Source organism: Achroia grisella, unplaced genomic scaffold (genome assembly GCF_030625045.1).
Source record: "Achroia grisella isolate CSIRO2021 unplaced genomic scaffold, CSIRO_AGI_Agris_v1 utg1245, whole genome shotgun sequence".
Taxonomy (NCBI): Eukaryota; Metazoa; Arthropoda; class Insecta; order Lepidoptera; family Pyralidae; genus Achroia; species Achroia grisella.
This window is the reverse complement of record NW_026712606.1, coordinates 1,707,697-1,779,785: the sequence shown is the minus strand read 5'-3', so window position 1 is coordinate 1,779,785 and position 72,089 is coordinate 1,707,697. Positions and strand designations below refer to the sequence as shown.

General features: G+C 31.7%; 6 protein-coding genes and 1 pseudogene across 8 annotated transcripts in view; 5 read left to right on the top strand and 2 right to left on the bottom strand.

The window, feature by feature from the left end:
• Positions 1-379, top strand: part of LOC131854812 (proton-coupled amino acid transporter-like protein CG1139) — a 12,616-nt gene extending 12,237 nt beyond the window's left edge. Inside the window, exon 9 of the mRNA XM_059205976.1 lies at positions 1-379. This exon is cut by the window's left edge and continues 22 nt beyond it. Coding sequence (XP_059061959.1) covers positions 1-226 — 226 coding nt within the window. The 3' untranslated portion in view covers positions 227-379.
• Positions 380-1,695: 1,316 nt separating this feature from the next.
• Positions 1,696-9,958, top strand: LOC131854780 (NADH-cytochrome b5 reductase 2-like). 3 transcript variants are annotated; one of them, XM_059205933.1, is made up of 6 exons: positions 1,696-1,949; positions 3,096-3,315; positions 5,586-5,704; positions 7,313-7,517; positions 8,041-8,235; positions 9,012-9,958. In XM_059205933.1, exons 1-6 carry the CDS (start codon positions 1,923-1,925, stop codon positions 9,182-9,184), a joined length of 939 nt encoding a protein of 312 aa, XP_059061916.1. In that variant the 5' UTR covers positions 1,696-1,922; the 3' UTR covers positions 9,185-9,958. The 3 variants fall into 3 exon arrangements, with proteins under 3 accessions (XP_059061916.1, XP_059061917.1, XP_059061915.1); XM_059205934.1 differs by lacking the exon at positions 1,696-1,949 and adding an exon at positions 2,057-2,147; XM_059205932.1 differs by lacking the exon at positions 1,696-1,949 and adding an exon at positions 2,401-2,562.
• Positions 9,959-16,995: 7,037 nt separating this feature from the next.
• Positions 16,996-28,461, top strand: LOC131854753 (uncharacterized; annotated as a pseudogene).
• Positions 28,462-32,380: 3,919 nt separating this feature from the next.
• LOC131854752 (bromodomain-containing protein 4-like) lies at positions 32,381-33,749 on the bottom strand. The gene is made up of 2 exons (XM_059205894.1): positions 33,566-33,749; positions 32,381-33,255 (listed from the first exon to the last, which is right to left on the bottom strand). The coding sequence occupies exons 1-2, from the start codon at positions 33,747-33,749 to the stop codon at positions 32,381-32,383; spliced, it is 1,059 nt and encodes a 352-aa protein (XP_059061877.1).
• A 10,372-nt stretch (positions 33,750-44,121) lies between these two features.
• Positions 44,122-50,959, top strand: LOC131854751 (uncharacterized). The gene is made up of 5 exons (XM_059205893.1): positions 44,122-44,457; positions 46,046-46,199; positions 46,710-46,767; positions 49,560-49,717; positions 50,601-50,959. Exons 1-5 carry the CDS (start codon positions 44,122-44,124, stop codon positions 50,762-50,764), a joined length of 870 nt encoding a protein of 289 aa, XP_059061876.1. The 3' UTR covers positions 50,765-50,959.
• Positions 50,960-60,117: 9,158 nt separating this feature from the next.
• On the top strand, positions 60,118-62,535 carry LOC131854750 (uncharacterized). The gene is made up of 5 exons (XM_059205891.1): positions 60,118-60,717; positions 60,767-61,213; positions 61,499-61,576; positions 62,096-62,249; positions 62,367-62,535. The coding sequence occupies exons 1-5, from the start codon at positions 60,388-60,390 to the stop codon at positions 62,528-62,530; spliced, it is 1,173 nt and encodes a 390-aa protein (XP_059061874.1). The 5' UTR covers positions 60,118-60,387; the 3' UTR covers positions 62,531-62,535.
• Positions 62,536-65,278: 2,743 nt separating this feature from the next.
• On the bottom strand, positions 65,279-69,602 carry LOC131854809 (uncharacterized). Its single transcript, XM_059205970.1, has 4 exons — positions 69,424-69,602; positions 68,805-68,945; positions 67,957-68,110; positions 65,279-66,894 (listed from the first exon to the last, which is right to left on the bottom strand). Exons 1-4 carry the CDS (start codon positions 69,470-69,472, stop codon positions 66,756-66,758), a joined length of 483 nt encoding a protein of 160 aa, XP_059061953.1. The 5' UTR covers positions 69,473-69,602; the 3' UTR covers positions 65,279-66,755.
• Between the last annotated feature and the right edge of the window lie 2,487 nt (positions 69,603-72,089).

The following is a 72,089-nucleotide window of genomic DNA, read 5'->3' as shown; positions in this document are numbered from 1 at the left end:
AAGATTAGAACAAGTTATTGGGCTGGAAGGGGCATTTTTCTACTCGTTCCTTGGCCTTATTGCGCCATCTGCGCTGGACCTGATATTTCACTGGGAGAGGGGCCTCGGCAAATACAAGTGGATACTGATTAAAGATGTGTTCTTAATACTTTTTGGAACATTTGTGCTTGTCACAGGAGTGACGCAAAGTATTCGGGAGATAATTAGGACTAATAATTCTCAGTAACAATGATTGTGTTATTTCGTAAATATGTAAGACGATTACAGTATTGTTACAGTAATGGTAATAACCATACTCGTGTTAAATATTATTACCCATGTGATTTGTTATAATAAATTTGTTTTATCTTAAGCTTTACTTAATAATAATATTTTTATAATGTACCTAATTAAAACAGTTTTGAATTGGAGTATTTATTTAAAGCTACCTACTTTTTACATGACTGGAAGAAGAAAGCAAACAGACGCCAAAAGGCAATTATCTGTAATCACTTGTGAGTTCGTTATTAGAGTATTTAATTATAGTAATCATATGGCTACCATTTCTTTTATCTTCAGTAAAGAAAATAGTCTAATTAATACACTATTGGCTTTGCTATCACTAGATCTACTTACAAATGATTTAATGTGGTCAAATTTTTTAAACTTTAATACATACCTTAGAAAATTTGATCACATTAAATAAAATTATGTAGCAAAGTTGTGAGTTTTCGGAAATAGTAATTAACAAGATTTATTCGGTATGTAGGTATTTTTATAAAAAAAACTGATTTGTACTATTTGTTGGAATAAGTTTAGATTTACAATTCAGTACAAAGTTAAAGTTACAAGAAAAAATGATAATTCATGTAATTCGCGAACTAACTAATTCTGTCCGAATAAAGCGCCCATAGATGAACTACCTACGCGATCTAGTTTACACTACAGAGCATTTTGGATAAATCAAAACTTTATATCTCTTTGGAATCTTCTCTTTTCCTTTATTTTTCTTTGGAATACTGATAAAGCAATAAAACATGCATAAATTTCTATTACAATTTTACATTAATTAATATTATTACTGTACATGTTTATTTCTCTTTTGTTTGCGTTTTATTCAGACATAATGTGCATTTAGTAAAAAAAGGATTTGTTCTCAGGTATATTTATATCATTTCATTCCATTGTGAAAGTTTAGCCAGAGTAAATTACCAGAGGAACTTTAAAATGGTTTAAACCAATATGGCTAATGGCAACACTAATCGCCGGAGCCAGAAGAACAATAAAAACCTTAGTCAAAACGTAATTGTCTAATAATTCAGAGATTTTCAAGCAAGACTAATAATAGGTTAGATAATAATATTAAGTAGAGGAATGTTTTTTTTAAATATAAACACTGAAAAAATGTGATATAATATATTGACGTGGCGGGTTATTTAAATTTTGTAAAGGACTTGGCATTTGTGTCATTTATTACTAATTATTATTACACAAAATTGATTTTTATTTACTTTGTCTCGGATTTATATCATCGAAGCTAAATATTTTATTGTGATTTACCCAAAATTTATTTAATATATATGTATAGATAAAATTCTTTGCCAACTCGTCTCTTCAACTGTAGCTACATTGCTTGATCTATTTTTGTAGTGATTGTCATCTCCCAAAACAGTGAAAGGTAGGTAACCGTACGTAAATACATAACTAGAATTTAAAATAAATTACTGTTGCTTTCGTTTGGAAACAGTGTCTACGGAATGCCATACATTTATGTAATAAATAACTAGCAAGCCCCGTTCGTCATAGTGATTCATTAGTTCAACGAGTAGATATTTTTACCTACTCAGCCAGCGATCGTGTTTATATTGTAATTAATTTATTATAAATGAATACTTATATACCAACTGAATTATAATATCCAAAAATTAATATCAGTAAATAAGATGTCTTTCAACATTAATTCCAAACTCGTAAGTAGAACATAAACTAACCTTAAATATGCTATTCACATTTCGTTTGTCATCTACGATTAGATATTTGTTGATATTTCTTATCATTTCTATGATACTTATATCTTAAAATTGCACTGATAATATGGCTAGATCAATTTCAATAAATTATATTAGTGTCTCGACCGTAGAAACAGAAACATGAGTGAAAACATTGCGGTTAGTATTTACCTAAATAGTCTACCAAGCGTAAACTATTCGTAGTTTTTTGTACAGTTGTATAATTTGTTACCCGTTATTAAGCAAATAGTCATTAATTCTAGCTGCAACTTCATTCGATTCTCTTGTGTGACTGTAGTATTGTGGTATGTAATTTAATCACAATTAAATGATAAAGGTTCAAGGCTATTCTGAGCCGTTCAGAGTACAAAGTGAAATCACTGGAATCAGACGTTCAAATGTGTCTTCTTGGTCTTATCAATGGACTCTGCAGTATAACTAACCAAGTCATCTTATGTTAAGTGATTTAAAACAATATTAGTGTCAATTTATATGTGATTCCTGATAATATAGTACAAACGTGAAAATGAGTTACTTAAAACTAGCAATTACTGATTTTTTTGAAGAGATACCAGTATGTTGAATTTATTTGCATTTATTTACTTAACCTTTAGAACAATAATAGTTAAGCAACTACATTGAATATATTACTGAAGTTAAAATCTGTTTGTTAAATTACTTGTATGTAAGTATTTTTATTACTTACCTAAAAGAATAAGGAAGTAATACACAAGTTAAATGTATTAGTATTAAATGTTGAAACTGTATTCATACATGTTAAAGTTTATTAGTTTATTAGTATGTAACAGTTAATTTACACCGAAAAATTTATATATATTGAACCAAATACATTAAAATAATTCTTGTTTGTAGTTCTTGTCTCTTTTAATACATATTAAATATAAGGGATACATTTCATAATATTAGTAATAGTTGTCATCGGTGAGTAATAAATGTAACATCACCCATATAGAATAATGAGAATATTATGAATAATAAATACAATGTCTATCATTCTACATATCTTAATATCTAAGATACAACATAGAAAGTTAACACAAATAGTATATTAGAATATAACTAATTACTTATACATTTGTTTTTCAGGTCTTGCCCATTGTATTTGGAGTGGGTGCGGTGGTGGTACTTGCCTCTGTGATTGCCAATTGTGCATGGGGCGGCAAAAAGTCAACAAAAAGTAAAAAGAAACTTGTTGCCTTAGTAGATCCTAACACAAAATACCAATTACCTCTTATAGAAAGAGAGGAAATAAGTCATGATTCAAGAAGGTTCCGATTTGGTTTGCCTTCTAGTGAACATGTTCTAGGTGAGTGTATATAATATAGCATATTGATCATTTGCTTACCCAATAAAAAAACTATGAAACATACATCCTGATGATGGCTGGCTATCTTTTTATTATAATATAAATTTTCTCAAGGTATTTACCTTGAGAAAATTTATATTATAATAACTTAATAATTTGGAGAACCCAGTAATTTCATTGACCATCAAACTATAACACAAAACCAAATAAGTATTCTGTATGTAAAATTTAATGTATAAACTGTCAAGTAAAATAGGTTTATATTGCCTTATTCTGTGAGGTCTTGGTATAAGCAGATATATAGTGACACTTCTATAATGTGAAGAGTGTCAGGCAGTGATGACAAGCTTTGTTAGTTTATTTTATTCTCTGAAAAACATAACGGCAGGCTATGGATGACACCAAATTGACTGCCATCATTTTATTGGACTTCAGCAGTGCATTCAACTCTGTTGATTTCGATATTCTCCTTGGTGCCCTCCGTGCCGTTAACATTTCAAATTCTGTTATAGAATGGTTCTCTTCTTTTCTTTCGGTCGCCAGCAGTGTGTTTGAACCAGTGATGGTTCCTCAGACTGGACTTCTCTAACTGCTGGTGTACCTCAAGGCGGTGTACTCTCTCCTTTACTATTTTCAGTGTTTATTAACAATATTTCTCGAGTCATTACTTCTCCCTTCCATCTGTATGCAGATGATCTGCAGTTATACCGTCACTTCTCCTTGTCGGAAGTGACTCAAACAGTAGAAGCTTTAAACTGTGATCTCTTGAGTATTCAATCGTGGGCTAGATCTTTCGGTCTCATTATTAATCCGTCCAAATCCCAAGCCATGATTGTTGGTAGTAGCAGACTAAGGTGCAAGTTGGATTGGTCTTTGGTACCCCCAATAATATACAACAACATTGAGATAGCGTACACTGACAAGGTTAAAAATTTAGGACTTATTTTGGATTGTACTATGTCATGGATTTCCCATGTCAACGAAATTAGTAGAAGAATACACTTTTCATATCACTCTCTCAAACGTCTCCAATATTTTCTTCCCTTCAGTACCAAAATTATGCTCGCGCAATCCATTTTGCTTCCCATTCTTGACTATGCCGACGTTTGCTTCTTAGATATGACTGAGGAGCTTTTAAATAAACTAGAGCGCTTACAAAATTTAGCTATAAGATTTATCTTCAGTTTACGCAAATATGACCACGTTTCCGATTTCCGCGCTCGTTTAAAATGGCTCCCAATCCGTATTCGGCATAATGTGCATATCCTATCCATGCTCTATAATATTCTTAATAATCCTAATGCTCCCGCCTACCTTCGTTCCCACTTTCAATTGTTACCCCCCTCTTCCCGTCCCAAACGCCTTTGCCAAAACCACTCGAGGATCCTTAAACTTCCTAACAGTAGAACTCAGTTTATGGGTAACTCCTTTTCGTTTCGTGCTGCTCAGCTATGGAATAATCTCCCTTTGGAGATTCAAAAAGTCCATCTAGTGGTTCTTTTAAGAAAAAGTTAAAATCATATTACCTTTCTACTGCTATGTGATTAATGTCATCATTGTATATATATCTTTGTAGTATTTTTTGTTTGATTTAGTATATATTTATGGTTATCATATATTTATTATAAATGTAATTTTTTTTTGTTTAGGTATTCAAGTACATATTATATATTAATATATATTTTTTTTTATCTTTATGTATATTGTATTAGTATCTGTATTTTGGACATTATATTTTTATGTTTAGTTTTAATTATTTTGACATTTTCATAAAAAATATAATTTGCACATTTTAACCCACTCAACACTTCCTATGCCACGCTCTATTGGGTTGACTGGAAGAGATCTCTTTTAGAGATAAGTCCTCCTTTGTTAACATTAGCTGTAATTAATATACTTACAAATGTATTTAAGTGCAATAAAGAATATTTATAGTACAGTAGGGAAATGTATTATAAAATTGTTTCCTTATAATTTATTTTTTATAACTATATATATCATCATATCTAGTATATACAGGCTTATATTGTTTATTTAAAAATGTTGGTACCTATCAGTAGACTTTGATTTTCTAATTAGTATAAATATATCAGTCCCAGTTTAATTATTGTTATAAGTATCTAATATATTATTATTAAGGCATAATGACCCTGAACCCGAACCTGCCTGAAGTAAATTAAATACTACATCCACAATTTATGAATACAATTCAGTTTTATACATATGTAAGAAAATGATAATTGAGTTTTATATTTCTTTACAAATTCTAGGATTACCCATTGGTCAACATATACATCTATCAGCTAAAATTGATGATGATCTTGTCATTAGAGCATATACACCTGTATCAAGTGATGACGAGAAGGGTTATGTGGATTTGGTTATTAAGGTATGTTTTCATATAAATCAAATTCTATCTAAAATATATCACTTAAAAATGAAATTCAGTAATGGTACTAATTATTAAATATTAATAAGTTTGCAGTGATACTAACAGTGCTTTCATTCTGAAATATTTGATATTGTTGTGCAATAAATCTAGGGCAATTTAAAAGCAAATATTCATAAAGGTATAGTCATTTCTATTAACTTTATCACAATTTTTTTTTTTATTTTGATAAAATTAGTAGCTAGTATTTTAATCACATTCCTTTGTACCTATCACTGGTAGAATGACATGTTCTCTATTATATATAAATACCCTTATCAGTCCAACTATTCATTCCTCACCTATGTCTTTGCAATCTATGGCACACTCTCATCTCCTGTACCTCTTACCATTAATTTATATTTGAGTGATAATATTAATGATTTTTTCACAAATATCAGTATCTTGTCACCCATACCAAACAGTGGGGATGAGACATTAAAAACTTTAAAAAGCCCATAAGCTGATTAGTATGTGTTTAATACCTAGTTCACATGCCCATAAATTAAATATTACTTATTATGTAGTTATAATAACATTAACATAAAAATAATAAAAGAGAGAATTGGTCTCAATTATATTATTTTTATGTCAAACTTATTAAGAGAACTTGTTATCTCAATCATGTCTAAATCAGAAGAAATTCTGACTTAAGATTATACTTAATGAAGGTTGAATTACTGTAACAATAATATTTAATTGGCCTGTTAAGAATTTCATGTTGTATTTATATTAATTTTATCAATCGATTCAAATTCAACACAATTATCTGGGTACAGTGTTTATTCTATCTACGTATGTATCTGCACGTACTTTGTTTAACAATGATAATAAAATTTAGAGATTAGCATATTGAATTATATTTATATTAAACAATAGTCTACATTTTTCATATTCATTATTGATAATTCAATAATTACAGATAAAATGCCATTAAGGTTATTTTATAATCATAGATTACATACATAGATTTTTATGGTTTTGGTTTGCTTATTTTACATTGAGATTTTGGATGATAGATGGAGATGGGTGCATAAGACACATTAATATTATAGATGTTAAAATCTATCTGTCCTTTTCTTACCTTATCACAGCAACATTTTTAACTTGATCATAGATCATTAGTATAATTTGGACTCGAAGGGAATGAAATAGATGATGAAAGTTTGTACAGACGACTTATTGTTTTCTTAACGCCTTAGTAAATATCAGATATGAGAGAACTGATGATATTCAATGTAAATGGAATTTATGCCATCACAGATAATCTCCATTGTCTATATTGAATTATAGCCGAACGATAAGGAATACTTCAGTGCCTATTGGTGTAAAGTTAAGAATAAAGATTATTAATTTCAACAACTTCATCATTTTATTATCCTATAAACGGTTATGCATACTATATTATAAATGCGATGGTATGTCTGTTCGTCTGTAAACTTTTACCATTTAAACAGCTGAACAGATATTTCAATAAAGAGTACAGACATTGGTTACCTTTATGTCTAAGAAGCAGACGAAATCATAGGTTATAGCTAGAAGTTTATATAAATATACCTCCTTTTTTAGGTATACTTCAAAAATGTCCACCCTAAATTTCCTGAAGGTGGAAAATTATCACAACATTTGGAAAACTTGAAACTCGGTGAAACAATTGATGTCCGAGGACCATCTGGAAGGCTACAGTATCCAGGAAATGGTGTATTCCTAATCAAGAAACTGAGAAAGGATCCCCCACTCAGGATAGTAACAAAGAAACTCAACATGATTGCAGGTAAACTTATAATATATGACTAATAATAGTGGACCATATATATCTATATGATCTCACACATGTTATGTTAATCGAATTTAACAAATTTAATTCTATAGATAAAAAATCAAACCTGAACAATTAAAATAAAAATTGCAAAATCAACAGATTATTATTAAACTTTTAACTCAAAACATCTTTTTTAAAGTCGGTTGATATAGTAACTGTCATATTAGTAATTGTCTCGACAATCGCTTCTATTTTACAGTACATTTAATTGCAAAAGAGATCTGCCAGTGACAATTTTTTACCTTGATTAATATCTATATTAAATCACTATTTTCTTGTTGATAGCTCACCTATTTCACTTTTTATAGGCAGTGTTTCGGTTTAAGGATGAATAATTGTAGGGTACAGAGTCAAGATACTTTATTCAAGAATATGAAGGGTATAATATAATCATACCCATGTGATCGTTAACAGACCATCAGCTTATTTATCATTCTATTTACATAAAAATGAATTCAAATACCTTTCTCAACAGGTGGCACTGGCATAGCACCAATGCTGCAACTCATCAGACACATCTGTCAGGATCCAAGTGACTCTACGGAGCTGCGCCTGTTGTTTGCCAATCAGACTGAAGAAGATATCCTACTTAGAAATGAACTTGAGAAATATCAAAGAGAGTACCCAAATCAATTTAAACTGTGGTATACTATTGACCGGGCCAATGAAGGTAAAATCTAATTGATATAATTATAATCTTATAAATATAACAGTGTGCCTGTCTGTTTGTTTCTTATCTTATTAATGGATCTTAATTAAATTTGATGTGAAGATAGTTTTTATTAAGAGGATAGAGATAATGATATTGAGATTATTTTCGAGAGTTTGTTTTGAATTAAACTTGTTACAGAAATATATCAAATCCTATATAAATATATGGTGAAAATTTTACCACTATAACTTTTTTGTATGTAATTGTAATGCAAATAACCACACAGAAAACCGTCGCCTATTTGTTTAAAGCATCTCTGACATCAAGACGTTATGTGAAGTTCGTGACTACCTCCATGACATTTCTAAATACTGCGGTGTAAAGCCTCAATTCTGCAATTTCACTGCCATTACAATCATCCAACAGAAACATAGGTTGCAAAGTAAACTGCTTGATAACAGAAATAAGTGAAACAGAGGTACACTCGTAGATTTTTTTTTATCGGACTACTCTAACGTCCGCAGCTGACCTAGCTTCAGTGGACGATCGAGGGCGAGTGCAGATGGCACTCCAAAACCGCGGAAGGACTTATGGAGCGGCTGAAGGCCAACTCCTGCCTGACGCGTATGACTTTAGTCTGGGAACACTGCTAGATGTTCGAATCTCTGCTCAGACCATCGTAGTTTCGATCCCCTTTGAATTGAACGAAGGAGCGACCGGGGGCACCAGTGGGTCTCGTAAATAGCTTTATACTAAGACTACGTCGCTAAAACTGTTATAACTTTATGTTTCAGGATGGACGTACAGTACTGGCTTCATCAACGAAGACATGATTCGAGACCACCTGTTCCCACCAGGAGATGACGTGATAGTACTTATGTGCGGTCCCCCACCGATGATTAATTTTGCTTGCAATCCAGCGCTAGAAAAGTTGGGTTACAAAGAGGATTTACGTTTTGCGTATTAGATATTTATTGGATTTAATTAAGATACAAAAGTATAGTAAAAATTTCGACCGGTTTATTGTCACATAATTTTTTTAAATAGATTGCCAGTAGTACTATGTTTATTTTTATATAAATAATATAATTTTCCATTTTATAACGTACCAATATTACCAGATTGTATTTGCCTATTTGTAGATTAGGAAAGGAGGAAGGAGGAAAGGAATAGATTGATTATCATCATCAATCATCAACATAAAAGTATAATGAATGTTCTACTTTCAATAATTTAGGTTTACTAACTTTAAATAAATGTAAATAACTGTTTTTAACTTTCAAAATGTGACTCGGAAGTAATTAATTTTACTTTTTTTTTTTAATTTTTAATGATGTGATAACAATATTTATAGTATTTTCAGTTTCACAGAAATGTGACATTTCACTCAAATATATTTTATAAAAAGAATTATACCATTAATAAAAATTTATCCGTTCAAATTTATGCTCACTTAGATATTTTACTTATAAATAGTGTAAAACATACGTGTTGACTATATAATATGGTTGTATTGCTATTAAGAGTGCCTGAGCCAATTTAGATATTTTTGTAATGCTCTTGTTGTATTTAAATATAGAAAAAGTGCATAGATTGTTGATTGAATAAAAAGTTCTATAATTTTATTCTTCTTTTTGTTTAGTGCTGTTCTATGATAATGTTATGTCCCTCGGGTATTTTATTATTTTTATTATCACTTAAAGCTGTTTCTGTTTATTTGTTCAAGATGCTTAATAATTATATGTATATATATAGTATATACTTATAATTATATATAATATCTATAGAACTTAATTATTATATGTCCACTATTTGTAACTCCAAAACTCTCTGGGTTTTCTCAATTTTATTTGATTTATTTACCCATTTGGTTTTAATAACTCGAAGTAAAATGAACCTACATAAATACAAATTGTATTAATATTATAATATAAGTGGAAAACAAAGCAGTAATACGAAACGGCAATTTCCCATCTAACTCAAATAAACCGAAAAAATTGTAATTAGAAGGCATTTCCTCGATTAACCAAATCATTTTGGTTGCTGACTGATGTTGTTTACCTAGAAAATGAAAATGTACTTTAATTAACAAGGTACTAAATAAATATTCAAATAAACTCAAGCAAGAAAAGTTAAAAATAAGCAATAGACATTACAAAATCTATGCAGCTAAACTGATTTTAAAGAAATAATATATTCTGATATTAGCGAAACCTACGATGAGTCGTGTTTTATCAACATCGCTAATCTAGCGCCAATCATGAGATTCGCTGTAGCATTTGTGTCGTAAGGTGTTAAATGATTCGTAGGTAAACCGACATTTTATATTATGTATTGTAAGTTAATGGTACCTACGCCCGCCGGCACTAATGCTTTATTGCTTTCAGTGCACCAATGGAGGTTGTTTGGATGAGCGTAAAGTTAGCCCAGCGTGGCGAATTCGCTAGTAATTAACCACGGTAGTTACCAGAGGGTACCGCGTGGGGATCTACATAGCAATGAAGTCTGTATTCCATATTACTTTATTATATTCCCTATATTATATACTATATTTAACTAAATGAAATTCTCATTCATCTTTTTAGCGTCTTGATAGATATTTATTCGGTGATACTGGTACTTAGGTATACATAAAAGCTTATTTCGCATAACATCCCGCCAACAAATACATGAGAGAGTACTGCGTTAAAATATTTTGTTCCCAAAGCTACATGTCACACAAAACTATACATTAATAAATTCTTACTTTTTACATCGTAGTCGTCTAAAATTTCAAGGCATAAGTTTCTTGTATTATCTAGCTCTGAAGAGAACTTCTCGGCGGACACACTAAGAGCTATTATCATTACGAAGTTTTTTAAATCTTTTGTTAGAAGACCGTTAATGGACTTCCAGAGACTCGTCTGAAAATATAGAAAACTACAATTTGATTTTAATGGGAAATGGAAACAGTCGTCTGTCGCCGTCGCTTTGACTGAATATTTTTTAAACTTATAGTTACGTCCGTTTGGGACTTCGTATTCCATAAAGCGGTTTGAATAAAACACGCAAAATTTTTTATTTTTACTAAATTATATATATATATATATATATAGTTACGTTCTTAAGATTATCACTCACAGACAAACAGATCTATCTAACAATCATTGTTTGTGTTCTCATTTATATATTGGTTATTCGACTTTACCAAAGAAATTTAGATTTAGTAGAAACTGCTAAAAAAATATAGAGGGGCAAAAAAATTTCATGTAGGTATAATACGGAAGAGATACGGATATATTTACATGTTACAAAACTCGAGGCGCAGTTATGGAATAATGCTAAAAAATGAAAATAAAATACGTAAATAATAACGTTTTCCCTTCATTCATCTCTAAAGATAACGTTAGATACCAATTATGCTCCAGTGTTGTATGCTTTGTATATAAATGTATGTAAAGTATTAGTTAATCGACTATAAAGTATTCGAGTTCTGGTAAGCCTTAAAGTTTTCATCTTAATCTGTTAAATCGTACTTACATTCATGTGTATCACTAGTAGTAGTTCATAAACTCGTAATATGAACCACAAGAAAAACGAAATGTTGAAAAACAATATCTGAAATGAAATAAAATAATTTAAGATTACTCACAGAAAAAAGACTACTTCCATAGGATATAATAGTATGAGACAATAACGTAAAAAATCGTGTTGATATTGAGGAGCATCGCCAAACCCGAATTCAAATTTTTTAATATTTTTTTTTTAATCTAATCATATTTTTATTTTTAAAGTCAACTACTCTGAATATAAAACTATAATTAGATTAAAAAAAAAGAAATTTATACATTTTATAATCGATAACATCATAGAACGTAATGAATTATATTCTATTCAAACACCAGTGTGTAGGTATATGTTAGTACATATACATACTCGTGTAAAACAGGAGTACATAGAATGATACTAAGATTTGTATACTTACTGAAGATTTATAAAGTTCTTTTAATATATTGTGGGAATACACAATCTTCTCTATAATATGAACATACTTTTCTATTTCTGTATGCTCAGATTTAACTTCTTTTTCTTTAACAAAAAATATTCTGTCTGAAGCAGGTCTTTTACTGCAGTATTTATTTTTTAACCATCTATTGAGCTCTTGCAATTTCATTCTTAAATATTTACTAATTTTTAACCACAGTAATAGATCAAAATCTTGAATAATAGATAATACACATCTATTGTAAAATAACACTAGCCATAATTCTGTAGGTATTATTATTACAGATTCCATGTAATAATCTATAACGAATGAAACGTTTAAACCGAGACCAGTGATCAATATTAAATCCAAATAATCAATTCCTTTAAACTTGGACATAGCTATCGATATTCCCTTAGTATATCGATCTAACTCAATACACATATTATATAATCTACATGCAAGTTTTCTAGTAACAATCATGTTTATTGTAACAAAGTAGTATAACCCTATGAACGACATAAGTGTTAGAACCTTTTGTAAAGTAGCGTTATTCAAATTATAAGTAATGCTTTTATATCCCATATACATAGATAGGATTATTGTTAACAAAAACCAATATATCGGTCTCGGGTATACTTTATCTTTATTCACTACAACTCGTGAAGTTCCTGTCAATATTTGAAAGTAGTATATTATTTTTGTTGACTTCAATATGTATATTTCATCTTTGGAGCTTTCTTTTGACATATTTACGACTTCGGTCTATGAATTATAATAATATACTGGGCTAACTTCAAGGGTGACTGATCGGTTATTAGAGTTAGGTACTTACATAGAGTTTCATCAATAAATATAATATGGAGCACTACTATAAAATGGCTATTTAAAATATTGTAGTATAGGTAAGTAATGTAACAGTTTCTATTTTTACTTTTACTGACTGGTAGCGCTAATTGAACAACTAATGCCATCACCGGAGAGTCATTGAGAATAGGTACAAATTGACACAAAGTTTTTGGTGTCGGCCAGATTATTACTCTACTTACTTCTTACTACTTATTACTCTACTACTTCTAGGTAGTAACCACGACCACTTGGCCACAGAGCTATTAATTCTCAAATCTAAGAATAAAAGGTAGACTTGTGTTACCAACTTACCACTAACCAGGATTCTAGTAAGTAACAGCGTCGGCATTCACAAAAAAGATATAATATTTCAAGAACAAATTTACTCTTCTGTACTTAATAATAATATGATACCTACATAGACAGAAAGAGAACTGTTAGAAATATGAACTAGTGGACCTATGGGTAGCAATGTACCATATGAGGTCAACTTTTAAAAACCTGGAAATTAATGGTTATTTACTGGTGAATTTGTCATGATGGTCTAACTGACATAACTTATGCTCGCATTTTGTAAACCGTCAGTGAATACCGTTAGTTTAAGAGAGTATAACTTTCCATTGTCATCTATTAAAAATAAATATATCTACAATACGTAAAAATACAAACAGCTGTAACGTAAAAAGTACATCACACACTATCTTAGTATCGCTATGTAATGTTATTTTATCTGTGGTATACCTTACAGCTTTCAGCAATGAATTGGAATCTTTACCCTTTACACAATTATTTAAACCTAGCTGTTCCCGCGACTTCGTCCACGTGGAATTTAACTTTATTTTTCTAAACAAATTTTCTAAAATAAAAGTAGCCTTATTCCTTATTACATTAGCTACTTACTAAAAAAAGTCCGTCAAAATCGATCCAGCCATTTCAGAGATTAGCCGGCACAAACAGATCGACAGGCAGACAGACAAAAATTGAATAAAATATTATTTTGGTGAATATACCGTATTTGTATTCATATGCATGTAGTAAAAGACGATTATTTTAATATTACAAAAAGACACTCCAATTTTATTTATATAGATACCAATTTTGAATTAATGACATGCGTGTTGAATGAAAATTGCTTATTGTCTCAGGAGATATATAACTATTAAAATGTATTTAATGTAGAAATATTACAATACCGTGTTTAACTCACGTATACGCTTGTTTAAATAGAATTTTATCAAACTTAACTTTTTACATGTATGTACCTATGTACCGACAATGTAACAGAAGAAACATTTTTATAATTATGTAAGCCAAATATTATATATACATGATATTATATTTTACAAACCAGTATTGCCTTTTTTATTGAAAATTATTATCTACTTCATGACATTTACTGTTAATCTGAATAGACAATTTTGCAGGGGTTTAGTTTTTAGCTAGGCGTCAGCCAAAACATCATAAACACACAATATTAGCTACTAGCACATATATAAATTTTATTATATTCTATTTAGTTTATTGTTCTATGTATATAAAACGGAATTTTTCTATGTTACAAAAACTACTGAAACATATAGAATATCTCTTAATTAGGGTTTTTTGCAATCATATTCACATATAATATATATATCGAATCTTACTAATATTATGAATGCGAAAGTTTGTGAATAAGGATGGACAGATGGAAGTTTGTTACTCTTTCACGCAAAAAGTACTGAAACTGTACAGTACCTAATATAAGCCTAACACAGGCTATAAATTTTATCCGAGTGAAACCGCGAGTACAGCTAGTTTGGACATAAAGTTATTGTGGACATTTTTACACACTTTGTATATTACTATCTATCCATATTAAAAATCACTTAAAACGTAACGACTGGTCTTCAATTGATCAGATTCGTATATTAATCCTATCTCTGGATATAACACCAAGTATCCATTGTACTCTTAAACAAACCTTTGTTCATAAGTTTTGGTATAGCAGGGCAATAAAATGGTGAAAATAATAAATACAGAAAACTTATTCCAAGATATTATAGATGAGGATTTCATAAAAATATTTCAACCCATTAATACTGTTCAAAGTGTTTTAGGTTTCAACCGTGTTGAAATTAAATTACGTTTTGTTACTAGTAAAACGAAATTTTGGAAGTTTTACAGTATTCTATTGCTATTAATAAATTTATTGTGCTTCTATGACATTGTACTAAATTACGAGTTTAATTTTACAGCATTTTCCTCTAGTATATTTTTCAAATTAGGAATAACATTTCACCAAATATTGACAATTGTAATTATGTGGCGAAACAACTTTTTGAATAGTAATATAAACAGTCAATTATATGTAAAACTGCAAAACGTCGATCGAGTACTAAATATGCATAATCAAAATTCATTAAACAGAAAATTCTCGTTATTATCATTTATTTCGTTATGTCTCATTTTAATTATCGGTACAGTATTGACAATCATTTCAGTAATGAATTTAGCAAAAGGTTTTCCTCTGTCTTTGTATTTTACTACATTATTGAATATTGGACAATATATAGAATTTTTATTATCGTTTCTTATAATGCTTATCATCGATTCAAGAGTGGTGTATATTAATAAATTGCTTGAAAATGTTACGAAGAAGAAACAAAAAAGCAATAAAAAAGAAAATACAGTTACCCAGATGTCAGACGATTTAAAGATCATAGATGAAGAAATGAGAAATGTATTAGTTTTTGGAGTGCATAATATATTAGATGCCTTGACAGATTTCATTAAACTATTTCAATTTGAGGTGAGATCATTTTGTTTTGTTTGTTTGTTCTTATTAATCGTAATCATTTTTATAGGTAATATTTACTGTTGACGTACAAGAGAGTACCTAAACAGTATCTATAATAAATAGAATAACGGCAAAAAAGAATAAAATGTACTCTGAAATATCACGTAATACTCCATTACTGTTGCTTATTCTCTCTGCTCGCTACCTTAGTTAAATTATTGAGTCTTCTGGCGTCCTATATGTAGGTGTATATAGATGACAGGCTACATAAGTTACGTATCTAATAATAATCCAGGATAATTCACACAACGCAGATAAGATAATATTACATACTTAAACTAAGAGCTCTATGGAAACTAAACAGCTGATAGAAATAGATACATAAAGACATTATTTTGTAAATAAGTTCATAATATGTAGAAAAAAGACAAAGACTAAAAAGAAAAAAAAGAAAAAGAAAAACATTTGTATCGTGTGAGAATCAAACCAGCAAGTATGTAAGTAGAGCGGCTGATAAACTACAAGCTCCTCGGTACATCAAGTTAACATTTATTTACCAAGTTAATATATTTCAGATTTTCATTTTCACCTGTCATGTGGTTACATGGGATCTCTTAATAATACAGATCACGGCGTCTGCAATTAAAGGACAGGTATATGCAGTCTTCTTTTTCTGAATACAGATAAACAGCCCCGGCTTCGCCCAGGTGTACTTATATTGTATGTATGTGTATTATATATATAAACCTTCCTCTAGAATCACTCTATGTATTAAAAAAACCCGCTTCACAATCCATAGGGACAGATAGCTACAGCAACTTTATTTTATGCTATGTAATGATTTGCATTCCCGAATCAATGTTGACATAATAAGACCACTGTAACCCCAATAGGGCGCGGCAATTTACAACAAAAAAAATAGAGTTTCTCGATGCTTTGTTTGTATGTCATTTTTTTAGGATTTATTTATTTACATAGGTACCTACACTAATTTACATTTTAAGAAGTCAGTCAAATATTCACCGATGTTATAATTTAATTCCTTTAGTAGGTTTTTTGAGTTAACGTTAAAATTATTAGGAATCAATAGTAGTAAAAAAAAATTTCTAACAAAATTTATTTTCTTTTACAGATGGGAAGCGATGTCAAGTTGATTACTAGATTTGTACTCCCGTATGTATTAATATTGGTGGTCATGTTAATCTGTATGTCATTTATGGGCGAATTTCTAAGTTCAAGCTTAAAAACATGTCGGGAACTTAGCATCAGCCTGTTATCATGTAATGACGGTATGTATGCTATTATATAGTAGTACTTTTAAAGTCAATCATTTGACAAAACTGGATATGGATATTATAATTTGTTAACCTTCTCTTGTAAGCTTTGCATAATAAACCGTCATATATAAAATTCTTTACAATTAGTTACTTATACCTATTGCGTATTTTATTAAAGTTACATTCAAATAACCTCTTGTTTTACATACTCGGTCTTTTTTAAATTACTTAATGTAGCAATTAAATTCCAATTATGAATATTTAACCCCTACTCGTACCTACGTATGTCATATGTATCGAAATAAAATACAATTGATCGTCCTTTTTAAACTTATACTGACCTGGGATACATACCTGTGCATAATATTAATTTAATATTTTTAAAATAAATTAATAATAGTGCAGCAACGGAGTAAGTAAAAAAGTAGGTCACTGCTCCTATTCATCTTTTACTTTTTTTTTTTATTAACCCAAAAAAATGTTTTTCAACTCTATGGGATTTTTTACAAGCTCTAGAACATAATAAAATAATTCAAACTCTTTTTCAGACAAATCCAGAAGAACTGCTAAACAAATACTCTCATTACTCGTAGAAAAGAAATGTATAGTGTCTATTTATAATATTTTTACATTGAATACGCAACTGCCGCTGAACTTGCTTGTCATAACAGCTAACTACACAATAGTACTACTACAATTCGCTACATTGTAATATTGCATCGCTAGAATTATAAAATGTATCATAAATATTAATTCAGTAACCATATTTTATCACCTTTTATAGTTTCCAAGTTAAAACTGATTGCGATGTCTACCGAATATCTCTCAAAAGATATTTTAGACGAAGATTATATGAAGACATTCGCACCTTTAGGATGCGTTCAAATGGCTTTAGGATGTTATCGAGTGGACGCTAAAGATAGATTCGTAACAGAACCAACGCTATGCCAGAGGATTTATACAATTTTTATGACAACAATAGCCACTATCTTGTATTCTCTCTTGACGGAGCTGGTTTTGAAGCAATACCTCGACGATTGTTACATCTACAATTCCATTTCCGTGATCATTGTGTCACATTGGTTTCTACTTTTTTAGTAATATAATTCATGTAAGATTTATGAATAGTGAAGCTAATGCAAAATTTTACATAAAGTTACAAAAAGTTGAGCGTATTATGACTAGTGATCAATATAAAACATTGAATGACATAATTTACAAACTAAATTTTGCAACTACAACACTACTAATGTCTACTTATATCGCACTTTTTATGTTTCTATGTATGAATGATGCCCAAATGGCTTTTTTATCAATTGGAGCGCTATACTTTCAAATTGTATACATGATGGAATTTGCACATTTGACAAATCTGTTGTTTTATTTTACCATAAGAATACGATTTCTTAATGGTATAATTATAAGTCATTTAAAACCATATACTGAACCAGGATTAGAGCGTGAAATTAGAATCAAAGCTCCTACAAAGAATTTTTTATTGAAATTATCAAGAGATAGCCATAATTTTACTACCTGCGATATCGACGTATATTTAAAGGAATTGTTAGAAGGTTTCACTATTTTTCAAAACATATATAAATTTCAGGTAATAGAAAATGTTATTCGAATTCGTTAATTAGTTTTTGCATAAATGAACAAACATTGGCTTCTAACTAGGCAATAACTACAATGTGTCCTTTAATTTCAGATTTTAAATTTTCTCATAAAACATCTTTCATTTATGTTTTTCTCATTCGGATTTATAATCATCTTTCTGGAAAACCATGTAAGTATAATTTCTTTTCCAAATATCTGATATTAAAATATGTAATCATTTCTTCTGTAAACTTTAAATTCTCTCTGATTATTAAAATATGGTAGGTACTGAAGATGAACTTCTAACCAGTGTCTTTTGGAAAATGTTAAAATACTTACTTTTTCCCAACATTAACTTTCGACTGCTTAGTTCCTCTGTCTCACCGATCTGCCTCCAAGCACCATGTTCATGTTTGTGAAACGTATTTCTGTTGGAGGCAGTGAAATGGATATTGTATTCCTGGAATGGCAAGTCATGACTTGCCATTCCAGGAACATAGTATCCATGATGTTCACGTATATAGGCGACGATTACCACTGACCATCATATATATAGGCTGGCGGTCTGTTTGTCATTGCATTTAGGTACATTTGAATCTATTCGAATATACAGAGTCAGAGTTCACATTTTTATTTTTTTTCACTTGATTGTGATATAATCTGAAGATTAACTGATTTTCTTTATGGATTTATTGCAATTGGAGATTATTTTTTTATAATATAATATATTTTCAGGTAGTAAAATTCTACGAGGCTCTAGCAGTGGCTGGTTTATCATTATTAGATGGCATTATGTCTATTTTCGTATGCTTTCGTTCAGAACAATTTCTAAGGAGTGTAAAAGAAACGAAACTTTTGTGTATTTCGCTTATGGGAGTGTATACTTTTGATGGTAAGTCCAATTTTAACGTACAATATAAAATATATTACACATACTCAGTCTATTTTAAACAAAAAAAATATGTAAACATTATTTTAAAAAAAATTAACACTATCAAATTTCTTGTAGATACACATAGTTTAATTCATAATTTTTCAAATACCTAATTTTTATTTATTTATTTATTTTTCCACACTTACATCTATTTTTACTAATACTTAGCCTAATACAATAGTGCAGCAAACATTATTTTTTAAATTAATTGTAACTTATAATAAATAAAGCGATCTTCGTGAACTCATTCAGAGAACAAGAAAATAGATCTATTTGCTCCGTTATATGATTTAATGTACGCAGTGCTCTTGTGACCGGTGCTTTGCCTAGTAAGTGTGTGGCCCCGCGCGGCACAGCCAGCAGCCAGCAGTTGCGGTCGACGGCGAAACCATACATATTCATCCGGAACACAGAACTCCACACAACTCAACACCTGGCTGTTGTTAATTTTACCCCTAATCAATTATACTAGGCATAACTCTCTCCGCACCCGCAATTCGTCGTACCCTACCATACCTAATACAAACAGATTAGGGTACATTAGCGGGTAGAAAGGGTATACTCCATATTTCTTTAAATATATAAATCTAATAAATTTATTTTGAATGCGTTCCAACATGAGACTATATTTAGCTTCATGTGGAGCCCAAATGACTGCATTATTTTCTAGGTGACTTCTAACTAAAGCATTATATAATGAACAGATCGCTGCAATATTAGTAAAATTAACTGATCGACGAAGTAAAAACCCAAAATTTCTATATGCCTTCTTACAAATACTAACTATGTGATCCCTGAATTTCAGATCGGCGGTAAATTTAACACCTAAATCCTTTACTTCTGTTACTCTTTTTAACTTTAATGAGTCAATTTCATAGCCATGATGAATTGGGTTATGTTTCCGCGTAAAAGTAATTGTCATACCTTTCGATGTATTAAAGTATAGTTTATTAACTTTACTCCATGCAGCCACTCTATCTATATCCCTTTGAAAAAGATCACAATCGGCAGGGCTTCTAATCGATCGAAAAATTTTTAGATCGTCGGCGAATAGTAAGCAGCTCGAATTGGTAATTACCTCTGGTAAATCATTGACCATGATGATGAATTCCAGAGGCCTACTAATCTACTTGCCCTCCACTATCCATTGCCGGTACGAGCTTTGTCATGTAGGTAATCAAATTACTCGTTGTGCTGCAGTCCGGCCGGAAACCGTGTTGTGCTTCTGATAGTTGCGCCTTTACTTGATTATACATGGTCATTTGCAATGCGGACTCAAAAACCTTGGCAAGGGTTGACTGTATTGTTATCGGCCTGTATCCATCTACGCCCTTACCTGCTCCTGTCTTTGGCACCGGAACTACACGAGTTGTTTTCCACCTTTCAGGAAAAACTTCGTTCTTTAGACAGAAGTTGAACATATATACCAGCGGCTCAGACAATACAAGCCTGCAGTCCCGAAAGATAAATGCAGGGATACCGTCAGGTCCGGCAGACCGTTTCGGTTTGAGTTTCCCTAAAGCTCGTTTAACATCTGTTAATTGGAATCTGTCAATGTCTATTCGCGCCGATCCATTCTACTACCTGATTCAGCTACTGCTGAACTCACGTTGAGTTTAGCGGGTACCGTACTATATACCGACTGAAAAAAATCTGCTAGCTCTTTTGCGCATTTCTCCCCTTCCAGTACCACCCCGTCTTTAACTATCTCTCGCAAATTATTATTTTTTCTTTTTGAATTAATATAATTCCAAAATGCTTTTGGATCCTCTGTCCTTGAACACGATCCTGATACCGAGTTTCGGCTTTTTGAATCATGTTTTTCACCCGTGCCCTACATATAGAAAAAGCTTCGTAATCAGTTCGCAATTTGCTCGCTTTATACCTCTTATGAAGAGCAGCCTTTCGTTTTATGTTGCGAATTATTTCAGCATTGTACCATTCGGGGTAATTGTACCTCGACGTTACATGCCTTCGCTTTTTATTTGGTACACAGTCATCTAAAATATTATTAATATTACTATAAAAATAGTTCAAACACTCATCTATATCACTTAAATTATACAGTGGAGTCCAGTCTACAGAAGTTAATGTTGCATATAATAAATGATAGTTAGCTTTATTAAAGTCCCATTTTGTTTGATACAATTGAATATCGGTATGAAAAACGCCCCCACCAGTCTGTTGCAGTTGTGTATTGTGCCGCGAGTTACCTACTAATGTTACCGATATATCAAGTGGTGGATGGTATGCGTCAATCGAAACCAACGGCTCCGACGCGGTGCATACAGACACACACTTGTCCATAGACGTCAATACTAAATCTAATTGGCGATTATTGCAATCAGCTATTTTGTTTCTCTGAATGAATCCACAATAAGTCTGTAAATACTCAAAATAATTGCTAAGAAATGAGGTACAGGAGTGTAGGTTAAAATCGCCTATAACTATTACTTGCCTATATTTAACAGATAATTGTTCTATAATTTTAAATAGCATCATGTACTCATTTTCTTTACTATTCGGTGGAATATGGACAACACAACACAAAAATAAAAGTCTATTGTGTGAGTACACAGTAGCACAAACCAGTTCAAACATCTGATCGGCGACGTTGACGTCACCCGGTATAGGTACATTACGCAGCTCGACACGCGGTGTGGCCACGAGAAGAGTGCCGCTCTGTTTACGCCCGTCAGTTCGATCACTGCGCAATATTTTGTAACCTGGAGGGATTAGTTCGGCGTTCTTAATGGATTCATTACAACCCGTTTCTGTAATCGCAAATAGATCAGCAGCCGAAGATGCAACACCTGCGTAAAAAACTTCTAGTTTTGTCCGAAGGCCTCTAACATTTTGATAGTATACTTCAATTATTGTGTGGGGACTTTCTTTTTGTATCGTTTGGCTTACGAAACCACACCCATTCACAAAATTCCACGTTGATAGGCCAGGCGTCTGGTTCACACAATTTTATGTAAACGCTTTCCGGAACTCCTATCACAAATGAAGCATAATCCCTCTCAGTTTTATGTCTTATTTTTTCTACCTTTATTGCACATTCTTTACCGCATATCTTCTTAACATAGCCTTCTAAGTTTTCCGTAGTAGTATCTTTGTGTAGACGCCATACATGTAAGTATTTTTTGCGCTCAGTTCCCTGTATTTCTACAGAGTTTATACTTCCGCCTCTTTTTACTTCTGCGTTGGGATATTCCTTTTCTTTGAGATTTCCTTTTGAGACCTTCTCTTTTTCACTTCAGTCCAGTTATTTTCATTAAAATTCTTTTCCTTTGTTGCTACCGATTCTGTAATAAATCTTGTAATTTCCATATTGGCTTCATCACCTCGTGACTTGTTCTTCACTGATACGCTCGCCTGCTTTATGGCCTCACTTGGTTTTGTGACTACCGCTTTTATATTTTTTGCGGTCACTTTTGCAAACGATTCTGATCTTTTACTTACATCTGAAGTCACAGGATTTTCTTCTTTGTTCTTCATGTCACTAATAGGCTTCGAGGTGTTCATTCCTACTTTTTAACATTTTTATTTGATCTTCTAATCCGTTAATTTTATTTGCTTTTTCTTGTACTACCGTCATAGTTCTCCGCAATTCTTTTAATTCCAGTTCATTTTTAAGAAATTGATTTTGTAAATGCTCGAATGCAGCCATTTAGTTAGCCAGTCTAGTCACCATATCGATTCGGAATTCTCACATCTCTTCTAAAACTTTAGTTTCATTTTCTATCAACGATGTTTCCGCTTGATATCGATTTCCCCGCGTAGTGTTGACATAATACCCGGGAGTATAAGGTTGATTCATGATGCTTCCTCTGACTGGAGTATCTGAGTTGTCTTGCTTCGGGTTAGAACACACACATTCTGGACATACCCATTGATTTCTATATTCCTGAGTTAGTGCTTCAAATATATCCAAGGACTTAGCCAGACACTTTAGGTGAAATAACTTTTTACATGCTTCCCTTGAACACTCCATGTAAGAAATTAATGTAATTAAAAGAACTTAGTTTAATAAAGTTTATAGAATAATTGTTCTACGAGTTGTATCTTACTGATATCAGTTTGAATGACAACTTCAAACTTTTTCAATGATATTTATTAGATGCTGATGGTTTTCATATTTCATATTTTCTTTGCATTCATATTTTATTTATATTATTATATATAAAATATCTTTACTGCCGATCTTAAAGTATACCTTCGTAGAAATAACAATAAAGTTTACATTTCCATAGAGGTATAGAGTAAATTTCTGTCTTTTTTAGGTCGACTACGGGAGAAGACGAAGAGAATGTTGAAGTTGCTTGAAGATAACCCACCAATATTTTCTGTTTACGACATGTGTTATTTAGATGCTCGTGTCTTAATTAGAATTTTTGGTTTATCAACAACTGTATTCGTGACTATGTACAATTTACTTATTTTTGGATATTAGCCACTACCGATTATATTATTCATTGTATTTATATTGCACAGGTTCGTACCGTTAATTTAGATGGAGTGAAATACTCTCGGTACCTACTGAATTCTCCATTATATTTCAGCATCACTTAGGTATTCATAATTATGTATAGATGTATAATATTATGAGTTAAGACATGTACCTATATGATGATGCCCTAGACATAACATTGCATATGTGTGTTTGTGTTAGTTGTTCTTATATAAATATTCGAATATGTAGTTATGTTGCAAATTAGAACGAAATAAATTTGTAGAAAGATTACAATTTATTATTTAACTAGCGACCCGTCCCAACTTCGCACGTATTATACACACCTTCCTCTTTAATCGCTCTATCTATTGATGAAAACTGCATTAAGATCCGTTACGTTTAAAGGATACGAACAAGGAGAGAGCAGCAACGACTTTGTATTTGTTATATGGTGGCTAAATATTAGTATAAGGTATTATTACGCTGTGTATACTGAACTGAATGGAACCATTCAGTTCCTAATATAAACATTAGATATAGGATAATATTACCATGATATTGTGTTAGTTCATAAGTAAATGTTCAAGCAGACACCGTCTTTTATTCAACAGTAGGTATTATAGTATGTAAAAACTTAAATTGAAACTTAGTTTTTAATGTACCTATTGCTATAGTAATTTGACTTTAAATATGTACCTACCTATATAAAGTATAGAAGTTTATCTAAGCAATGAAGTTTTACAATTTTCTATCATCTATTAATTTTTGTTTTCGCTTGCCGCTTTAGTTGTCATTCGTCACTGCTGCCCCACAAATTCGCAGGCGGAGACATCATAAAATTATCATCAATTAAAACCCTTTAGGACTAACCCTATATATGCAATTACCCTATTTATCCAAATTAAACTATGTAATCAAAATGTCTATTAGTGGCTGTATTTTGATAGCCGTCAGCTTTAAACAGCGGACTTATAACTCATCAATTTAACATCAAAGCTTCATATATTATTGAATAATGTGTTATTGATGAAAAGTTCCATTATACATTACTGATCATTAATAATTACTGATCTTACTTCATAACCATTATTTTTGAATTGTTCATTTTTACATATTATTATCGTAAATATATTAATGACCAACGTCTGCTTCTTCCTTATTCTATTTATTTGGAGTCGGCGTAATATGTTTTCTCTTCTATTAGTCCTTGTTCGCAGTACTCTCTTTATTTACTTCCTTCCTTTCCATATCATCTTTCATACAGTCTATCCATCTCTTTTTCAGCCTACATAATACATATGCCCTCATAACAATCCACATTCATATGTGTCACACCTATCAAATCTCAAATATATTAATTAGATTAGATTATTTATTAGACAGGTATAAATATTAAAATATATATCAAGTTAAATTACCGATCATAGATTTTTTATAGCTTCTAGGTAGTAAAATAGTGAATTAAAAATAATCCTTATGTGAATAGTGTAGGATTTAGTAATATAAGCTCATTTTTAACTTCTATTATATCCATTTAAATATGAGCATACGTAATGTTGCGTTCACCACGACTTCAACAGTTGACAATGCCTCTGACTACCCCATCTGGAATAAGAGTCGTGACGGTATATTTTTTATATTATATAATTACATCAGTAAGTACGAAACAAAGAACTTTTTGTTCTGTCGCCATATTCAATACAAGTATCAGGCACCTACAATGACCATGACATCTTTGTACAATTAACTCAAATATTATGTACTAGCAATAATTAAACCATTTTATGTATAGGAAAATTCATCGTGATATCAATGGTACTTTGGAAAATAACTAATTATTCGACCTACAACAATTAGAAGCTTTTTCAGTTCTGTATTAATTGCTGTAATCAAAGGTTGTTTGTAACCCCAACTGCAAAAACTTCAAATATAATTTATACGTTTATGTATTGTACATGTTATAATTTATGAGAGATCAATCTCAAGATATTTCTTAATACGGTTTATTTTTTGTTTCTAAAATGAATAATGCTGAACTAAGAATACATACGATCAGGTACCCTCAGCGTGCTAAGTTGGACGCGGATTTTTTAAAAATATTTTCACCATTTCATACTATCCAATTAGTGATAGGATCATGTCGCGTCAATCCTCTAAACGGATACTTATCTATTCCGGTATGGTATCAAAGAGCATACTCCTTAATGCTTGTAATCTTAAATATATTCATTTACATATACATTTCTGGCGTTTATTCATCAAAATTTAAGAGTTATCCAGGAGTACAGGATTTAATGAACATACTGATACCTTTACATTTCTCATCATATTTTGTCAACATTATCCACGTGAGATTCTGTCGAGGACGAGACAACGTGGCGTTGTATAAAAAAATACAGGAATTAGATCGTATTATGAAAATAGATAAAAACAAAACAGTTAACGAAATGATGTTTAAGCGCAACGTGATAGCGGTGTTCATTGTTCTACTACCATTCATCGCCCTGCTACCAATTGCGATAAATGTTGGAGTGCCTGCAACCGTAATTACGTTGGGAATAGCATCTACCCAAAGTCCCTTTATCCTTGATGTGACTCAATCTATAACTTTCATAATACATTTTTCGTCACGTATCCTTATAATTAATTCTATACTAATGAACTATTTGAATTCGAAAATGAGAATCATGATGATGCGAAGCAAAGTAAGAGGATCCAGATTCATGAGAGAATTAGTAGAAAAAAACTATGAGTTCGCGTCAAGCGAAACTGATGTGTACTTAAGGAAAATATTCGATTGCTTTACAATTTATCAGGAGCTTTATAAATTTCAGGTAAATATACATATATGTTAGTATAATACTAAATACGTAAAAAGTGTGCAAGTGCCAGTTTGCCAATCTGCCAGTAGGATAAACCATTTAAGTATAAAAAAAAATAACTGATAAGTTTTTAACGGTTTAATAATTCGACTTAAATATATTTTCACTTAGATTTCAAAATAAAACATATATTATACTTACACTTACTTATATATGTATGAGATGTTTCTAATGTAATTGTTTTTTTCTTAGATTTTCGTATTCTGCTGCAAAATTGTTGGATATAGCATTTTGGCATTTCAATTTACACTTCTTACTATACAAAACAATGTAAGTATATCCACGTTAGTCTTTATTCTCTAGACAACCCATCAATGTATACCTGTACAATGTAACCCTGGATTTTTTATCTTCTAGAAAAAAAACATACCTAGGTTAGTTATCTGAAATATTATAAAAGTATATCTGAACTGGAATATGTTTCTTAGTGGCCATTTACGAGGTCTATGGTGATAATATTATTTATTCTTTTACTCCCTATTTCAGAATTTGTTTTTTCAAGCCTACTTGTTTCATATATATCAGTATAATCGTTATTTTGTCCGTCTAACAATTAAGGTGTATGCCTATTATGTTAAAGAATCTCATTTTTTTTCTAAATGTCCATAACTAAATATTTAAATTATTAGGTCTCAATCTCTTGCGCAGACCCTAAGCGAACTTGTAAGAATTTGGTCCTTAGTAAAACATTGTCAGTATCTAAACATTGGATAATTTTTTTTTCAGATTATGGAGTTATATGATGGAATACTCGTAGCTACTTTGGCTATAGTGGATTCATCTACATTAATCTTAGTATGTGTATACTGTGAGATATTCTTTAGAGAAATCAAAAAGCTAAAATTATTAACAATTACCTTGATGGCAGCCTTTAACCAAGGTAAATACTAATTTTGTTCATATTGTACAAAATATATACGCTGTATATATTTTTACCTCTACCCCACCGATTCTTACTATATCGTGTTTTCACATATCACATACAACAGTCTTCAGAAATGGTAAAACATGAGAATGCTGTACTATTAATATTTTCTTTAAGATGATTTTTTTTGTATATTTAATTATACAATAAAAATAGATGACGGGCTACCAGATAAAATGCTTCCTGTTGCCCACACACATGAACACGAACGAATGTAATGCTTTGCAATTCTTTAAGACTGAGTTGCGTGTAAATCCTGAAATTTCAGTACAATATTTAACACCAAAACACATCATGCAAATCAAAGTTGCAGAAAGAAATAGGTGAAATGGATGTACTCATACAATTGACTTTGTACAAAATCTCATAAGATGCATGAGAAAAATCATTGATATAATTCTGCATTTATTTAAAATTTTAGGTCCACTAAGGAATAAAGCAAAACGTATGTTTACGATGATAGAAGAAACTACCCCTCGTTTCTACGTATACGACATGTGGGAAATGAACGCCGGTTTTTTGCTAAGTTTCACGAACGTTATAACTGGATTGATAGTCACACTTTTACAGTTTGCTTTTCTCTGATACTGCACTTTTTATCTTCTAAGCTGTATGATATCTAATAGGTAGCATCACTAATATAGATAATATTACAATAGATCTTTACGTTACCTATGTAACTACAAAAGGAAAAGCTACTCAATTCGCTGTCGTGTATTGATTTTTTGTATTACATCGCCAATTTTCTTCGACATATACAATGTTTGATAATGTGTTCTGAATTATTTCACTATTTCAAAATATCTTTTTTAATGAACCGATTTTCACTAATGTTCGTTCGACACCAAGTCTATGTTGAAAGCATCTTAAACTTAGCGCTAGTAGACATGAACGACGCCGTCGATATCACAGATCGTCGTCATGATATACTGTAAAAAATCTTATTATGCATTTTTTACTATTCTATTCTAGTGCCTTTGTCTTTTCTCCTGTACTCAAACTGTCTCAAGTTTCCTGGAAAAGATTATACCATAAATACGATCGTCATAAGCGATAAGATCGCCGTTTTTAACTTTGTAAAACACAATATGCACCTAATTAAACATACACATATATGTGATCATACCTATAGATATACGTATATATAAACATAATATTTATTAAATAACTTAGAATCAAACGAACTTACCTAGTGATGTTTGATATCTAATTATACGAGTGTCTTGACCGAAGATGATTACTAATTACATGCAGCACGCCAGATGATGCTGTAAATACAATCGATTAAAAAGTATCTATTCGATAACTCAACTCCCCACTTTTTGCCTCCCTACCTTATTAGTCTACAAGCGCCCGAACCTCTTTCATTCAGAGCCCAATTTTTTCGATATACACAGGGAAGAAATTAAGGGGGGAGTGTAATCATCTTCGGTCAAGACACTCGTATAATTAGATATCAAACATCACTAGGTAAGTTCGTTTGATTCTAAATTATACTTCGTATCTCCCGAAGATGAGTACTAATTACATGTAGATGGTTAGAGCATCGAAAAAATAAAACACCTAATTAAACAAATGATTTATTTCTTCTTGATATTTATTAGACTATATATAACAATATAAAAGAAAAAACAAACATTACATTTAACAAAAAAATTATGTCCTAAATACATAATTAAATAATTAGTTAGGAACTGATTTTAATACGTTTCTGTTATAATATTTAAGGAAAACGTTTGATGATTCAGACCAGCCTGCTGCTTTCCGGATTGCATCAAGACTAACGCCTTTATTGTACGCAGCAGAAGTGGACGCATGGCGCGTGCTATGAGCGCCGTACAATTTAATATCTATTCCACTTTTTTCTAATATTGCCTTAACCCAATGAGATAAAGTTTGTGTAACTACCTTCTTGTGCGGTTTTTGAAAACTTATGAATAAATATTCCTTTTGATGACGTAATGGGGATGTTCTGTCTATGTAAGTTTTTAAACAAAGGGCTGGACATACTTTAGGATTTTCTTTGATGTATGGTAATACTATAAAGGGTTGGTAAGTTCCAGGTCTTGAAGTTTTTATTAATTCGTCAATTTTTATTTTAATTTGATCTGAGTCAATTAAATACTCTGAATTTTAATCAAGCTCAAAGTCTGTATTCTTTGCGCCGATGCTAAAGCAAGGAGCGTTATAGTTTTTTGTGTTAAATCTTTTAATGAAATTAATTCATTAGGATAATGAACAGCTTAGTAATTTAGTACTAAATTAGGATCCCAAGTGGTATCATATTTTGTTGCAGGAAGTTTCATACGGTATACACCTTTTAAAAACCGCTTGATTAGATTATTGCAAGTGATATCTTGACCTAACAGTATGGACAATGCTGAACGATAACTATTAAGTGTGCTATAACTGGCACCGTCGTTATATTTTTGCGTTAAAAATTCAATCAATTGTATTATATCAGCATGAGAATAATCTCAATTTTTTTCCTTACAATATAACCACCATGATTTTAGTGCTGTGTTATATTGAACGAGCGTGTTATTTGAGAAAGAGCTCATCATTATGTCGAGAGATGCGTTCGGGATTCCGTGACTCACCAGCGACTGCCTGATAATATTCCTGCCATTAGGATCAGGTCCGCATATAGAGGATGCAGCTCCCTGGAAGGAGATAGCAATAAATTGTCATTAGGTTGAAAATATAAGACTTCAGATATTAGTAATTGGTTCCATATCGGATACCAGGGTTGAGTCGCCCAATATGGCACCACAACTATCCCACTTGCTATATCACATTTAATCTTACGTAAAACTTTGGAAATTAGACTAAAGGGTGGAAAGGCATAGAAATTTAGGTTATTCCAATTAAACGTGAACGCATCTATTATTTCCGAGTTCGGATCCAATTTCCATGAAGCGTATCTCTTACATTTTTTATTTTGAATACTAGCAAATAGATCGAATTCGGGGTAACCGAGAGAAAGCTGTATCTGTTCGAAGGCATAATGAGCTAGTTCCCACTCAGTATCATTATTGAATGATTTACGAGATTCTAAATCTGCAACTATATTTTCTTTTGATTTGATGTAAGAAGCAAAAATATGCAAATTACGTTTTTCACACCATTGCCACATACCGCGAGCAATTTAATTCAAATGTGGAAATTGTATGCCGCCCATTTTATTTATATGGGCAATGGCAGTTGTATTGTCCACTCTCAATAATATATTACAATTACTATATCGCGATGCGAATATTTTAAGGCCATAGAATGCCGCTAATAATTTGAAAGTATTTATATGTAATAATAGCTGAGAACTATTCCAGAGTCCGTGGGCTGTTTCGTTATTGCACGCTACGCCCCAACCCGTATTTGAAGAGTCGCTAAATATTACAACAGAATAGTCGCAACTTTGAAATAAAGAAAATGAGGAGTCTATGTGATCTCTCCACCATACAAAATCCTCCTTTAGATGTTTTGATAGAGTGATATATTTATTGTAATTATTAGAGTAATTAAGTGCTAGGAATTTATCCCATTCAAATAATTTTGTATAAACCCATCCATAAGTCACTGCTGGACATGCGGAGGTCAATAAACCTACGTAACGAGCGAATTCTCTTATTTTACATTTTTTTGTTTGTATTAATGTATTTGTAAATATTTTTATATGTTTTTTTTTTCATCGGGTAATGTTAGACTCATATTATTTGAATCAAAAATGAAGCCTAAAAATAAAAATTTTTGCTTGGGTACAGTTTTACTTTTATCTTCATTAATTAAAAATCCCAATTTAGAAAGTATATATTTAGTATTTTTTAAATTATCAAGGCAGTTATTAAATGAGCCTCCAATGCATAAAAAATCATCAAGAAAATTTACGGATATATAACCTAATAATGTAACACGGGTTTTAAAAGCTTAGTAAATACATAAGGTGCAGTACATAGTCCAAATGGCAGTACATTGAATTCAAACAGTTGATTTTTATATATTTCAGAATTCCAAGTAAAACGAAGGTAGATTTTATCGCTTTTGGCAATGGGGACTAAAAAATAGGCATCTTTCAAATCAAGCGTGGCCATAAAACAGTCTTGGTCTATTAATTTTAATGCGGTGCGATAATCCTCCATTTTGAAGTGCTTAACAGATATAAATTTATTTAATTCCTTTAAATTTAAAATAAATCTGTGTTTCCCATTAGGTTTCGGGACTGTAAAAATAGGAGAAATAAATTGATTTTTACATGGGGAACAAGTCGAGATATAACCCGACTGTAATAGTTCCGTAATACACTCATCAATTATGTTGATTTCAGTTACCGTATATGATTTAGTTTTAACTGTCTGATGTGGGTCACAAAAGAATGGTATTTTATAACCTTTAACCCAGGACAAAATATTTTTATCACTTGTTATTTTAAGCCATCCATCAAAAAAGTACTGAAGTCTGCCAGCAGTTGGTACAAATGTTTTTGTAATATGTACCTGTGATAATGTATTCAACGTCGTCGAGTCTGTTGTGGGTAAGATCTCGAACGCTGCGTCGGCGGCGGCGGAGCAGTGCGCCGGTCGCGTGGCCCCCGAGCTGGCGGAGGGGGCTGTAGCGGCGGCGCCGGCTGGAGCGGTACCGAGTGCCGAGACTGGCCGGGGTACACTCGCGGCTCGGCATACGTTGTCCGCGGTGCCCCCCGTGCGTTTAAAGCCCCCTGGCGAGTTGTTCTTGGCTGCAAGCGATATTGACTAGATCTGTTGCTACTTTGTGTGGTGCATATTAATTCCGATGCTGACGTTGATATGACCTTAGATGTTTTTAAGTGTTCAGATAAATTTGACCCAAATAAATATTCATCTATTTTTGCATTTTTTATTATTTCACGTTTTTGTTTACTTATGGAATTAACAATAGTAAACCTTCTCGAAAGGGATTCTCTGTAGTGAGTGTCACACAGTAAGCGCCCTGCATCGCTCAGAGTTTTAATAATTTCTTGTGGGATATTTTCCACTTGTGTCAAGGCTAAGTTTAATGCTTTGCCAATAGCCGAGATACAGCTAGACATTTGATTTTGTTTTTGCTCACTGTACGAGTCCTTTTTTAAGCTGGTATCGGACAATGCCGACTTCAACTCCGGGTTTAGTATCGGTGCTTTCATGGGGATACAATTTTCTGCGGGTAAATATTCTTTTAAAAGATTCGCTTTTTCTTCTTTAAGTATCCCGTTAGTTAAAATATGTTTCCATCTCATAGCTAGATCTTTATGTAAATTTTCACCAAAGGTTTTATCTTGTGTTGGATCTGACCCCAGTAACTGTAATATGTCTGGGTCTAATTCATCACTTTCCTCTATCATTTGATCATTTTCAATTAGGATCTCGTCTGTAATGACGTAAAAATAACATAGTAGGTAAAAATGAAATTTGAGATGCAACGGTTTTTGTCTATACACACTTTGCGTCAAGACTCGATTATGTTATTGTTATAATAAAAATATTATAACAATGGATAAAAATCCACACACATATGTCGGGATTTATTTATACAACATCCACACACTAAAAGTCGGGATATGAATAACTACCACACACGATTACGTCGGGTAGATCTACATAAATGTACCGTCAAATAAAAATAATAATATTTTTTGTTTGATATTCATTTAGAGAATTGTTTTGAATTATTGGATCACTGGCTTCGTTTTCGATATTTGAATTTAATTGCACAGGAGTTGACGAAGTATTTTCTATAGTCATATTTTCCGAATCCGATGATGACGAAATTCTTCTTCTTGTTCTCACTAACTTTTTAACTTTTTTAAACAACCGTTCTAGTTCATGACTGTCACCTCTATCTGACCGCTTCCTTTTTCCCATTTTAACTTATTTTTGTTGGAAGAGACGTGTGACTCGGACAACACGAAATCGCGTAATGAGGTTCGGGCGCTTGTAGACTAATAAGGTAGGGAGGCAAAGAGTGGGGAGTTGAGTTATCGAATAGATACTTCTTAATCGATTGTATTTAATTTTTATCAATCAATGCATTTAAAATGATCTAAAAATAGTGTGATAAGGACAGCATCATCTGGCGTGCTGCATGTAATTAGTAATCATCTTCGGGAGAGATACGAAGTATAATTATACACAGGTGTTCACAGTGTTTGTAAATATAAATTACTTGTGTTACGCAAGCCTAGTATTTTATTGGGGACAGTGCAAATGCAGCAGTCCTTCTATACTAGGCTTGCGTAACACCTCCCCAATAAACATTGCACGCGGCACCAAATGCTTGATCAGCAATGAGCATCACGCCATATCGCGTCATGCCTATAGTTACATTTCATTTTTATAGAATTATATAAATCAATCATATTCTGTTCTAACATCGAACTATAAGCATTGTAATTATTATTTTATATTAATAAATTTAAGTTAAGAAAAAGGTTGGATTTTTTTTACAACCTCCGGCTGTAGAATCCATAATTGGCGCAGTCGGTAGGATACTCATAAAAATATATATATATATATATTTGAGTATTCGAATTCTACGGGATTTCTACAGTGGAGTTATTCAAAAATTCGAAAGTGTACCAAGATCCGCCTGTACCTGCTCTACGTTCGAGTAATATGCAGTAAGTACTTAGAATCTTTCTCAGTCCTTACTTCCCATACTTTAATATATTTTAATATTATTTTATGTGTGTAATTTTAAGTATCCAAGATTTTTCATCCTAGAGAATCACGGATTATTAGGATAGGTAGTAGTAAGTCAAGTAATAGTAGAATTAATATTTTAGACCAACATAGAAATTTACATATAGAATAACAGCGACATCGATACCATATATAAGTCCCTTAGATTAGTACCGGAATTCGACGGCAATCCACATATTTTAACAAGATTTATTAATATTTGTGACCAGTTAGTTTTAACACACTGTAATACTGAACCGGGCAATGAACTAGCTAATTTAGCGTTAATTAACGGAATATTAAATAAGATTTCGGGACAAGCTGCTAGACTTATTAATTCTAACGGGTTACCAGAAAATTGGCAGAGTATTAGGAGTGCATTAATCAATAATTTCGCCGATCATCGTGATGAAACAGCTTTTTTTTTTTTTTATTTAAATACATTTTTCCACAGACATATTCGTCCGTGCCTTTTTTAATTTACTTTAATATTATAATATTTATTTAATTTCCACTTTTGTACAACTCCAGCCGAGATGTTACAATTTGCCTAACAGTGACACCGAGGCAGACCTTATCCGTCTGGCCCAGAACCACCGCTGGCCGGCCGGGTGAGTTGACAACATGCAGTGTCACCCATCTTTATTTGGAGGATTAGATTTACCAATATGCATATACAATTATATAAATCTTACACTACTACTAATTTCACAGTTTTCATTACATTGTGCAATGTAAGAATTCATAATGTAACAATACACATTATGAATTCTTACACTGCATATACAATTATATGAAATCTTATTTTAACATTATTTTCAAAGTTCACTATTTGTTATAGTCCAGGTTTTGTTTAATTATTGATTGTTTAATTTCACAGTTCACTTTTTGTCGTAATTCGGCAATTTTTTTTTTTTTTTTTCCCCTTTCCCTTTCCCCTTTTTTTCCTTATTTTTTTTTTATTATACTTTTAGCGAGCATGGTCCGGCCTTTCCAGTCCAAAGCGCCCCGACGATGCATCAGCTGTTCCGGTTTTCTATGTGCTGATTATTTTAGCGCAATCAGCGCATCAACGATCGCCCTGTCTCTATTTTTAATCGCCATCTGCAGTGAGTACTCACGAATGTCCGAGTGAGTCGCGCCTTCGGCCTCTTGTACATATAAAACGAGCAACTGCGTCTTCTCGATTTCTCGTATAATATACGCAGTCGCCTGTGTGCCTGGTGATGGCTACCACGGCATGAGAGTAGCTGCCATGCACTTCCAACGGTTTACTTCTAGTATTGATGATAATAACCCTCTCCGATGTCAGTCCCTGGGCCTCATGAATCGTCAGCACTTTAGACTCCTCGTCCATTCCATATCCCTCGGATATTAGTTTTGCTTTCTCCGCTTGGGTATGAACCAGGTATAGAGTCCTGCTTTGGTCCGATGGTATGACTTTGCTGTCGTATTCCATGAGCCTCAGCGACCTAGTCCGGAGGTTGGTCGAGTATATCCCGTTGTATACTTCTCTCAGGGCATACGCTACGTCCAAGGAGTTTCTGTGAGTACATAGAAACTCCCTAGTAATACCTGCTGATTTGTTAGGTCGCTCGTAGGTAATTTCAAATAGGTTATGCCTATCTATAAAGGGGAGTTGATTTACGTCGCCAATAAGCAGGACATCTTTTGCTTTGGCCATTTCTGCTGCTAGCACTATGGCCCCAAAGTGGTTCATAAGGGCTTCATCCACTAGGATGCGGGACACATTTATCCCTTTTGCCGTTAACCAACAAAGAGGCCATTGTTCTCACCCTTTCTCCTGTGTTTTTCGTTGTCTTGGCTTCCAGCTTGTTCCTTAGATCCTTGGCCGCTCCCACGGTGGTTGTGACAATCATGTCCTTTTTGTGGTCGTAGTTGTTGATGATCCACATAGTCTTCCCGCATCCCGGGACGCCGTTTATCCACTCGATATTTGGGATGTTCCATGCTTCAAAGGATATGTCCCCGGTCAAGTCCCTACACCTCGCATCAGCTTGGCTCAGGATCCTGTCGTCCAACATAATCCTTGTGCATGCCGCAACCAACAGGATATTATCCTGTGGGGGTGCGCGGAAACTCGGCTTCCCGGTTTTCCTAGTCTCCTCCGCGTCCAGCGTGACGAACCCCACGGACTCGCAGTATGCCGCCATGTATTTACCAGTATATGCCCCTAACATTGTGGTCTGTGTGTTGTTGTCATACAAGGCGGCGTCCTCCCTGTCCAGTTCGTCGACAATCGCATCATCACCACCCTTCTTGTATTTTTTTATTAATTTAGCACAGGTCTTTTTGTGCAGGGTATGTGTTGCCACGACTATCGCTCGATACTCCAGGAAGGCGTTGACAATATGATCCTTCGGGTTCCTCACTGGACGGAGACGAGGCGGGTCCACCAGTCCCAGATCTGCCTGATGAAACAGCTTTATATAGTGACTTATCTCTACAGACGCAAGGGTCTAGCACCCCCCAGGAATTCTACGAGCGCTGTCAAAATTTATACAGCACCTTAATGACATACATATCACTTCAGGAATCAATTCAACCCACTATAGAGGCTACACGCGCGCTTTATATATAGCTTACTCTTCAAGCGTACTTACGTGGTTTGAAAGACCCCTTGGGTTACAGGATACGCTGTATGCGCCCTGAAACCATAGAAAGAGCCCTTGAATTTGTTCAAGAGGAGCTCAATACCTTATATATGCAACAGCGCTATGAAAATACCGTACAAAAAAAGGATTGGCAACAAGCTCATAATTCGCATAACTTACCCCTAAATAACTTTATACCGAAATCCATTCCTTTCAATATGCCTGGACCGTCTAGACAACAGGGTTTCAATACACGGCAATCTACAACTCAACCGCAACCAAACCAAGGGTGGAAACATAATGTACCACCACACGGATTACCACCACGAGGTCCCACTCGTACTCAACAAATTATGCGCGCACCCCCACCAAACTATAACCCTCAAAGTAACGTCTTCCGACTTCCTAACAGGCAGCCGCCTCAACAGTTTAATTTTAACAACTCGCCGCGCCCAATGAGTGGTGTTAGCACGTATGTCCCTAAAGTTTTACCTCCTTATGGACATGACTGGCGAAAACTCGGGAACCCGCCGCCTAGTAACTATTTTAAAACACGCGAAGCGAATTTCAACGAATTTTATCCCGCATATACCGATAATTATAGTGACATTTATTATTATCCGGAATACGAATATGAAAACTGTTATAATTACGACCAATATAATGATTATTACTTTAACACCGAACAAGATTTCAATACCGATATGCCGGTAGTGGAAGAGGTTGAACAAGCATCAAATGTGCAGGACAATTCAAATTTTCAGGAAGCTATAATATTAGAAAAACCAAAATAGAGTTAAATTTCCATATACAAAGACAATTAGGGTATATTCAGATTAGTAATCCACCTCTTAAATTTTTAATTGATACGGGAGCAAATCAATCTTTCATTAGTCCAGAAGCTGTACAAAAGTATTTCAGTCACATTCCTCTTAATTACGAACCATTTGAAGTAACAAATGTACATGCTACCAGTAAAAATGATTACTCTATTAACTTGCCTTGTTTCCCAGAATTTAACGAAAATGATAATATAAAATTTTTCATATACAAATTTCACCATTATTTCGATGGATTATTAGGCTTTGATTTGCTTGACATATGGGATTCAAATATTGATTTAAAAAATAAATTACTAATCACTAGTAATACTCAGATACATATACAGATGTATGATTAACGTAACGTAAATCTCTATGAAGAGATTATACCAGCAAACTCTTCAAAATTAGTTAGGTTACCAGTAAATACCAAGGATGGCAATGTACTAATTGAAAATCAAATTATTTGTAACTGTTTAATTTCCGATTGCGTAACAAAAGTAGTTAATAATAGAGCTTGGGTCGAGTTAAGTAACACTACGCGTAATGATATTGTCTTTTCAATGGATCGACCAATTGAAGCTGAAATATTTAACCATGAATGTGAAAATACTGAAACTTTATCTGATCGTGCTAAAGATGTATTATCTCGCCTCCGTACAGATCACTTAAATGAGGAAGAAAGAATTAATTTACAACAATTATGTGCAAACTATGCTGATGTGTTTTATCTTGAGGGCGAACCACTTACATTCACCAACAAGATCAAACATAAGATAAAAACTACAGATGAAGTTCCAGTACACACAAAAAGTTATAGATATCCATATGTTCATCGACAAGAGGTTAGAGACCAGATTCATAAGATGCTTGAACAAAATATCATAAGACCATCTGACTCTGCATGGTGTTCACCGATTTGGATAGTACCCAAAAAGGCGGATTCATCAGGGAAAGTCAAGTGGCGTCTTGTCGTTGACTTTAGAAAGGTTAATGAGAAAACGATTGATGACAAATACCCCATACCTAATATAACAGACGTTTTAGACAAACTTGGAAGATGTCAGTACTTCACTACTTTGGATTTAGCTAGTGGATTCTATCAGGTAGAAATGAGTTCAGAGGATATTCACAAAACTGCTTTTAATGTAGAGAACGGTCATTACGAATTTTTAAGAATGCCAATGGGTCTTAAAAATTCACCATCAACTTTTCAACGAGTTATGGATAACTTGTTGAAAGACCTTCAAAATGACATATGTCTCGTATATTTAGATGACATAATAGTATACAGTACCTCACTACAGGAACATATCCTAAATTTAGAAAAAGTATTCACTAAATTAAGAGAATCCAACTTTAAGATACAAATGGATAAGTCTGAATTTTTAAAATTAGAGGCTGAGTTTTTGGGACATGTTATATGTAGTGAAGGAGTGAAGCCTAACCCTAATAAAATCCACGCTATTGAGAATTACCCCTTACCTAAAACTACAACTGAAATCAAACGTTTTCTTGGCCTTCTAGGATATTATAGAAAATTCATACCAGATTTCGCGCGCCTCACTAAACCGTTAACTCAATGTCTAAAAAAGGGTTCAAAAATAACATTAGATCAGACTTATATTAACTGTTTTAATCATTGTAAGAAACTATTAACTAATGATCCTATTTTGCAATATCCAAATTTTGATAAAGAGTTTTTGTTAACAACCGCCGCGTCTAACGTCGCTATCGGTGCAGTATGAGCTCAAGGACAAATAGGTTCTGATAAACCTATTGCATATGCGTCCAGAACACTCAATTCTAGCGAGCTTAATTATAGCACTATTGAGAAAGAACTTTTAGCTATAGTTTGGGCAACAAAGTATTTTAGACCATACTTGTTTGGCAGGAAATTCAAAATTGTAACGGATCATAAACCACTCCAGTGGGTTATGAGTCTCAAAGAGCCCAATTCGCGTCTTACCAGATGGCGATTAAAATTGAGTGAGTACGATTTTACAGTAGTTTACAAACAAGGTAAACAGAATACAAACGCCGATGCGCTTTCACGAATTGAAGTGCATAACGACGAACTTATGTCTATTATAGTTAATCCCTCTGATAATGCACCAACCGTAGACGAATCAAGAACATTAACCGTCGCGGATGTTACAAGTAATTCTAATACTGCTACAGTGCATACTGACAACGAAAATCCAATTTTAGAAATACCGATAACAGACGAACCATTAAATAAATTCACGAAACAGTTAATTCTAAACATCGTAGGCGATATTAAAGGCAGACCGATTTTAACAAAACCTTTCGATACTCATACACGTATATCAATACAAATAAATAAATTAATATAAAATGTAAACTTAATTTTAAAAATTATTTTCAGTGTACCAATTAAACAATTTTCTTTCTTTCTTTTCTTCTTTTCTTTCTTTCTAAATCTAATCTCGAAGAAGACATCATTAATGCTATAAAATAATATGTTCATCCAAAAATTAAGACAGGTTTACTTATAAATCCATTTCTAGATATGTACACTATAGTACCTATTATACAAAAAACATTTAAAAACTCATCCATGAATATTTTATTAACAAAAAAAGAAGTTGAAAATGTAAGGGAATATCTGAGGCAACAGGAGATCATTAATAAGTACCATGATGGAAAGACGAATCACCGTGGCATTAACGAATGTCATTTAGCTCTATCTCATAAGTATTATTGGCCGAAAATGCGTGAACAGATTGCTAAATTTATTATTACCATTAGAATTAGTTCATTTAGATTTATTAACTATACAGAGTGAGAAATTTCTAACTATAGTAGATGCTTTTTCTAAGTATGCGCAAGCTTACCACTTAAGGGATGGCACAGCCATCAGTGTCGTGCAAGGTTTATTAAACTTTTGTACACATCATGGCGTACCTCTAACCATAGTCACTGATAATGGACCGGAATTCACCAACCAACTTATATCAGAATTCGTCAGGGTTCATAAAATTCAACACCACAGAATAGCTCCTCATACACCGAATGAGAATGGTATCGTAGAAAGATTCCATTCAACTATTCTAGAGCACCTTCGTATATTAAAAATAAATAATAAATCTGAATCGGTAATAAATCTTATGCCATATGCCCTTCTGGCTTACAATAGTAGTATACATAGTTTTACAAAGTGTAAACCGATTGAAATTATAACTGACCATTTTGATCCTCGAGATCCATTTGATATAGATCTCTCAACTCATTTATTACAGCAATATATGAATAACCATAAAGATAAAATGAAATTAGTATATAACTCAGTTCATGAACTCTATAATTCCTCCCGTCAAAATATTACTGAAAATCATAATAAGGATCGTGAAACTGAACTTCAGTATTCACCAGAACAACAGATTTTTGCTTCCCGACAAAAGTTAGTGCCCCGTTACACACAAGACGTTGTAATGGCAGACCTCCCTATACATATTTATACTAAGAAAAAACGTGGTCCTGTAGCTAAATCTAGATTAAAAAGAGTCCCTAAAAGCGCCCAATTGTTTCAGGACGCTCCTGGTCAATAGTAAAAAGTATAACGAGGTAATAAAATCTCTCCAAGATAATAAAAATAAAATAGTATCTGAATTTAATGCACAGGTTAGTTTATCTAAAGATTGGACTGCTCAGTATTCTAAAATCATAAGTAATATAGTAACAAATCAGAATAAGATATACATTTTAGTAGGTAAGATAAAAGAAAACGAAGCTACACGGGACTATGATTTAGTAAAATATGCCCATTTATCTCAATTTATAGATATAGTAAGCGATAACTATAATTAACTATAATAGCTTTTATAAAAACTTCTACTATGCACCATTCTGTTTTAGATTCGTATACAATCCGCACTATGATTAATAACATAACTACTATATATGGTACAGATAAAGTAGTAATAGATTTAGATACTAGAGAAATATATTATATAATTAAGTTAGGTTCATATTATATAGATAATAAAATAATATATAAAGTTCCCATCATCTATCCCTTTACGTATGATATGTATAAATTATGTATAATACCCAATAATCACCACGAGATCTTATCACCACCCCATCCGTTCCTTGTTCTTCATGAGAAAGATTTTAAATACATAGAGACAGAATGTCCGAAGACGAGCAGATGGTACTTATGCGGCGCACCCAGCAATATGCAGAATCAATCACTCCAAGACTGTATCCAGAGGCTCATCACCACGCAGCAGCGGGACCGCACATGCAACCCCATTACTGTTTCACTAACAAAATTAGCTTACGAGAAACTCAACGATAGGCACTACAGTGTGAGTTTTCCAACTCCAACGAAAAGACATTTATCCTGCGGACAAGACCTTTACAAAACCCTGAAACCCGCATTCAAACTGAATTCGATCAAACTGGATCACCTGCATGAAACAAATATGAAGATGTCAATAGCACCTCCATTGACACTGCAGACAGAAAATAACAGCGGTATATATCATACGACTATACCGATATATGCAATACTAGTAAGTGCTTGCGTGCTTGCCTGTGGCATTACGTATTATAAATTCCGCATAAAATACCTCAACACCAGGCAAGCTCATCCAGTCAACCATATGGAAATGGAAGGAATCTACACTGTTCCTGAAACAAGGAGAGTTAACCCAGAGCAACCCCCAGCTCAATTTACGACAAACGTCTTCAATAGTCGCTGTTCTACGAGGGGAGGTGTTACGCAAGCCTAGTATAGAAGGACTGCTGCATTTGCACTATCCCCAATAAACATTGCACGCGGCACCAAATGCTTGATCAGCAATGAGCATCACGCCATATCGCGTCATGCCTATAGTTACATTTCATTTTTATAGAATTATATAAATCAATCATATTCTGTTCTAACATCGAACTATAAGCATTGTAATTATTATTTTATATTAATAAATTTAAGTTAAGAAAAAGGTTGTATATTTTTTACAACCTCCGGCTGTAGAATCCATAATTTATGTATATATATGTATACAAAACAAAATCAACAGAGAAAATCAGCCGCGTCGAGAAGTAGGTGTGGAGAAATAAACTATTTAAATTTGGAATTAGCAAAAGAATTTATCTAGTTCTGGGAATGATATTTGCCTATGCCAAATTTAAATCTAAACTAAAAGATTTAAATGTGAATTTGCTAGCGCTTTCTTACAGCTCTAATTTTACTGACAATCGTATGTCATCGATTTTAATAATATGTATCACCACAGATAATGATAATATAATAGAGTGTTACTGCCTAACACCTGTATTACAATTAATAGTAGAAACTCTACCAATAGTAGGTATTATTACGTATGACAGTCGAAAAATAGAAGAGTGTGAATTCAATTATATTTCTATTTAAAATAACCACTAGTAGAAATAATTGATTTGATGTATTCAATATAGAGGTAGTGGTTTATAAAACATAAATAGTAAATAATATCCAATAATATTATAATATTATTCTAAAACTTATAGTCACACATGAGAAAAGGATACTTAAATAATAAAAAACATACTTAATTGTGTTTAAGTAAGTTATTTCAATTACGCTATAATTATTTTATACACATTTGTTTATATAGTAGGTTCTTTTCTTCATAAAAAGAAACTCATTTTAACTCTTGTTTTGAAAGTACATACTTATATAAAGAGTAGCAGCATTAACTTTTATATAGATATTATTTATATTTTTAATCGCATTATATTTAGAAAGAATATAGTAATAAATACACTATTTTAGATAAAGAAACTCTGTTATTTCTATATTACGCCTATATAATATACGTAGGTATATAATATTAAGGCTTGTTCTCTAATGCAAAAACTTTTACATAAATTTAGAAGTATTCTATATGTTTAAAATAAGGTACATTATTTTTTTCAAAGTTTTGTTTTAAAGCTACTTTCAAAGAATACATACATATTATGATACACGCTGTATACAACACTTGATTCATAAAATAAAATATTAATCAATTAAGGACATAAAGGTATAAACAATCAATTAATTACAAGTTAACACATTCTACCATCCATAAAATAATTTCACGGCATCTGGAATAGTATTACAGTATAATGTCGGATTCTAAAACAAATAATAATAATACACACTCAGCAGAGTATCTCTCAAGTGAGATGATGGATGAAGACTTCTTGAGTTCTTTTGCGCCCATTCGATTTATTCAATTAATATTAGGTACATGCCGAGTGGACAGCAGGGACAGATTTGTGACACCACCTACAATCTACCAAAAATTGTATTCAATAGTACTTGTGGTTTTAATAGTTTCAGCATTCTCCAAAATAATATACACCTATAATCTGAAATTTCATGAATATCAAAACATATACCCTTTACCTTTGTTGTTGGCTTTCTGTATGATAGCAACGTATATTATAAACATTATACACGTAAGATTCTGTAGGAGTGAAGACAACGTTAAATTCTATGTAGTAATGCAAGAACTTGATCATCTTTTGAAAATAGCATCTAATAAAAATAACGATTTAAATCACAATATGTATAAACTAAATGTTTTGACAATTGTTTTAATATTCGTGATGTATATAATAGCACTTGTTATTACAAGCACTCAAGGATTTTTTGCATTGTTGATATCTATTGCGGTACTCTACATTGATTCCTCATTTGTATTTGAAGCAAATCATTGCTCAAATATTATGATATATTTTATGTTTCGTGTACGCATTGTCAACTGTATATTAACAAAATACTTACAAGATGTGGTGAAGAACGAAATTTTAGACCGTGTAATGCCTAATTACAAAAGCTTCAAACAATACTTCAAAGAGTTAGAACACAACTATTACGACTACAGATATAACAATACTGATGTGTATATTCAAAAATTATTGTCAGTTTTTGAATGCTTTAAAAATATATACAAATTTCAGGTGAGATTTATTTATTACAAGTTATTTTTTAGTTGATATAATAAAGATTATGCATATATGTATAATCTACAATATATGTATGTACTAAGTTGTATCCCAATTTAAAATCTGTCCATATCTAAAATGACATCAACCTACTACAAAATACTAGCTTATCTACAAAGATCGTTATTGTAACTGTCGTTCAAGTTACTTTAATATTTATTAATTTTTTTAACAATTTGATTAGGTACTGAATACATTACTTTACAAATTATACTTATTACTTTACAGATATTTCTACTTTTTTCAAAATTATGGTGTACGGTGTATTATCATTTGAATTCCTAATTCTCAGTTTACAAAACAATGTAAGTAAAATGTAGCATAGAAATACTAATAAAATAAACTAGTATCAAATATTACATTAAATCCCAAAGGGACTGAGGTACTGATGATTTTAAACTACATTCACCAAGCAACTAATTAGATAAATCAGTTAACAGACCGCGTAGATCAAATATTTAAAAATTGATCTACTTTTCCACTTAATTTCATTAGAAATGTTGTTTTTTCATAAAATTTTCACTGGCACTGACCCTTTACAACTACCCGGATGTATCTATATGTATTAAAAGTAGGCAATGCAGTACCTACTTGAAGGGCAATACATATCTTACTTAATTTAGCACCTACCACATTGGAGACAATTTCAACAAAATACGACTGCATAACGTGTTTTTTACGTGTACATTACGTGTCAATATACGTTATAGAAGCGCCAGGGTAGGGTGATATGATGAAGATAAAGTCGAGTCTGTTAAACACATAGTCCGAATAACTTCAGCGACTCCAACATTTAAGCTCTTTGTCAGTATACCATAGAAATTTTAGAGAGTAAGTGTCTAGTACCTATTTTCCTTTGCCTAGATTTTTTAAACATTGTCTATTTACTAAAAAAGGCCAGTTAACGCATCTTCGCGAGTAATTGACTACAATGGTTTCCAGTGGGAACCACGTGGAGGTTAACTTGACATAGAGATATAGTAATAAGAGCAACTATTCTATAACTCCATATATAAAGGAATTATAATTCATTTTTCAGGCTGTAGATTTACCAGGTCTTGTAGTAATAGGAACTATGTTTATAGTATATACATATACAATACAATACTTGTGTCTCCAATGTGAATTCTTCTTCAGAGAAATAAAAGTAGTTAAAAGTTTATCAATTACTCTAATGTCGATACATCAGAATGGTATGTATATTTACCTATAATACATGTGCACACATTATCTTACCTATAGTATAGAAGCCTTATTAAGTATTTATTGAAAATATTAAGAAAATACTTGGTCCCTCCTTAAAAACCTGCAATTCCCTAAGTGTTTCGGGTGTCGATCATCATCATAAACAGAGGTAATAATCACACCATCAGGTGAGCCGTTTTATACAACTTGACTTATATCATAACATTTAAGTACACAGAGTTTCACAGAGCGGTAACAAATTATGTCGAGTCACAGTAGTAGATTGTTATTATCATTGTGCTTTGTATAGTTGCTGTTTTGTTATTATTATTATTACTGTAGCGTAATGTAGTTGGGTATGTTTATTCCTTGGTATTTACATAGTGGTATTAATACCAAGAGCATACATATGAAAAACACCCTATGGCTCAGGTACGTATTACTGAGTAGGTACTAAGTATCATATACGATAAAGAATAATTATTGTAAATTAATGAAATAATTATTTATTTCACTAGGGCCAATGCGAGAAAAGGCTAAGAAGATGTACAAGATACTAGAGGAAACTCCACCGAGGTTAATAATTTACGACATGTGGCATATGGATGCGACACTTTTACTAAAAATTATATATTTATTTAGTGGGCTATTTGTAACAATACTGCAGTTTGCGTATCTGTGAATTAAGCATACGGGATTATAGCATTAAAATTATATTTAAAAAATACAAAACTTTATTTACACCTACCTAATCATAATAAGTGCTGTAGAATAAACCAGCTCTGAAGAGCAGTATATATCCTGAACTTCAATAAATTTGTGTATGTTTTTCACAGACTATGTTTGTGATGATTCTTTTAGGGTTGCGTCAATGGAATTAAATTAAGTCTTTATTGCTTTTCCCATAATAAGTACAGCTAGGTAATGGGACTAAAATATATATAAATAATACTTCTACGACTTTCATCCTAGTTGGGGTAGTCAGAGGCACTGTCAACTGATCGATGACTGCATTGAACTATTGAAAGATAACTTTGAAAGATTTTAACATAGTGGCAGTAAACTATAAGGCCATAAAGCTCTCAATCATTATATTTAAAAATATTAAAAAATATATATATATAAATAGCCCATGGAATAAAAAAATACAACAAGAAAATGTCGGTAATATAAAAATGTTATTGATAGGTATAACACAACTGAGGATAGTTGTGAGCAACCATATGATAAAAAAGAATGATAAGAATATTCTAAAACATGTGTACCTCCTTGTACTAAATTATTTATAAGTAATTTAAAAAATGTAAGTCTACTTTAATTTTGTTATCATTTATAACTTTTTTTATTGTAAGAAATATATACAATTTATTTGTTATAACAAGGAAACAGTTTTTTCAATTTAATCACTTAAATTACAAATAAATTAATTGAAAAAGTTCGTAGATATAAAAAATATAAAAGTCAATCAATTAATCGAGTCCTTCCTAATTCTATTGTCAGTTACTAGTGTGTTAGAAATTAACGGTCAGTCAATTCTCGACGTTATTAGTGTAAGCTAAAAGTAAACATTATTTTATGAAAGATAAATATATCAATATACGAATTATAAAAACCAAGGCCGAAGAAGACAAACAGAATTCATAAAATATCTAGAATCTAAATAAAAAACTATGATGAAAAATAGCAAACAAAATAACATGAAATCAACCGAATATCTCTCTAAAGATATAATCGACGAGGACTTATTACGATCGTTTGCCCCTACTCGTTATTGGCAATTAATAATAGGAACTTGCCGTGTCGACTGTAGAGACAGATTTGTGACTACCCCCACGTTATATCAAAGATTGTATTCAATTTTTCTACTAATATTAGTGTTACTAATACAGTTTCAAATTATAGAAGTATTAAACGTCATATTTCATGATTATCAAACCTTATACATTATAAGCGTTGTAATGATATATGTCCAAGTACTAATATACTCATTGACGATTATAGATGTAAGATTCGTTCATAATGAAAAACACAAGGAGCTTTATATAAAAATGCAAGAGCTTGATAATTTTATAAAAAACAACAACAAAAAGAGTCTTTATGATTGCATTTATAAATTAAACATAGTAACAGTAACAACAATTTTAATGACATTGCTGTTGCCTCTGTTATCAAGTTTTGAAGGATTTACAGCAGTAATCAATATGACTATAATGTTTTACACGGATATGACAATTTTATTCGAAATTACTCACTACTCAAATCTTATGGTATACTTTGCAATGCACTTGCGTTGTGTAAATCGTATAATAAAAAATCATTTGAAAGAAGAATTTAAAGAGAACATTATAGATCTGGCAATACCATTAAGTAGCGGATACTATGGCAAAGAACTTTTCCAACTTATTGAAATGAAAAACTGCGACTTACGATCATTTGATGTTCATATTTATTTAAAGAAAGTTTTAAATGTATTTTCGTATTATCAAAATATGTATATGTTTCAGGTAAGCGATTACACAACTGCTTTAAAATATCTGAAATAGAGCCTTCTGTCCAAGAACAATTAATATTTGCACAACAACAACATTTAAATAATATCTGCACATATTTCGCTTTCGTACTCAAAATTCTGAATGAACATTCACGATTATAGAATGTATACTACTTTCTTCAATGGTCTATATTTACTTACATTATAATAATTTTATTACTAAACAGTATTACACATTTTTTTCTACAAACGCACCTACAATAAATGCAACAATTACTTTACCTTATCAACTTAGTACTATATAATTATTATTTTTTAGGCATTTCGTATATCTTGTTTTGCAGATATTTCTCTTCTGTTTCAAAATTATTATATGCGCAATATCGTCATTTGAATTTATACTTTTACTTGTACAAAACAACGTAAGTATTTTCATGTATTAACTGTCATGAACTAAGGCTAAAATTAGGGTAACTTTATTATGATAGCATATATGAGAAAGATATTTTTTTATTACTCGGGTAATATCGGATCAATAGTGGTAGTGAAAAATTCGGCTTGGCAACCACAGTATGAGGAATCGGCCCTAATTTCTTTACATACGAGGCGATCTAGGAAGTGTTTCAGGGCGATCTCTACCATTACCTCAATATCGCCTCAAATTTTAAGACATTTTTGACACGTACTTGGCTCCTTCTCACGTACCTATGTACATTTTATGTGTTATATAGGACATAAGACATTTTGACTACTTAATATACACCATATATGTAACAAACTTTTTTCATTTACTAATACAAGCTAAGTCCCAATAATTTTGTGTAGAAATGCACTAAAATAATTGGGATATAACTTGTATTCTTTCGCTAACATATTTTCAGGTCATGGACATCGTACTAATTATAAACATAGTTTGTACAGCAACAGTGCATACAATTATAACATTCTTTTTATGTTTTCGATGTGAACTATTTTGCAAAGAGATTAAACTGACAAAAAGATTATCTATTTCTATAATGTCGAACTACATGTACGGTAAAGTATCTAGAAGTATCTTTATTTCCTTTTCTTAATTTTCTCTTTATATTATTATTATTATTAATATTTATTATCTTCTAATATTATAAATGCGAAAGTTTATAAGTATGAATGTTTGTTACTTTTTCACGCATACACTAGGTAGTGACCGAATTTTAATGTAACTTTACAGTAAAATAGCTTATGGATCAGAATAACACATAGGCTTTATTTTATATTGAAATTTAACGAGAGTGAAACCGCGGATATAGTTACTATATAATGAAATCATGTAAAGGTGAAAACAGTATGTTTGATTGGTAAGGTTAGCCGTGAAAACGGGGGGCGGTTTACATAGATGTTCTTAAATATAGGTACATAACAACTGATAGTTTCAATAATTGGTAGGTGCCTATTAGTTTAAGAAAATATATTTAATTTATTCATTAAATCTTTTGAAAAAATAACATTAATATCTCCGCTTTTTTTTAGCATACATGACACAATTTTTCACACGCGATCAGGAGCGCGCATGAAAAATTGTGCGCACAGTCGTGTGTGACTGCATTTTACTATTTTTTGCGATCAATCTTCCGCGCGTGATATTTATATAGATAGGTTTTTGCAATGATAATTAGTTATTGTTACAAAAAGGCGCTAAAATGGTTGATTTTTTCATGATTGAAGAAGGTTCGAATATGCAAGTTTGCGGCGCGCGCGGTTTATGCTTTCCTGCTTGATAGCCGAAAGAGCGTACGTGTAAACTTGTACTTATATTTAAGAACATTTTGTTTTGTACGAAGATAAAGTAAATTTATTCATTATATCAGATACCACATTGGGTTCCAGTGCTAATCGAGTGCAGATTACTACATGGTAACAATACTTATATTTATTCCAGGCCCCATAAGAGAGAAGGCAAAAAAAATATATAAGATTTTAGAAGATACTCCACCTAAATTATTGATATACGACATGTGGGAAATGAACGCACGGCTTTTAATCAAATTCGGAAACATTGTAACCAGAATGTTTGTTACTTTGCTGCAATTTACTTTCCTCTAAGTTTAAGTGTTTCAAACGATATAATATGTACCATTGAAGTTTAAAAACATGTTAACAAGTTCATGGCATTCACTCAATATCAAAACGAAACAGAAATATAATCGCTTTAGTATTAAGTACGATATAGGTACCTACCTACTACGAAAGTATTAGGTCGTCACAAAATATACGTTAAAATTCGTTACAAATAAATTAAGTGTGTATTGTTGTTGTAAGAGTACATCACTAGCGTGATTATTGATTGTTGACACAACACTAGTGATAGATGTCATTAGTAGTAAGAATGAAAACTGATTGTAATGGCTACTCAATAAAGTATAATTTCTAAAAAAATAACAATGATTCGTCTGCAGAAAATACAAAAACAAGTAAGTTGCATCATCCATTGTTAGGACAAAGGAAAAAATGGAGGATAGTTTTATGGGCTTAAAACCCTCAGAAACTCTTCAGAAATTAGAGGCGGAGGAATTTACGAAATGGAAAACAAGATTTGAAATTTACCGGAAAGCGACTGGTATGAATAATAAACCGGGATATCCAAATAGCAATTATGTTACATTGCATGGGTGACTTAGGTATAGACATCCATAGTACTTTTGATTTAAATGAGGAACAAATTAATAACTATGAAGTGGTTATGAGAAAATTTGTTGACCATTTCATGCCATTGAGAAATGAAAACGTATACTCTCATATATTTATGAACAGAAATCAAAATGAAAATGAGTCATTCGACTGCTACGTCACAGATTTAAAAAACTGGCTCAGCAATGCAATTTCGGTGAACTAAGAGATAGAATGATTAAAGATAGAATAATAGCCGGAATAAAAGATACGAAATTAAGAAATAGATTATTAAGTGTTGAGAAAGCAATCCACACATTTATGAATATGGCAACTTTATTACTCTATGTTTGATGTAGAATTAATCTCTCTGTCGGATGTCGGGTTGGTTTTGTAATAGGTAAAATATGTCTCCTGATAAGTTTTGTAATTTGGAAATTAAATAAATATATAAATATGAATAGTGTGTATAAATAGAAAAATAGTGACCTACTAAATTACTTCAAAATCAATAGTTATGGGCACAGACTGTGTAATACTGCGTAAAAGAAGAAGTTAAAAAATTGAAAGTCATTCTGAGAAAGAAAAAATGGCGTCGCGAGAAAATTTTATTAAATATAATATTACTTCGTTCAATGGAGACGGTTTCAATGTGTGGTCGTTTAGAATAAAGAGTATATTACGAGAAGCAAATTGTATTGAAGCGATTACTTCAGAAATTTTTTATAAGTCGGAAGCGAACAAAACGCACGAGGCGAGGGCACAAGCGATATTAATTTCGGCAGTAGCTGACAGTCATCTGGAGTATTTACGTAAAGAATCGGCTTACCACATGTATAAAAACTTAGAGGAAAATTTTAAAGAAAAAGGCACAAGGAGCAAATTATTTTTGAGACGACAACTGAGTGAAATGAAATATGATGAATCATGACCACTTATAGAGTATTTTACAAAAATACAAGAAATTTGTACCAAGTTAGAGGAAGCAGGGACAACAATATGAGAAGAAGAAAAAGTCAATTACATTCTTTTATCTATGCCGAAATCATATACACCAATAGTAACTGCTTTAGAAACAATTGGAGAATTAAAATTGAATACAGTAAAAGACAGATTATTGGCAGAAGAGGAAAAAAGGAAAAAATTTAATGAGCATGAATATAAGGAGGAGACAAATGCATTTCACTGCTTTCAATGTGGAAAAATAGGTCATAAAAAATACCAGTGCCAGCAGACAGTACGAGGACAAGGACGAAGTTATACAAATGCAGGACCAGTACAACAATATAATCGAGGTCAACAATATAATCGAGGTCAACAATATAATCGAGGTCAACAATATAATCGAGGTCAACAATATGGTCGAGGTCAACAGTACAGTCGAGGACAACAATATAGTAAAGGACAACTGTATGGTCGTGGAAGAGATAAAGGATATAGTCAAGGTCCAAGACAGGGTAGTTCAAGCAATAGTTACCAAGATAAACAGTATTCCCCAAATGCATATGTAAGTGTTTTTGAAAATAAAGTGAAAAATAGTGATTATAAAAGTGCTGACATTGAATTTTGTGTCGATTCAGGTTCCAGTGATCATTTGATAAACTGTAAGGACTATTTTATGGACTATATAGAATTAAAATCACCTAAAAAAATAGCTGCAGCTAAAAATGGAATATGTCTTGAGGCTATAGGAGTAGGAAATATAGAAATTATATGTACAGTAGGAAAACAAACAAATAAAAGTATATTAAAAAATGTTTTGTATGTACCAGACTTGAGGAAAAATTTATTATCAGTTTCAAAAATGGAAATGGCAGGTTTAAAAGTTGTATTTAGTAGAGGAAAAGTAAGAGTTTATAGTAATGATTATTTGTTAATGATAGGAAACAATATGAATACATTATACATTGTAAATGTTTACAGTTCAGGTATGCATTGCAATTTTTCTAACAAAATAGATCAAACTGATTGTGAATTGTGGCATAGAAGGTTTGGTCACTTAGGTATAAATAACTTAAATTTATTAGTAAAAAATCAGATGGTGCAGGGTTTATCACAACTGGAAAATAAGATAAGTAATAATAATCATTTATGTGAACCTTGTTTATTAGGGAAAAGTACAAGATTACCTTTTAATAAACAAGGATATAGAGCTAAGATACCTTTAGATCTTGTGCATTCAGATGTATGTGGGACAATTTCACCAAGTACATATGATGGCAATAATTATTTTTTAACATTCATTGATGATTTCACACACTTTACAAGAGTTTATTTAATGAAACATAAATCAGAGGTTTTCAAATGTTTTCAACATTACTATTATTTGGTAACTAATCATTTTAATAAAAATATATATAAATTGCGAATGGATAATGGGCGCGAATATCTTTCTAATGAGTTTAAACAATTCTGTAGTAGAAATGGAATAATTATGCAACATACTGTACCATACAATCCGGAGATGAATGGTGTAGCAGAAAGATTAAACAGGACAATTATGGATAAAGCTAGAACTATATTGATTGATTCTGGATTAAAAAAGGAATTTTGGGGCGAAGCAGTTATGTATTCAGCCTATGTTATGAACCGAAGCCCAGTTACAGGAAGAGCGAAGACACCTAGTGAGCTGTGGGAAAATAAAAAACCGGATGTATCAAATTTAAGAGTCTTCGGATGTGTAGCATATAATCATGTACCTAAAGAGTTGAGAAGGAAGTTAGATAACAAAGGAAAAAAGATGATAATGATTGGATATAGTATTGGAGGATACAAACTTTATGATGAAGAAACAGGAAAAGTAGTAACAGCAAGAAATGTAGTGTTTGATGAGAGACCTGTAAAGAAAAAAAAAAAGAGTGTACCTGATTTTGATGAAGAACCAGAACCTGAAAAAGAAGAATCAAAACCAATTAATATGAGTGAGGAAGAGGTTTATGAAGAAAATATAGATGAAAATAATGAAGAAATTATAGAGAGTAAGAAATGTCAGGAAAATAAAGAAAGAGGAAGAGGAAAACGAAATATTAATAAACCAAAATGGCAAGAAGACTATATACTTGATTTAAATGATGAAAGTGATGAAGTGTTATTTGCATTATTAGGTGATACAGAGAATGTTCCTCTGGATTATGAAGATATTCAATTAAGAGAGGATAGAAAGGAATGGAATAAAGCTGTGCAAGAAGAACTAAAAGTATTAGAGGAAAATGAAACATTTCAAATTGTACCAAAACCAACAAGAAAATACTTGATGCTAAATGGATTTTCACAAGAAAGGATATAGGAAAGGAAAGTATATGTAAAGGGAGATTAGTTATTAGAGGATTTCAACAGGAAGGAATAATAGAAGATGTTTATTCACCCGTATTAAGATTACAGACTTTAAGAACTATTTTATCAGTAGCAGCAAATAAAGATTATGAAATTCACCAAATGGATGTAAAGGGAGCTTTTTTGTATGGAGAAATAAATGAAGAAGTATATTTACAACCACCACCAGGAATGAATGTTCCACCAGGATTTGTACTGAAATTGAAAAAATCATTATATGGCTTAAAAAAGTCACCTAAATATTGGTATGAAAAATTTAATGACACAATTACCAAATATGGATTCAAGAGATCTGATAATGACTATTGCTTATATAGTAAAGGGAATTTATACTTGCTTTTGTATGTTGATGATTTGTTGATTTTGGGTACAAATGTAAAGAATATCCAAAAGGTGAAGGAATACCTTAAAACTAAATTTAAAATGAAAGATATGGGAAATAATAATTTAATGTATCTAGGTATATCAATTAATAAAACATCTGAAGGTATTTGTATTGATCAATCAAAATATTTAATGAAGGTTCTTAAACGTTTTAATATGCAGGATTGTAAGGGTTGTGACACTCCCATGGATGTTAATTATAAATATGATGAAAATGAAATTATTGATGTATCTTATGAGAAACAGTGTCGTTCATTAATAGGATCCCTAATGTATGCCACAGTTGGTACTAGACCTGATTTAGCAGCTTCTGTGTATTACTTAAGTAGATTTCAATCTAAACCAAATGTTGATCTATGGAGAGCTCTTAAAAGATTGTTAAGATATGTTAAAAAGACTGTTAATTTTTCATTGTTGTATAAAAAGGATAATTCTAGTAAACCGTTATTAGGGTATGCAGACGCTGATTGGGCTAGAGACTCTGATAGAAAGTCTACTTCTGGATATTTGTTGAAAGTTTTTAATAACACTGTAGTATGGAAGTCTAGGAAACAAAATACTGTTGCACTAAGTACAACAGAGGCAGAATTTGTAGCTTTGTGTGAATGTATTATGGAAACATGTTGGATGATAAAACTATTAGCTGATTTGGATATTGTAATTGATAATGTTATAGTTTTTGAGGATAACCAAAGTACTATTAAATGTATAAAGAGTTATGAACAAAAGAGATTAAAACATGTAGATGTGAAATACAATTTTGTAAAGCAGAAAGTAGAAGAGAATTTGATAACTGTAAAATATATTTGTAGTAAAGAGCAATTAGCAGATATTCTTACTAAGCCATTGTGTAAAAGTGTATTTAATAAGTTATTACTAAGTGTAGGTTTGAATAATGAAAATGTATGGATTGAGGAAGAGTGTTGAGAAAGCAATCCACACATTTATGAATATGGCAACTTTATTACTCTATGTTTGATGTAGAATTAATCTCTCTGTCGGATGTCGGGTTGGTTTTGTAATAGGTAAAATATGTCTCCTGATAAGTTTTGTAATTTGGAAATTAAATAAATATATAAATATTAATAGTGTGTATAAATATAAAAATAGTGACCTACTAAATTACTTCAAAATCAATATTAAGCGAAGGGGACATTGATCTAAATAAAACACTAAAAATTTGCAAAATAGCGGAAATTACAAATAAAAACATAAGACAAATGGAGAATCAGATAGGAAACAGCCAGGAAATAAATTTAATCAAGAAAAATATAAGAAGTAATAACTCATCAAGAAACTCATCATTTAACAAACAAGTATATAATAATAATCAAAATAAAATTTACCACAAAGGAAATAATTATCAAAACCAGAAAAACAGAAATATGACACAAAATAATCAAGAAAATTACAGTAACAGACATAAGATTAATTATAATTTTATATGTCAGCGGTGTGGATACAAACATGAAAGAAATAATTGTCCAGCATATGGGAAAACATATTCAAATTGCAACAAAACGAGAAGATGTGCTATTGCAGAGGAAAAATCAGAACTGTAATGGCAAGTCAAGAAGAAAAGAGTGATAGTGAAAAAAGTGTTAAATTGTTTTCAGTTGGTGTTCACAGTGATGAGGCAAGCTGGTTTGAAATGGTACATTTTGTGCAACAAGGACAAAGTACAAAATTTAAATTGGACACTGGTGCACAATGTAATGTAATTTCATTGAAAATTTGTAATAATATGAAACTTTTTAAGTTTGAAAAAAGTAGTCTAACATTAAATAATTTTAATGGAGGAAAAATTCCTACTATTGGACAAATTGATTTAAAATGTAAACTTAATGGAAGGGAACAGATTGTTAATTTTCAGGTATGCTATGATAACTTTACACCAATTTTAGGGTTGCCAACTATTCAAAAATTTAATTTACTAAATAGAAATATTAGTATGGATAAAATTAATGTTGTAAAAGGGATATATGAATGGGAGTTATACAATAAATACAAAGATATATTTAAGGGTATAGGAAAAATTAAAGATTTCAAATACAAAATTGAATTTAAAGAAGGAGCGCAAGGTAAAATTGAACCGTGTAGACATGTTCCATTTAAATTAATGCAAAAGTTGAAAAATGAGTTAGATACATTGGAAAGTAAAAATATAATTTCAAAGATAGAAAAACCTACTACATTTGTTAGTTCATTAGTTATCACTACAAAACCTAATGGTTCATTAAGAATTTGTTTAGATCCACAATATCTTAATTCTCAAATAAAACGTCAACAAATATTAATTCCTGCATTAGATGAAATTGCTTCAAAGTTAAAGGGTAGTCGCATATTTAGTACATTAGATGCAAATTCAGGTTTTTTTATGATTAAGCTTTCTGAGGACTCTAAGGAGCTCACTACATTCAATACGGTAATCTGTTATAAAAATATCTGCCATAGGGAGTATTGAATGTAGTGAGCTCCTTAGAGTCCTCAGAAAAATATTTGAGGATATACAAGGAGTAGAGATTTATATTGATGATTTACTCCGTAACAGAAAAAGAGCATGATCAAATTTTTTAAAAAGTACTTAAGAGAGCTCAGGAATTTGGTATTAAATTTAATATTAATAAATGTAATTTTAAAAAGTCTCATGTGAAATATTTAGGACATATTTTTACAGAAAAAGGTATAAAGGTAGATAAGGATAGAGTTAAGGCAATAGAAGAAATGGAAGTGCCAAAATCACAAACAGAATTATTAAGATTTTTAGGTGTAATCAATTATGTTTCAAGATTCATTCCGAATATGTCAGAATTAACAGCTCCATTGCGTAAATTAATTAAAAAACAAGTTCCATTTATATGGTCTGTTGATCAGCAAACTGCATATGATAAATTGAAAAAAATGTTAGTTGAACCACCAATATTGTCTTATTTTGATATTAATAAAAAGATTGTTTTAAGTGTGGATGCTTCTAAAGATGGTTTAGGTGCAGTTATCTTACAGGATAGAAAACCAATAGGATATAGTTCAAGGTCTATGACAGAAACTGAAAAGTCATATAGTCAAATTGAGAAAGAAAGTCTTGCTATTTTAAATGGTTGTAAGAAATTTCATCAGTATTTATTTGGGCAACAATTTGTGGTAGAATCTGACCATAAACCTTTAGTTTCTATTTTTTCAAAACCGTTAAATAAATGTCCTGCTCGATTACAAAGAATAAAAATGGCATTACAACCATATGATTTTGAAGTTCAGTACAAACCGGGTAAGGAATTATTTTTAGCTGATCATTTGAGTAGATCCTACATTAAGGAAGAAAATAGTAATGATATGATAGATTCAGATATAAAAGCACATGTTGCTATGATAGTAGAAAGTAAAAGGATTACAGATGAGAAAATGAAAAAGTTAGTTGAAGAAACAGATAAAGACAGAGTACTTAATTGTGTTAGGAAATATATAAGAGAGGGTTGGCCTCATAATAAATGTAATATTGATAGTGATGCAAAAATTTATAATACTTATAAGGATGAGTTAAGTGAATGTGATGGTTTAGTATTTAAGGGTACGCAAATTGTAATACAAGACAATGAAAGGAAGTTCTTGAAAAATTCATTATTCACATTTAGGAATGGAAAAATGTAAGGCAATAGAAATAAAGGCTCGTAAGTCAGTATTTTGGCCGAATATGGGAAAAGAAATTGAAGATCTTATTCAAAATTGTGATACATGTAAAACTTTTCAAAATAGTAATTGTATGGAACCAATGATATGTAAAGAGATACCTAACAATCCATGGCAGATTGTAGCCACTGATATAATTTTTCTTTATAATAAACCTTATTTGCTTTTAGTAGATACATATAGTAAATTTGTTGAGATTCAGCAGTTATCAAATTTATCAACAGAAAGTGTAATTGTGTGTATTAAAGAAATATTTTCTAGATATGGGATACCTAATATAGTATATTCTGATTCAGGTAGTCAGTTTACAAGTGAAGACTTTAAAATATTTAGTAAAAATGGAATTTTGATCACAAGATCATAAGCCCAAAACATCACCAAGGAAATGGTCTTGCTGAAAGATATATACAAACTATTAAAAACATATTGAAAAAATTAATTTATGAGAAAAAAGATATACATTTAGGTTTGTTATTGTATAGGAATACACCTGTATCTCAAGATGGTACAACTCCAGCAGAAATGTTATTCAATAGAAGTATTAGGAATATATTACCATACATACATAATGATAATTTTGTTAAGAAAGATTTTACTAAGGAATTGATGGAAAGACAGTATAAACAGAAAATGTATCAGGATAGGAGAAGTAGAAAATTAAATATATTAAATGATTATGTAAAGATTAAAAATGAAAATTCTGCAGGTTGGTATAAAAGAGGAATAGTGATAGGGAAAGGTAAAGGACCAAGATCTTACATTGTAAAAAGAGAGGATGGTAGGATAATAACAAGAAATAGGAAAGATTTAAATAAATGTGGAAAATTTGAAGTAAATGATAGTTATAGTGATGTGAGTGTGAAAAATGATAATGATATGGAAAATGAAAAGGTATCAATGTATAATGAAAATAATGTATCAATGTATAATGAAAATAATGTATCAATGAATCATAATGAGAATAATGTAATTGATGATGAAAGTAGTAATATAACTAATCATAATAATTTAAATGAAAATTGTTCTCGTTCTGGTAGATTAATAAGAAAACCTGTATCTGAAGATTTTATATATTATTAAAGTTTTGTTTTGTAAAAGAAAGGGGGATGTTGTAAGAGTACATCACTAGCGTGATTATTGATTGTTGACACAACACTAGTGATAGATGTCATTAGTAGTAAGAATGAAAACTGATTGTAATGGCTACTCAATAAAGTATAATTTCTAAAAAAATAACAATGGTTTAAGTGAATAAGTAAGAACATCATAACAATTGTATATCTATTGTATCTATGTTGTATCAAAATTAATAAATTATAATGTGACTACAAAGAATTTGTGTATAGTAGGTATATTCTATATCTACCTATTGATTGTCGATACAATTACTTAGATTATTGTTTATTCCATTATTTATTTACTTGGTGTTCTAGACAGGTACCTACACCACGAAATACATCACAATCAATCAATTACTGGAAAACTTTTATCGTAGGTCAACACTAATTTTGTTAGTAATGAACAATATTACTTTTTACCACAGCAAAAGCTGTGGTAGATATATTTAGGTACGAATTAAAAATAATATCGGTTAAAATTCATATTAAGTGGAACATGTTGCATAAAGGAAAAGTATGAAAATTTATTTGTTACTCAAGATGAAAAACAAAGAAAGCAACTCCAATTCAATCGCGAACCACTCAAGAGACTTGATCAGTGAGGATTTGTTAAAATCCTTTGCTCCTATTCGTTGTTGTCAATATGTAGTTGGTTCTTGCCGAGTCGATTGCAGAAACAGATTCGTGACTACACCGACGTTGTATCAAAGATTATATACAATTTTACTTTTATGCTTTGTACTTATTGTACACTGCATATTGATAAACTTTTTTTACATCCAATTTAAGGATTATAGAGATATATTTTTCCTATGCACTTCTATAGCAACGTTTCAAACGCTTCTGCATTTTTTACATTGTGGGTGCAAGGTTTTTAAACAACGAGAAACATAAAGAGTTGTACATAAAAATGGAACAGCTAGATAACCTCATCATAGACAATACTGATAAAAATCTTTATAACTGTATTTATAAGTTAAATATAGCAACAGTCTCTATAACGCTGTTCGCGTTTCTATTAGTTTTTATAACAAGTTTTGACAGATTGAAGAAAGTGATCTGTATAACTGGAATAATATATACTGATGTAACATTTTTACTCGAGACAAGTCATTACTCTAATCTCATGGTATACTTTGCAATGCACTTGCGTATCTTAAATAGTATATTGAAGAACCATTTGAATAAAGAGTATCAAGAAGATACCATTGACCTTACAATACCGTCTCATAATGGTTACTTTGTGAAAATACTATTCAAACAAATTGAAACTAAAAACTTAGATTTAAAGTCATTCGAAGTTCAGGCGTATTTGAAGAAACTATTGAATGTGTTTTCGCACTATCAGAATATTTATATGTTTCAGGTAAGTTAAAATATAGTAGTAGATACCCTATTACCGACCTATCCTCTACTTACAAATTGTTTTTATAAGACAGTAATTCTAAGTAGCCTGTTACAAATGACAAGAAAATATTGCCAATGAAACAGGACCTTAAAATTACCACTAATCTCGAATCGAAACTGAATACTAAAGTAATATCAGTAGGTATACAATAACTTGACTATTCATAATTCATAATAACAGCATATTGGTTGATTCTAGTTGTAATAATATGTGTAATATGTGTATCCCTCCCATATTTCGCAGATGCTACTGTTTTGCAGCAAGCTCGTTATATATGGTGTACAATCGTTCCAATTTATGATCTTACTGGTACAACATAACGTAAGTATTGTGGGACTTATGTATTAAAAAGGTCTATATAACAATTTCTTCAATTTTCGATTGATCCGTTTCTCATGGAAGCCTCTGAATAGTAAGTGTTCAAGCGCCCGAGTTTGTGTGGCCGTAATCCTTATAGCAATTGATAGATGTAGATGATGCACTATAGGTAAATAGATCCAGCTTTGTATAATTTATATCTTACAAATATTATAAACGCACAAGTTTGTGAATGTGGATGGATGGATGGATGATTGTTTGCTACTCTTCTACCGAAAAACTACTTAATGAATTGTAATGAAACTTTACAATAATACCTATAGCTTGTGCATCAGAATAACACAAAGGCAGTACAAGTCACGGGGGTGAAACCGCAGGAACAGCTAGTCAATATATTTTTTAATTATGAATAGGTTAGAAAAATGAGGTTTTTTGTTTACTTATTTAGACTCGTAAACAAACCAACACATTTACAGTAGGTATATTTTTAATAAAGTATTATGTCACTCACTCACTTTTCAGATCGTGGATATTCTAATATACATGGACCTACTATTCACAGCAATTGTGTATGCAGCTACTATAATATTTCTTTGTCTTCGATGTGAACTATTTTGCAACGAGTTAAAACTAACCAAACAACTGTCAATTTCCATAATGTCGTACTGTATACAAGGTATGTATGTGTATTCAGCAACAAGTATGGGGCACAGTTTAATTTTTTACCATTGCAATACTAGTTCCAAATTCCCGGACTATATTAATTAACATAAACATTGTGTTATTTCCGTAGGATCAATCAGAAATAAAGCAAAGAAAATATATAAAATATTAGAAGAAACTCCACCCACATTCTCAGTGTATGATATGTGGGAAATGAACGCACGTCTTTTAGTAAAATTTGGTACGCTTTTTACCGGGATGTTTGTTATATTGATTCAATTTGCAATTCTCTAATGTACAGTTAATGAAGTATCAATATTCTTTCTTTCTTATTCGTTACTCGCTAGTGCCTATGTATATGGATGACTTTGTCGTGAATAAAATTTCATAAATATACATACTTTCTTCAAATTATTTCCTTCGTAAATAAGTACTGCATTAAAATCCCCACAAAAATAATTTAATTATCACTAAAGTCATAATCTTAGCATTTGTTCTATTTGAGATATCTGGCGTCATAAACATAAATTTGATTTATTAATATCATTTTATTTTTACTATGCAACCCCAAAAAAAGTATAAATAAACCTTACTTCCTTATTATTATTAATATTATAAACGCGAAAGTTTGTGAATATTGATGGATGTTTGTTACACTTTCACGCAAAAACTACTTAACCGATTTTGATTAAACTGTACAGTGATGTAGCTTATATACATCAGAATAACACATAGCTTATAATTTAAAAAGATATTGTGTCATCATCATCATCATCATCATCTGAGCTCGGAAGACGTCCACTGCTGGACATAGGCCTCCCCCAAAGATCTCCTCGACGATTAGTCCTGCGCTGGTCGCATCCGTCGCCTTCCAGCGATCTTGACCAGATATTGTGTAAATTGGGCGAAATATAATGATATCTAACTGTTAAGTCGAAAAAATTTGCTATTTGATTGCCTTCCTGGCGTGCGCTGCAAAAACCGTAAGTTACACGAGTAAAATGTAGAGTGGAAATATATTTCCTTAATAGCAAAACCGTTAGATATAGCCAAAGCAGTGAACTATAAAAATATTTCATTTGGATACTAACAATGTGTAAATTACAGTACTAAATTAATTCGTAGCATGATAACCACTTATATTGATTTTTGTATTTAAAATAGATGCACTTTAACCATTTGGAATTATAGTAGTTGTACTTTAGCCATTTGGAATTATAGTTTGAAAGTTACGAGGACAATCCGTTCAGACACGGCCATTATCGGTTTTGCGAGTTGTCACGTGATCGTAATTGCAAGATTAATTGAATAAATTTGAAATTTGAACCTGTGCTTGCATAAAACCAACACTCCCAAAATAAACTCGAGATGTCTTCATAAACATACGCATGATGCATTCACATACGTGCATAACTACGGGAGGTCGGGGGAAGTAGATTGTCAGTAAAGTGGACTAATGACCCTATTACTAGCAATGTACCAAGTCAGGTTTACCTCCACGCAGTTTCCCTGTAAACCATCGTGATAAAATCCTGGTGAATTTGTCACGATGGGTTAACTGACCCGACCTCATACTCATGTTATCGTCCTCCACAGGTGCCCTGCCAGCATAAACCGTTCGCACAGGCTCGTGCATTCCATTATCGTCCATAAACTAGAGGTGGTCTATCTGTTTATTACAATTAAATGTACTCCCGCCTAGTTAGAAATCACTATAGAGGCTATTCCAGGTCAAAATTATAAGGGAAAGACATGACTTGCTAGCTAGTTAGAGCCGTTTTGTATTATGAGATCTTTTGGGACGGATATCATTGCTTCAAACTAGGACAAGTTTACCACACAATTGGCTCTGCTTCCTGCTGCCAATATACAGCCACAATTTTTGCAAGGTTTCTTTCTTTCTTCTTCATTCTTTGTTACAGATGGAAATTCATATTTTTGGGAGGACACTTATCTTCCATCTCTTGACATTACTCAAGGAATGTCTATATTACTAATATTTATAAACTCGAATGTTTATGAGTACAGATAGATGCTTGTTACAATTTCACGCACAAACTAGTGAATAAATTTTGATAAAATTTTACAGTAATATAGCTTATACATCAGAATAACACAGAGGCTATAATTTTAAAAGATATGTAAATTGAGCGAAATATAAGTATAAGATAAATGTTATGTAAGTCATAAGTGTGACGCAGACAAAGTTGCTCAGCTAGTAGCTATATAATTCGTATTAAATCCTAATAAGCTCTTCCTATTCGTATATTCATGTATACATAAGATGTATTTTAGAATAATAATATTACATAATATTTCATTACTGGTTGGAAAAAAATAACTTATGCATAATTAATTACAATTTTATTGATAAAAAATATTCTATTACAAAAAATGGACGGAGTTGTTTCTGGAATAATTACAAATGTCTAACTAAACCTAATAAAACAGTAAGATAAATACGAATTTAATAATATAATACTAAAATTAATATAATATATAGTAATTTTATAATTATCATAATTTTAATACATTACAATATTTCAGAGAAAAGATAACGTAAAAGTAAAGAACTTTTGACTCCGTCGTCACACAGAGACTGTGTGACGACGGAGTCAACAGTTATCTATAGATCACGTCACAAGTTAGGTAGAGGTTCAACGAAGTGTGACATTGCGTGACAAGGCACATGAATCATAAGTTTTATGTCTTCACAATTCAGTATCTAAATTGTATTAAATAAATTTGATATGATAAGGAAACTAATTTAGTTTGTTAATTTGAACATTTCTAGATGTTTTGTAAAATCTTTTACGTCACACTAGCAAGGGGAAATCTCGCAAATGTGGCCAGATGTGACAAAGACCTCATTTTTCGTCAAGAAAACAAGAAGTCATTAAATTCGTGTGATATAATTTAGGCATGGGGCCATAAGCATACAATAACCACTCGATTTCTTAGAAAGGATGTTGTAAGAGCTGCCTTATACATATTAATAGCCGGCTTTATATATACATTCATGTAGGCAAATAATACATCAATTTTTTGTAACTATAACAACAAATTATAATTGTCTTAAAAATGGATTAGCAACAGTTATTAGCTTAAATTACTTAGGCACTTTGATACTTGTACTATTACAACTAACTACTCTATGGTACCTATCACGAAAGAAAATGTTTCTATCTGTCTTAGATATACATCAATTCTCTTAGACCTCCACATTAAATATTAACGACTATATTGGCAATGGGATGCACAGAAGTGGCCACGCGACGGCAATGTATTAATTCGTATATAGCCCTTTTACAACAAAATCATGATTATAAAAAGAGAAGTTGAATGGACCGTAGTTGTAATTTACTAAACTATACCTATGACATTAGTCAGGCTATCGGCTACGTGCTGCCAAGCGTGACGACCGTGTGTCATTCCCGATAAAGATAGTTTAATAGAGTTATATCTACGAATGTCGCACTACCGTCACGGCGTTATTGGGTTTGTTAAAAAGGTGACACTACATAGTTAACAGTCACGTAAATAAAATCCTTGAATTATTCAAGTGATATTATTAATAAGTCCTTAAATAATCCGTATGAATTAGACCAGGGTATATCAAAGTGGAGTACGCGAACTCTTCTCGACGTACGCCATTCGGATGTAAGACGTTTGCGACAATATTTAAAGAATGGTAATTGTAACCCTATATAACTCTTACGCACGGCGGTGAATTTTCTTTTACCTTTTGCCACGACATATTTATATGAGAGTGGGTTTTTACACTTGGTACTTTGTACAAAAGCAGCACAAATATCTCCACAACAGTCCACCCATTACATTAATACAGATTAAAAAGATATTTATTTTGGTACTGTATTTGTTACCTTTTATATTGATATAAAAATCTTATTTTCTTGAGGGAGAGAGGAAGTTAATTAGTTAGATAATAGGTATACTGTTATCTGATAGTTTTAACAGATGTTTGTGAGTCAAGTTTCAGAAACCCTGAATTAGATTATTGATGTAAATCACCACGAAATAGGCATATACTTCTTAAATATTAGAATGAGGGTTGATACTATCAACCTGATATCAAATCTATCAACTTGATAGTCGATACTCTATCAATCTTGAAAGTACAAGATAAAACATTGTACATATAAGCACAATAAGTTCATTTCACTTTGATAAAAGAGTTAGTTATACTTTAGTTACACTATACTTTACTACTAAATGTACAAGTTATTCTACATACATGTTTGTATCAATATAATTAAATCATAAAATGAGATTCTCTACCAGTCTATTAGAATTATCATGCCCTTGTTATGATTTAAAACATAAAGATATTTTACCAAAAAAAAACATAATCTTTCATTTGTAAAATTGTTAAGGCATATTAGACACATGTTATACAATTCTGATATATATACATAGATACTTATTTATATTACAATTCATATTTGGTGAAATATACCTATTGTCATGTGTCAAATTTTACTTGAAAAGTGAGAAAATATCAAAATAATGATACATTTGTGACCAGCATCACAATACTTGAAAGCATTAGCAACGCCATTGATGTTGTAACATTTGTCACGCCATTACATCGATGGTCGAGGAAACAGAAACACCACATTGTCTCGTCATACCATTCCCTGAAAATAAAATAGACATGTATTGCAAAAAAATTATCAATAATAAAAAAGAATTTAATCATGTTGGACACTGTAGCCACTTATTTACGTAAAATTTTAAATTATTATTTTTTCCCTACTGTTATATATTAATACTAGCTGTCCCGGCAAACGTTTTGCCATATAAATTAATAACGCTATAAAAAAATAGGGGTTGATGATAGAAGGGTGAAAATTTAGGATTGTATGTATTTTTGTATGTTGTATCATAAAAAAATAGACTCTAAAAATTTTGTCAAAACATTTAGGGGTGGACTACCCCTAACATTTAGGGGGATGAAAAATAGATGTTGGCCGATTCTCAGACCTACTCAATACGCTCACAAAATTCATGAGAAATGGTTAAGCCATTTTGGAGGAGTATGGGAACGAAAACTGTGACACGAGAATTTTATATATAAGATATTAATATCACCCCATACAATGAGAACGAAGCTTCCTCTAGCACTGTTTAAGGCCTCAAGGTTATTCACAATTGAATTTCAATCTCATGAATTTACATTGAAATGAACAAAGAAAAATCTATTTCAGATTTCAATCTGTTACATAACAAAGATGTAATTGCTGTATTGTATAGGGACTACAAGCACAGGTTGTATAGGTATGGATTCTTAAATGTAACATACAATTATTCGTACTGGTATACACAATTATTTTTATTTTTCTTTAACTATAACTGAAATAAGTAAAATAAACAGTGTCAGAACACCCCATCTGATGCTGAGTTGCAGGCATTCAGACCTCCTGTGACCCTCTAACGTCGCCATTCCAGAGGAGTAAAACATTATGACTCAGTAACCTATAATTTCACTCCCATATCTCTAAACTTCAACAGAATCAGGACTTACCAACAAGCAGCTCTTCAGTTCTTACCTCTATTGCATTATACATAATATTAAAAACCAATAATCATAAATATATAATTAAATTAATTAAATATATTAATATTTTTAGCACACCTTTAGGGAAATTCTTACTAGTCTAAAATTAAATAAATATAATGTCACTTAGTTATTATCTTACCTTTTTAAGTCAAGTTCTTTAATACTGTTATTGACATAATTTGCCAAATTAACATCCTTTGCTGCGGGTCTGCAACCCTCATATGTATCAGCTGGAATGTCTGTTCGGAATGCTCGAAAGTTGCTCAAACAATCCCTTGTGATTACTGTTTGTGCTGAAATATAAAAACAAAAACTGATTAAAGTTACTTCCAAAAAATGTATTGTATGTTATTGTTCCACATACCAATAGACCAAAATTTCACAGAATATGAATATAACAGCCTCAGTGATCTAGCGGATTAGCACACTGGCTAAGTTCTGATGGTTGCAGTTTTAATACCTCGCTCAGTCCAAACATTCTTATTCATGATTAAGATTGTTTGTGGTCATTAAGGGTGTTTTCTATGTATATTATGTTTTAAAAAAAATTGTGTCTAAGTATATCTATCAGTTGTCAAGCACCTATAACACATTCTCTGCTTAGCTTGGGACTAGATGGCGCTGTGTGAATTGTCCAGAGTAATTATTAAAACTAATACATCCACCAGTTTGAGAGTTTGAAAAATTATACTCAAGTAGTAGTTGATTTTACTAATATAAAAATAGCATTCCTTGTTAATCTCCAGAATGGTTTTTATAAAAACACTACCACATTATTTAGAGCCAGTAACTTGTACAAGTCACTCTAATAAGTCAGTTCACAAAGCCTCAATATATGTAACAAAACTATGTTGGTTATGACTAGATTATATTAACTTTGACTGTAAAAATTTACCAAAAGTACTAAAGTATTACACATCATGATACAATGTGGAATCATTATTGCAATAGTGAAAATTATGTGTTAATTTCATGCATTTCACAAACCTCCTTTCCTTTCAATCAATTTAATACAATAATCATCATTGTCAGGACATGGATTTCCTAAATACCCTACACCCCTCCAGTTGAAGGGTTCTGAGCATCCAGGAGTGGCAGATGAACACTGATAACACCATATTGCCAAACCTGAAATAATACCAAGACACATTTTTTTTCTCTATGATCATGGAACCATTGTCTGCTAAGCTTTGATCAAAATTCTAATAATAATAACATATTCATGGGTATTATGACAAAATGGCAGGAGACAATTTTAGTGCCAGTATCTCATAAACCATGCACTAACTGAACTAAATTCATGCTTTTATCATAAGTCCTTTGTGCCCTACCCCAGTCAATATCGTTAACACAATTGGGTGAACCGTTCCATCTTCATACAAAATAAAATGAGAGTGGTTTTAACGTTTAATACATTATCGGCTTTAAACCTCTAAAATGAAAGCAGCTTAAGTCAACGATACACGCAAATATAGAATAACACTCAGTATGAAAATTGTAATATATATACAACAATTCTCAATGTTGTGGTAGGTTCCACTTATGCTGGCTACCACACCCAAACATTATGTTGTATGTACTCTAGAAAATAAATTCAGAATCTTACACGAATTATATGTTGTGGCTAACAACAGGAATGCCAAGATATACTTCATGGCTCGTCAAATTGTGATAGATCACAAAACGTTCATTAATTCTCTTTTCCAAATAAAAATACATACGATGCCGCCTGGCAATGACAGTTATTGTTATTTGTATTTGAGCCGATTGAATTCAGTGCACAGAACAATACTAACATTGTTGATAGAAACACAGATAGAAGGAAAACATAAATGTCAAATAAATATGTTTTTTCTGTTTATTCTTTAGAAAAGGCTAATACGAAAATTAAGTATATTTGTTTTATTTATTTAATTTCATTTTCTTAGTTCAATTTATATATCTTGAACATAAAATATGATATTACTGTGAAAACAGACATGACATAATGACAACACTAACTGGAACTTGAGTGTTGTGGACTATGATAATTATTGCTGGCCACAAATAAATAAATAAAAAAAAGTTAAAATTTAATGACATAAGAAAATATATGATTTTATAATTTATTATTTTATTAATATATTATCCAACACATAAACTGACGTCTGTTTTAGGACTCAACTGGGACCCACGGAGCGATGAACTATTTTGCAAGGTTCCTTCTATGAATGAGAATAATATTATGACGAAAAGAACTTTATTATCTATCGCTCAGAGCATTTTCGACCCTATAGGCTTTATTAGTCCATGCACTATAGTTCCCAAAATACTCATACAAAAATGTTGGAAAATAGGTTTGGAATGGGATAAACCGCTTCCTATGGAAATTCAACATGATTTGAAAAATTGGATAAAATATTTAAATCTTTTAACGGAATGTCGGATTCCTCGTCATTTGTTTCCGACTAGTATTGAATTTTGTTCAGTATCTTTACATATATTTTCAGATTCCAGTCTATCAGCTTATTCAGGTTGTGTCTTTTTACGAACAGAATTTGATCGCAGCGTGTATGTACAACTAGTCATAGCAAAAAGCAGAGTTACACCTTCTAAGGCAGTGACTGTGCCTCGATCTGAGTTAATAGCTGCTGTTTTGGCTACTAGATTGGCAGTTGAAGCAAAAAAATCGATTAATTTGGAACGTTTGAAGGAATATTATTGGACAGATTCCAGTATTGTTTTAGCATGGATTAAAAGGAAATCTGGACTAAATATTTTTGTACATAACCGAGTTAAAGAAATTTTAGATAAGACGAATGTTGAAGACTGGCGTCATATTCCAGGTCACCTTAATCCAGCAGACTTGCCCTCTCGTGGTTGTAATGCTCAAGTCCTACTTAATAGTAGATGGTGGGAAGGACCTTCTTGGTTACGAAATAATATAGATGAATGGCCATGCTCTGTACCAGAACTAAACGAAGAAGAATATATTAAAGAAATAAATGTTAATTGTTTAGTTACAGAAGAAGTGGTAATGTTTTCGGATAGACTTACCTATTTTTCTAAGTATATAAAAACGGTTCGTATGATAGGTTGGTGTATACGTTTTAAGGAAAATTGTTTAAAACAGTCTAGTACAAGAACGAAAGGAAACTTATCGAGTTGTGAATTTGAAAAGGCTGAAAAAAGGTTATTTGCTTTAATTCAAAATGAACATTTCAATGACATACAATCGACTATGAAATGTTTGAATATGGAATTAGTTAAATCGAACGAAGATGGAATCTTACGTGTCAAAACAAGACTTACACTACGAGACGACACAGATACTTTTATATTTCCAATTTTACTTCCTGGATCAAATAAATTAGTTCAAAATCTGATTCGTCATAAACATATTGAGTTGTGTCACGCTGGTTCACAATTATTAATTAGTAATATTAGAGAATTTTATTGGGTCATGGGAATCAGACAAATATGTAAAAGGATTGTGCGTGAATGTGTTGTTTGTAAGCGTTATAATGCTCGTCGATGTTCTGTACCACCAGCTCCGTTACCAATTGGTCGTACAAATTGCGGTGCTGCCTTTGATGTTACTGGGGTAGATTTTGCTGGTCCATTATATCTCCGAGATAATGAGAAACACTGGATCGTAGTCTTTACTTGTGCATCTTATCGCGCCATTCATTTGGAATTATGTAAGTCATTATCTACGGAAGATTTTATGCTGGCTTTTCGTAGATTTATTGCACGTAGAGGCAAGCCTAAGACTGTCTACTCCGATAATGGTACGAACTTTCGTGGTACAAGTAACCTTCTGAATAGTATTGATTGGGAAAGGGTTTCACTACAGACGACATCTCATAAAATAGAATGGCGGTTCAATCCCCCTCAAGCTCCGTGGTGGGGAGGGTTTTGGGAGCGCATGATTAAGACAATAAAAGAAATGTTACGAAGAATCTTAGGTAAAGCTTGTCTAGACTTCACATCTCTCTTAACCATTTTGTGCGAGGTAGAATGTATCATCAATAACAGACCATTGACGTACATTGCAGATGATACTGAAAATCTGAAACCACTTACGCCCGCAATGTTTCTACAGGATTTAAAACAGTATGATACTGTGGATTTAGATCAAGCTGACGCTCATACATTAAATACGAAAGTTACATATTTACAAAAATTACGCAAAGATTTTAAATCTAGATTCCGCAGCGAATATCTTTCATTGTTAAAGCAACTTGCGTCCAATAAATCACGAATTATTAAAGTAGGCGATATAGTATTAGT

Bases quoted from the DNA above. Each gene is read 5' to 3' on its own strand.
- LOC131854780 (XM_059205932.1), top strand. From the start codon at position 2,515: ATGAGTTACTTAAAACTAGCAATTACTGATTTTTTTGAAGAGATACCA. The intron at 2,563-3,095 runs GTATGTTGAATT...TTTGTTTTTCAG, and splicing joins ATTTTTTTGAAGAGATACCA to GTCTTGCCCATTGTATTTGG. The intron at 3,316-5,585 runs GTGAGTGTATAT...TACAAATTCTAG, and splicing joins TTCTAGTGAACATGTTCTAG to GATTACCCATTGGTCAACAT.
- LOC131854752 (XM_059205894.1), bottom strand. From the start codon at position 33,749: ATGGGAAAAAGGAAGCGGTCAGATAGAGGTGACAGTCATGAACTAGAA. The intron at 33,256-33,565 runs GTGATCCAATAA...ACGTCATTACAG, and splicing joins AAATATCGAAAACGAAGCCA to ACGAGATCCTAATTGAAAAT.
- LOC131854751 (XM_059205893.1), top strand. From the start codon at position 44,122: ATGTCGGATTCTAAAACAAATAATAATAATACACACTCAGCAGAGTAT. The intron at 44,458-46,045 runs GTAAGATTCTGT...TTCATTTTTCAG, and splicing joins ATATTATAAACATTATACAC to GCTGTAGATTTACCAGGTCT. The intron at 49,718-50,600 runs GTAAAGTATCTA...TATTTATTCCAG, and splicing joins AATGTCGAACTACATGTACG to GCCCCATAAGAGAGAAGGCA.
- LOC131854750 (XM_059205891.1), top strand. From the start codon at position 60,388: ATGAAAAACAAAGAAAGCAACTCCAATTCAATCGCGAACCACTCAAGA. The intron at 60,718-60,766 runs GTTTTTAAACAA...AAAATGGAACAG, and splicing joins TTTTACATTGTGGGTGCAAG to CTAGATAACCTCATCATAGA. The intron at 61,577-62,095 runs GTAAGTATTGTG...CTCACTTTTCAG, and splicing joins TCTTACTGGTACAACATAAC to ATCGTGGATATTCTAATATA.
- LOC131854809 (XM_059205970.1), bottom strand. From the start codon at position 69,472: ATGAAGTATATCTTGGCATTCCTGTTGTTAGCCACAACATATAATTCG. The intron at 68,946-69,423 runs GTAAGATTCTGA...GTATTATTTCAG, and splicing joins AGCCACAACATATAATTCGT to GTTTGGCAATATGGTGTTAT. The intron at 68,111-68,804 runs GTTTGTGAAATG...TTTATATTTCAG, and splicing joins ATTGATTGAAAGGAAAGGAG to CACAAACAGTAATCACAAGG.